A 72,089-nucleotide genomic window follows, 5' to 3' on the forward strand; every position below is an offset into this window, starting at 1 on the left:
ATTTACTTATTATTCTAATGCGATGGCAATTGAATTAAATTAAATTTTTTGTATATTATCAGATTGTGATATTTTATATAGCATTTTTCCTGTATGGTGTATTGACTTAAAATTTGTTTCAATTCATTCAGTGTCATGTGTCATGTGCAATTATCTGGTGAGCAGCTCCATAAATATTCCGGCCGCGCTGCCGCCGCCGCGAGCACATGCCATTGAAATAAATTGTCCCTTCACCTTTCTGTTAATTAAACTTTACCTTTAAATGGAAAAATTCTTATCCTCCTCAATTGCTCATCCTTCATGCAGATTATATTCATTCATCTCGCATTTTCTTTTAATATGCAAAATGTTGGTCTCTCTCGAGGGGGGAAATGGTCCTTTACATTTTTTTAATGCGACATCCGAGAGAGAATTTACCAATTTTTACGGAGATTGATTAACATTTCTGAAACATAAAATTGAAATAATATCTAAAAGCATTAAAATCCTTTGCTTATTCCTCTAGCTTTAACAAAAAACATTTTCTGAATTTTCTTAGTACTTAATAAGTATTTCAAATATGCGAGAGAGGGTAAGCATTTCATTCTTTTCTCTCTTTTCCTCCTTTATCTCCACGAAATACTCGCTTCGAATTCTCCCCGTTTGTTCATTCTTGTGTCGGAATCAGGAGCTTGAAGACCACACAACTCGCAATTGCACGGACCAAATCCCAATTCTTGTTGAGCTTGTAGGATTTCCCTCTATTTTCTGTTTTAAAAACACTGAATATTTTTATTACAGACCAAAAGGAAGGCCGGCCATTGATAGATTTTTGCGAATCAGGCAGCAGAAGGAGAGTGAATTGGTAATAAATTTTAAATTTAACTTTTTGTTAAATATTTATTTCTTTGTATTTTAAATCCAGCCCGTACTTGACATTACTTCCTCCAGAGAAAAATGTCTCAAGGAATAAAGCAGAGGGATGGAAAATTAAACGCACGGCTCTGCATATTTTGTAAAAAAGAATTTATTTCAACACGCCAATTAACGGCCCACGTAAGATTGACACACGAAAACGCCGTCAGGTGTGAAAATTACCATTGTGTCACTTATTTCCACGACGTTGAAGAAAAGGAAAAGCATGTCAAAGAAATGCATGATAAGCCTAGAGAGAGGGAAACATTCCAGTGCAGCTTTTGTGACAAGAAGTTTGAGGCCAGACATAATTTCAGAAGGCACATTCGTCAGGTCCGTAAGGAATACTCTGCAAAATGTTCTGATCGTCGCTGCATCGCTTACTTCAAAACACCCGACGAGTTGAAAATCCACTTTGACTCCGTCCATAGAGCAGAAGAAGAATCCAAAACATTTAAATGCGGAAAATGCGATTTCTGATCTAAAACCAAGCGGTCGTTGAGAGGACACATCAATGTCAAACACGGAACAGACAATATTGAATGCGATTTTTGTAACAAATGTTTTTGTCCAGGTTGGCTATAACGAAACACTTGCGAAAATGTCACATTGAGAGGAAGTGCAGAGTTTGCAAATTAGACGTGGCTGTTGGGAGATACAATAATGGTCACTTGTTGGAGAAGAACTGCCAGCGCTGCAAAAATAAGTTCAAGTGCTCGGGACGCTATCAAAAGCATCTGGATCATTGCAAACAAACTCAGTTCAAGTGTGATGTTTGCCTCAAAATCTTCAAGGAAAGAAATCGTTTAGATCGTCACTTGAAAAACAGAAGAGGAAAATGCCAAAGATCGAAGCTTTTGAAGAAACGCGAAAACCGGCCGAAAAGAAATCCGAGATCCAACATCCAATTGAAGGTTGAAGCCGCGAAGAAGGAGAAGTTCTGCTTGAAACGCTGCTCGCATTGCTCATCGAGTTTCCGTCGTTTCAGAGATTTGAAGGAGCACCTTTTGAGCGCACACGATTTGATCGGGTTCAAATTCGGGTGTGCGACGTGCGGCAAGAAATTTTTGTTCAAACAGCATCTGCTGGAACACGTGCGAGTGGCGCACATGGAGCAGTGCGACATTTGCCAAAAATGGTTCTCTAAAAATTGCAGGGATTTGCACATGAAATACAACCATCCAAACTTTATTAACTAACTCTGTCAATCATTGATTTAATTTACATGTTTCCAAGCCAGCATTTGTATGTTTTAGATTTTTAATTTGTAAATGAATAAAATTAGTTTAGGAATTCAAATAGTAAATAAAACACCAATTTAATTTATTTTATTATTTGATTTAAAATTTAACCACGTGAATCAAAATTCGATATCTTTAATTATATTACTGCCAAAAGCATTTTTCCTTTTTTTAATTCATTTTCACCTGCCCAAATGATTGAAATGTGCTGAAAATGGCCATTGGTATATCTAATTTTGGATTAATTCAACCACAAAATCAATTTCGTATGATATTAGGGAGGATTTAAGGAACATTTGGAAGAAATTTTTATTCCTATAGATCAGATTAAAACAATATACTTCTCATTGTCCTCTTAACGATTTGAGTGTATTTTTTCTCAGAATTATGATATTAAATCTAGCAACGGAAAGCAAAAAGGGACATGGCTCAAACGTTTTTATTTTAATTCTATCGCGTTGGCATCGTTGTTATGGTCGTGGAGCCAAGCTTTGCCGTTCTTCCAATTTAGCGGAGAGTGACGAAATATGTGCGATCCACGCGCCGAGCAAATAATCCAATTTTCATCTCGGGAGAAAACAGAACAAAGCAGAAAATGATTAATAGAGCGCCGGTGAGCAGGGCAAATTCCTCGCGACCGGCCACCCGCAACCCTCTATTTCTATTGTGTAGAAATACCATGTATGTCATTTATTAGTTCACAAAAGATATTTGAGCAAGAATTTGTGCTCATTTTATAAAGACATTTTTACCTTTTCTTGCAGCAAACATGTTCAAAACTGAAAAATTTTCTTTAATAAATTCCTGAAATGATATGACAAACCTTTCTTTCGTTTGTTAGTTAGGAAATTTTTGGAATTGCTTTCCCATAGATAAATATATTGATGTATTTGTACACTTTAAGCAAACCACAATTTAATCAAATGAAATGCCCCATTTGATTCGCATTAGCCGTATACCTCTAACAAATTTATTTTGAGTTTGTGTCATGAAAATTTATACACAAAGAGTAGAGGTGGCGCGAGCGAAACAAAAACAATCCACGCACAACTTAAAAATCACAAAAATTACTTTATTATTATTTTCCATACGCCCTTTCAACAAATAATTTCATGTGTCAGCGAATGATTAGTGCGAAAATAAACGTCTATCATCGGCAGGAAATTGGCCAGCGTCACGCTTGGTAATTGGCCGCTGATCGGCCCGCGTTCTTACAGCATCCCAACGGCCGGGATCCGCGATTCCAATTATCGCCGATGACACGTGCGCATCGCACCCGCTCGGCGGAAAAACACGAACGAAAGCAGTATAGTATATTTAAATGAAATTGAATTTTGCAAAACCAGAGAACTATATATTTAAAAAAATAATTAATATCATTTATATCATTGAAAGCCAGCTGGAATGGCAACCCTAAAGCACAATAATGGTGCCGGGAGGCAGAAGCGGAAGACACGCAAGCGCCCGTTCGTCTGCTTTAAGAGCTGCTGTTTGCTGCTGCTGCGGCACCAAGATGAGGCATTATTTATGCCGCGAGAGAGTTTTTGCTCCGACTCTGACGCTTTGCTCTGGCCTCACACCACGCCGCTTTGCAAGTCAATTTTCTCTTTTGGTCTTTTGCACGCATTCTGCCGTCGCGAACGCCAGAGCGGATAATTAATCTTTTTCCAACATTACGCAGATCTAATCTACTTCTTATTCCCAGAAACATCCCCTGTGTGTAACAAAACACTTACGTACTTTGCCACATGTGCGAACTACACTTTTGATGGAATTTTGTATTATGCAGACCATTTACAATAAATTAAAGTGCTTTATTAATTTTCCATGAAGAATGCGAGATATTTAAGACAATCTTGAAAAAAGGTTTTTTTAAGACATTTATAAATTTAAAGCTTCCCCGCCAAGCGAATTCAAGGGCGCGTTGCCTCTCCTAAGGGTGGCGCTTCAATAGCTAAGCCACCTGGAACCTTCCACCTTTCACTCAGGTTCAGGTAGTCTAATAGAAATGTCGTTTCAAAGAGCGTTGTGCTTGATTTGTGAGCTTCCTACGACGGATGGCGCTGTCCTCGCTGTCCACGTGGACAAGGACAAACTGCAGACTTGGTTCTTGAACGTCTGCGGACACGAATTCGCCGAGGAAATTGAGGACGATGACCTGATTTGCTATTTTTGTCTGTGGCACGCCGAGTGAGTTTTTAAAAAGTATTCAACGAATCTTTTTTTAATGTGGAATTTTATCTAAGGTTTCAATGGAAATTCGACGAGATAGCGGACGAGAATTTGGTTTGGTGGAATTTGGATTTTGACGAGGCAGCAAAAGAGCAGCGGAAGAAATATTTTGGTGAATAGATATAACGATCTCTGGAGTTTTTAGATTTTATTATTTATATGAATTTCAGAGGGTAAATTGGAGCAGTGTTGGGTGCAGTTGGAGGAAATTGAGATCCCGAAAAGTGCTGTCGGGGAAGAGAGTCAAATTGATGAAGCTGAAATTCGGCCAAGGCGATGGAAATGCATCTACTGCGGGAAAAGATTTAAATATTCTTCTGATTTGTCAAAACATGTGAAGAAAATGCACAAGGAAGCAGTCATCAGATGTGAAAATCTAAATTGTCCTACTTATTTCTACACTCTTGAAGAAAAAGAAGAGCACAACAAGAATGTCCACGAGAAACCAAAGGAACTAGAAAAATGCAAGTGCAGTTTTTGTGGAAAGGAATTTGAGGGACCAAAAAACTACTATATGCATGTTCGTCAAGTTCACAAAGATTTTCCCGTAAAATGCTCTCGCATTGGTTGCTTGTCATTTTTCAAAACAAAAATCGAAATGAAAACTCACTTTGATTCTGCTCACGGGAAAGATGACATGGAAAGAATGTTCAAATGCAATGATTGCGATTACAAAGCAATACATAAGCATCATTTGGCACGGCACATAACTAATAAGCACTTGCTCAAATCCACGAAATGTAAAATATGCGAAAGACTTTTCTCCGGTCGATCTGAATTGAGAACTCACGTGAAACGCTTTCACAATTTCGAGGTTTGTGCTTTCTGCAAAATGGTTATGACTGTTCATAACAAGAAATATTGTCATTTGAAAATTACAAAGTGCAATCGCTGCAAGAGCAAATTCCGATGCTTAGGTTTGCACAAATCTCACTTGAAATCTTGCAAAAATCTGAAAAATCGATGAAAAAGACGATATTAAAGTCTCATGGAAACACCCTAGTTCATATATATAATTTCGATAATGATAATGAAATGTGAATATTTATGCTTACTTCCTTAACTTTTTAAATTTTTTAATTGAATGCAATTCTTTGAAAACTTTTTTTTGAATTAAGAGTTTCAATAAATAAATGAAAAAATTCCAGATTTGCTGTATTTTCATTTTTGTAAGTTTATGTCAGAGAGTGAATGAAGCGGGCGTTTTGAGTGGTTCGCAAAGAAATATTAAGGCTGCGTGAAAAGCATTGCTGGCTATAATTTTGGAGTGGCAATTATGTCCGCGAGAATGTCCCTTGAGCCACGATGAATCAGCCAACAATTAAATAAACGCGGCGGCTGCGAGCGAGCAGTCAGCAATCAGGGCCGTGATTGGCGGTTGATTATTTGGCAGCACAGGGGCTATTTTTTATATTAAATTTATTTATTTAATTATAATGATTACTGTAATTAGATTAATAAGGTGGGCTTTAGTATTTTTCTTTTGTTTACGACAAACTGATACCAAGAGTCTAGTAGCATAATTATTCGTCAGTGGCCCATAAAAGCTTGGTTATCGCTGGATTAATATCGGGTCTTGAGTGAATAATATAATTTTCCGGCTGATTATTGCAGTACTCGCGTGATGATTCATTCTGCCGCAAATTGCACGGAAATTTTCATTTTACGTTGTGGACGCTGGGGAATCATATTTATGGCCCGTCCATCGTGATTCAATGCATTTGCCACGCCGAACGCTGAAAAGAATTAGAAACTTAATCAAAGAAATGCCGCAATATCTGCTCCACCTCACACATTTCTTATGCTCCTCTGCTGCGAGCTGAGCCGCGCATTCAACACCCTCGCCAGCGATTCTCTCGAGACATTCACTCAACTGGCGCTTCCATCCACGCATAGTAAATAGTGTAAAAAAAGTTTAGGTTAAAAATTCATCAAATTCTTCACATAAAATGGATAGACCTGCATGGGAATGTTCAATAGTAAAAAAAGGATTTTTAGAGTGAAGGATTTATGCTCATTATTTAATTAAAATGCTGGATTAAAATAGTAAATGTTTAATTCATGTTCCTAAGTTTTCATTTTAACTGAAATTTTAAATAAATAAAATATCAATTTATCGTCTTTCATTGTTCAAAACTGTTGTGTTGGTCTTGGTGTTTGGGACGAAACGGCGGCGATTTGTCCGCTGAAATCGATTAAATTGTTATGAGTATAATTGCTGGCAATGGGCATGATGTCTTGGGCGAGGAGCAGAAGAGCCACAATTTTCCACGAGGAAATAAATCACTGTGGATAGCTCATTTGAATCAAGCGTATCTTTGAACAACATAAAGCTCTTTGAGAGGAAAATGAATCGCGCGATAAAAACAAATCAGGAAGTTCAATTATCGCCGAAAGCAGCATTTTTAAATTGGGCTATTTGTCACTCTCTCATGAGGGGAAAATTGCGGCGCAGATGACTTTACAATGCGCAATCAGTGCGTCGAATTGAAATAAAAGCTGCCGCCACTTTTCCCAGCGCAAAGCGTGCTCGACACTCCATTATTTCAAACTACTGGTCGGCCAGACGAGAAAAGCGCGCCCGTTTGCACAGCTCTCCGCACAAATTCATTTTTGAAACAACCAGACGACGCTTTTTTAGAGTGAAAAGTTATTTTTACCGCATTTTGTCATATCATATTTCGCATAAATTAATTTAAAGTAGAAATTAGAGCTTTCCAGGCCAACAATTAGGACTATTTATAGCATTGTTGACTTGAACAAGTTTCTCTTTGAGTTAATTGTGTAGCTTTGCAACAGTTTATTTAAAGAAAACGAATTTTGATGAAAATTAACTAAATTGGGAAAAAATCGTGGTTTTAAATTTCGGAGACAATAATTATCAGCATACAAACGTGTGAGCTGAATTTCTCAAAAAAAAGGCAAAGCCTGGGACTTAAGATTTCCACAATTTTTTTTATGGAATTTCAAATAAAATTTAATGTAAAGTCAATTTAATTGAACGGCAGTGGAGAGTGCGTTGATTTATAATTAGGTTAGGCAACATGCACCACTTTCATGCCTGGCAAATTGCAAATTTTATTTTTCTACTGGAGCTTTTAGGCGACGCTATGGGACTGCTATTTAGAAATATTTTCTGATTCAATATAGCGAGAAAACATGAATGTTTTTTATGTCTTATAGACATACAAAAAGTTTCTTTGCAAGTTTAAGGAAAACTGATGAAATCAAGTGCAGTTAAGTTATTCTTTTTTCTTTTTATTTCTCATCCTGAGGGGGATTTTAAAATTAACTAAAATCTTTTTTACCGAAACCTTTGTAATTTATTTGGGACCAAAACCGTACATTTTTGCAAAAGATGAAAATTGTAGAGCACCATTTTTCCAGTATTGTTGGGCATTAAATGTTAGCTACTTACCAAAAAATTGAGACAACATTAAAACATGACTTTTAAATGTGTTTACGCTTCAGGTGTACAGAAAGGGTTCCCTTAGAAAAGAATTGCTTTTTGCACTCATCACATTCAAATTCAAGTGCTAGCAAATTGTGTTTCACTGCGAGGTGGTTTTTCAAATAAAAAGAGGAAGAGAAACTCTTTGGGCAATGGGCACAGTGCTTCAATTTGGCTTGGTTGTGCATCCTGTTAGAATGCAGTTGCAAGATTTTCGCACTTTTGTAGTACCTTTTGCAGGATTCACATTTGAATCCGAGAGCTTTGTGCTCCAAACCACGCCATTCGCGATTTCCATGTTTTCTTTTGAAGTGGCAAGCAAGCTTAGAAGACCATTGAAAGCTCTTTGAACACTTGGAACATTTGAACAGAGTTTCTCTGCACTTTTTGAGGTGCGATTGGTACATACCTGAACAATGGAATTTGTTTTTACAGCGAACACATGTCAGCTTTCTAATGTGTTTAGTATGATAATTAGCAGGAACTTGTAACGTACACATTTTGCAGCGTTTGAATATATGCTTTGAACGCATATGATTTGCCAAAATACCCTTCGTTGAGAACATTGCACCGCATTTGTCACACTTGAATGTTTTTTCTGTTTTGTGTTTTCTGGCAACGTGTCTTTGTAGGTCAAGTTGATTTTTTGTTTTGTGCTCGCAATATTCACAATCAATCATTTTTGCATCATCGTGAACAGAGTCAAAGTGAACCCTCATTTCAATTTGGGTTTTGAAAAACGAGACGCAGCCACGAAAAGCGCACTTGACTGCAAATTCACGATGCACCTTACGAACATGATTGTTGATATAACTATTTCCACTGAATTCCTTGCCACAAAAATCACATTTGAATATTTTCCGTTCTCTTGGTTTTTCATGCACTTCCTCATTGTGTTTTTCCCTTTCCTCGATTGTGTGAAAATAAGTTGCACAATTACGGTTTTCACATCTGAGATCATTTTTGTGTGTTTTCTTTACATGATGTGACAAATTCCGCAATAGCCTAAATAGTTTACCACAGTAGAGACATTTTTATTGTAAAATTACACTTTTCGCCGCTACTTATGCAGTTTTCGCCACCAATATTTTGATATGGGATCCTCTCCAGTCCTCAATGTTCTTAATTAGAACCCCATAAATAAGTTTGGGTGGCGGAAACTGTAAATCGGTGATGAAAAATATAATTTTTCCATGTAAATCGCGGTCGCATTTTTTGTACGCTTACGAGAATTTTTATTACACATTCCGATTCAATTGGCTTCGCATGGAAAATGGAAAAATATTATGCATGAACTTGACATACTTCTACCTTCCATTTTCCAAGCAAAGCTAATTGAAAAAAGCTTTTATTTATTTTTTTCTACGAGTCGCTCCCTTTTTTTAGCTTCAAGCCGTCCGCAGATGTTATGCACGACGGGAAAAGATACAATCGTTTAAGTTCTGCAGTTTGGGCTTCAAGATTGGCGGTGCTGGCATCGAATGAGAGAAAATTTTGTACCTGATATGATGGAAAACCAATAAATTTTAAAAATTTAACTAAATAAGTTTGTAATTATTTAAACAATTCCCAATTAAATCGCAGTAATAACATATTTTGAAATATTCTAGGAACAATCTGAGGTAATTTTAAGAATAACTTAGGGATAATATTTGTCACACTTAATATTGACCTTAAAATAATATTAGATTAACCAAAGAATGTTCCAGGATGATCCAAAAAGAATAATCCTATGTAAAGATTTGATACGCTAAATATGAATCCCAGATCAATCCAAAGATTAATCCATAAGTATATTCTGAGAATGTTCTAGGATCATTCTCTAGAGTTTTTTGAAACAAACCCCGGCAGAATAATCCTGGAACATTCTAAGGATATTCTCTTAAATTAATCTACAGATTAATCCAGTATCACGAAAAACCGTATCATAAGTTCATATATAATTAATTTTTTAGATTAATCCTGGGCGAAGTCGGTATATTCTTAGAACATTCTCAGGTGATATTTTTTTATGCGGGTATAGTGGCTATTTTTAGTTCAACAGTGAATAAAACCATCAAATCAAATCTAGAACTGTGGGTTCTATATAATTAAACTTTTTCTTGAATGTTAATTGTTTGTATTAATTAGTCGGTAAATATAAACGAGATGCAAATGAAGCTGAATTGATTTATTTTGAAGAATAAAAGGCGGGAGGGAATGAAACTGATTGAAATGGACGGCGGGTGGGCGGTCAGGGGTTGTTCTTGCACGCAAAATTTCTTGAGCAGAAAAAAAACAGGGCGAAACAATTGGGACGCGGGCGAGCGGAAAATTATGCGCGAGATGAAAAGTGGAATTCGATCCTTATTCTTGCTAGAGGGCCAAGATTCCTCAACCCTTTTTCCGGCTTGCCGTCCCGCAGTGCCGAGAAAAAAGTCTGTCAGCTTTTTGTTGTCCCGTCACTCTGCGGGTGCACGTTTTTATTTTTTAATTAATCGCTCGGTCGAGAGTTTGCTGCGGCTGCGCGGAAGAAAGTGAAAGCTGCGCTCATTCGAGCTATTGATTTACCGCTGCACCCTGGCTGCCGATAGCAAATTGGCCGATCTGTCTCGCGCTCTTTAATTATCAAACGTACGCCTTGACTGGCTGAAGCAGAAACCCTTTCTGTAAAATAATACAAATTTTTATTTAAAAATCCCCGTGAATTTTCTTTTTCTGGCTAAAAAGCACACTCTGAAGGGGGCGGTTATGGGCACGAAACGTGAAATTTGTGGCTCATTTCAGCACGAGCCAACAAATGCTGTCGACGCGGCCTCTTTCATTTCTCTTGATACCTGAATTCCGAAAATGCATATTTAAATTTAAAGAGATTTACCGTAATAATGGCACCTACATTTATATAATGTAGGATCGGTTCACACTTTGGCGCAGCTAAGGGACGCCGATTGTCTTGATTTTGAAAGCTTCAAATGATTGAAACAGAATAAATTATCACTTCAAACCCCTTGCGTGCATCAGAGGAGGTTGAAACTTGTCAAGCGAGAAGTAGATTTTGCAATTCTGATGATTAAAACCCGAGATTAGGCTTTGCAAACAATTACGAAAATTGCAAATAATTTTATTTTTCATAAATTTTGCAACTCCATATCTTGAGTTCTAAGCATCACAATTGCAAAAACAACCCACCATTATACTCGTCTCAATTAGTTCTGAGTAGCTAAAAAGTTAAATGGTGTTTTCTCTGCACCCCTAAATGGCCAAACAGCATGAAACAGTGATTGGCGCCGGACGGTGGTTGCTTGTTATCAAAATTTTAGCAATGGGGATGAAATTGGAAGGGTTTGTGCACACCCTGCACCTTTCAGCTGCTCAGACGAGTCTAAAGAAGGGTATTTTTAGCTACTGAGTTGCTCATTATCCAAGATTTGGAGGTGCTTAAGTATCCCAAATGTCCAAATATAGCATACACATTTCGTTAATTTTACAACTCTCGGGTTTTAACCATCATAATTGCAAAAACTTCCCTTCATTGAGCTCGTCTCAACTTTCTCTGACCGGCTGAAGGGGGTTTCAAGGGCTGACATAAATATTTTCGGTAAAAAAATTTGCCCAAAAATCAACAAACGCAATTTTTCCACGAAGATTTAATTTATTATTGCCCTTTAAAATATTAAAATGAATTTTTGACGCTCTAATTTAATAATTTGGATAAATCTTAGTGTCCAAAATCAGACGGAACTGTTTTTTGGCAAGTCATTTCAATTTATTAATTAATAAAACGTCCAGAACCAATTGAAATGTGATTTTGACAAGCTATTTAAATTAAAATTTGTCTCTTAATTGATTTAGATGTTTTCTTTTATATCCGATTTTCCAGCGAGAATGGAAACCCTAAAGAACAATAATGGTGCTTCAGGCACAAGCGGAAGCCACACTCGCCCGTTCGTCTGCTTTAATGAGCGCGGAGCGACGACGACGCAGCGATTGATGATGTTTGCAGCAGCATCACGATGCGGCTTTTGTTCCTGCGATTAGTCGGCGAAATCCGTTAGAGTTGTTGCTCCGACGCTTTGCTCAAGCCTCTCCCAGCGCCGCTTTGCAAGTCAATTACCTCTTTTCACGCACTCTGTTAGAGCAGCTAATATCGATTCCACCATTTCGCAGATCTAATCCACGTCTTTTTGTGAAAACCAGCCCCTGTTTGTAACACACACTACTTTGCCTCCAAAATATATTAAAAGCGTGTTTTGAAACCAGATGCTTGAAAGTTATTTTTAAAAAAATTAAGCACTCTTTTCTTTCTAGCATCTATGCTACACGAGTACTTTTGAATCTCTTAAAGTCTCTTTTCAATGCTTTTATAAGTCCGTTAAAAATTTCAAACTTTCCCCAACTAGGCGAATTCAAGAGTGCGTTGCAACTCCTAAGGGTGGCGCTTCAATCGCCCTGTTTCACCTGCAACCTTCCATCTTCCAGGTTCAGGTAGTCTTGTTGAAATGTCGATTCAAAAGGCGCTGTGCTTCATCTGCGAGCGTCCAACAGCGAACGGCGCTGTCCTCGCTGTCCACGTGGACAAGGACAAATTGCAGAAGTGGTTTCTCAACGTCTGCGACCATGAATTGGCCGAGGAAACCGAGGATGAAGATCTGATTTGCTACTTTTGTATCTGGCATGCCGAGTTAGTCCCCAAAGGAATTCAAGAATTTTTATTTTTTATTTGAGGAATTTTCAATTAGGTTTCTCTGGAAATCCAATGGAATGTCAGACGAGTCTTTGGTTTGGTGGCCCAGGAATTCAGATTATTCGGACGAAGCAGCAAAGGAGCTGCGGAATTACTATTTTGGTAAACTATTCACACTTTGGAAGCCCTAAATAGCTAGTTTTATTTTGTATTCTGTCATAGAGGGGAAATTGGAGCAGTGTTGGGTGCAGTTGGAGAAAATTGAGCTGCCGGAAAGTGACGACAAGGGAAAACAAAACGTTGAAATTGAAATACGGCCGAGGCGATGGAAGTGCATCTACTGCGGGAAAAGATATAAATATTCTTCTGACATGTCTAAACATATGAAGAAAGTGCACAAGGATGCCATCAGATGTGAAAACCGAAGCTGTGTGACTTATTTCCACACTCTTGAAGAAAAAGAAGAGCACAGCAAGAATGTCCACAAGAAACCAAAAACATTCGATTGCATTTTTTGTGGAAAGGAATTTGAGGGACCACAAAACTACAACCAACATATTCGCCACGTTCACAAAGAGTTTCCTGTAAAATGCTCTCATAAGGGTTGCTTGTCATTTTTCAAAACAAAAATCGAAATGAAAACTCACTTTGACTCTGCTCACGGGAAAGATGACGAGGCAAAAATGTTCAAATGCAATGATTGCGATTACAAAGCAAAGGAAAAATGTACTTTGAAACGGCACATAGCTAGAAAACACTTGCTCAAATCCACGAAATGTAAAATGTGTGAAAAACTGTTCTCCGGTCGATCTGAATTGAGAAAACATGTAAAACGCTTTCACATTTTCGAGGTTTGTGCTTTCTGCAAAATGGTTATGACTGCTCATTACAAGAAATATCATCATATGAAAATAAAAAAGTGCAATCGCTGCAAGAGCAAATTCCAATGTTTAGGTTTGTATAAGTCTCACTTGAAATCTTGCAAAAATCAGAAAAATTGTTAAAAAATGAATGTGGAATACGATATCAAAATGGCTCCTTGGAAACGTCTAAACTCAACTAAATTTCAATCAAAATGTTTATTTTTTCTCTCTTTATTTTGTTCGTTGGAAAAACAATAAATTTTAACGCGAAAACCATTTCATCGATACAGATTTTAAATAAAAAATATTACAATTTCCGAAATTTTTCTGCATTTTCATTTATGTCAGTTTATGTCAAAGAGTGAATAAATAGGGGACACTTTTGAGTGGTGCGTTTTGATTCCAAAATAAAATGGTGGTGAGTGACGTGTGTCAAAAGCAGTGCTGGCTTAAATTTTGGCGCGGGGGAGTTCTCTTGAGCTGCGATTAATTGGCCGTCAAATAAAAAAAAACACCAATCACGGCCCTGATTGCTGGCTGCGAGCGAGCGGCCAACAAATTTTTGAATTACTCAAATTGAAAATTTTTTGAATTACTCAAAAATTAATTCAAATTTAAAAATAACTCAAGACGATCATATTATGCAGTTCTAACGTTTACTAGAGGTAGAAATTGAGCGGAAATTTTATTTTTTAGTTCAAAAAATTAGGAAAAATGTACTGTAATTTTTTCTAATAATTAAAATTTATGTAATGGAAATAACCATAGTACAATTAATCGTGTCACATATAATTTTAATCAACGCAATAAACTAAATTTTGTTGTCTTTATTTTCATTTTGCAGAGGCAAAAGGATGCAAAAATTTGATTTAACTTCACTATGATTGTAAGAGGACAAATGAAAATTATCACATTCATTTGCAAATCAAAAATGGTTTTAATTAGAGATTTTCATGAAACAAAAACTAAACGAAGTATGCAATTTTGTTTGTTTACAAAAATACGCCCATCAAAAAGAGAACCTCTCCCGCGCAACAGCTGCTTGCGTGCGCCCTTCAAAAGAGACATTGAGAAACCAAGTCTCCAATTCTTCCTTGTCCACGCGGACAGCGAGGACAACGCCGTCCGCCGTTGTTCGCTCACAAATCAAACACAGCGCCTTTTGATTCGACATTTCAACAAGACTACCTGAAACCTGAACCTGAATGAAAGATAGAAGGTTAAGGTGGCTGCAGCTTGGCGATCAGAGCGTCACTTTGTCAGGAAACTATAATAAAAATCATTTTTAGCGAAAAATTTTATTTAAGACCGAATTTTATTAAAAATGAATTAAATTGTAGCATGATCTAAGAAAACAGCTGTCCTAAAATTGAGTAGACAATATGTTTAGGTTTTACCATGCCAAAAGCGTGAATATATTCGTGCAGGATTCATCTGATCACACAAAAAGCCCGTTTGGCAGAACAAGGAGGCGCTGGCAATAAGTCATTTCAGTTATTTGGTCTGGCTAATCTGGTCCACTCGGCGCGCGCGGTGTTTTCCTTTTTTGCTGCCGTTCTCGGGACGCAAGGTGCACGCGGCAGCAACTTTCTCGGCTCGTTCTTCACCTTTTTATGCTCCCCGTCGCACATTTCTCGCCCCCGAGAGCAGGGTGTGTGGAGATACACGGGGGTGAGCAGCGCAAGCGGCAACACGTTATGAATAGTGATCGCACGGTGCCAAAGGTGCCGCCGGATAAAACCTGCCGGGCGCCTGTGTTACCGCTAATTCGAGAGAAGAATTTGCTCTTTCTCTAGGACTTGTGCAATATCATATCCACCGACATGTGCTAATCTCGGAGAAACAGATCGGTGTATTGCATAGAATAAAACGAAAATGAATCGAATTTTATTTTTTTATCTTTCTGTCAGGACTGAGAGTTGTGTGCCAGATTTTATCATCTCCTTAAGGGAGAATTGCTTTTAGAAGTAGCTTTGAAAACAGATTTATTATGTTCTACTCGAAAATCTAGTTCAAAAGTTCTGAGTCCCCGTCCTCTGATTGGAGGTTTGGATGTATTTACATTCTACCAAAAGGTCCTTGTAACAAACAAAATGCCACTACGTCACAGAAATAATTACACTTATTTGCTATAGAGGAAAATTCACCGTTGCTCCACACCCTACAGATTAATAACAAATTAACTAAGTATTAATTGATTCTGATTGATTTCAATTCAAAAACAGCTATACCGACAAACTTTACAGAAATGTGACCGTTTTTACAGAACATAAATTGTAAGATCTTCCCTTCTTCCTCATTTTAAAATTTAATTTTAGTAAATATTTCGTTACAGCGGCAAAAAGGCCGGCCGCATCTCGCTTGCAGGATACGACCTCTGCGCACGATTACTCCAAGAAAATATTAAAGATTGCGAGCAAAGTGAATTGCACAACTGGCGCATTTTAAAATTTTCTTGGCCGTCAAGTCTAATGCGATTTGGAGCCGCTTGTATGTGTAGCTGTTTACCAATTTAATGATTTATTCAAATGAGATGGAGGTCACAACAAGCTTACGAATTTAATGAAAATTGTATTAACTTTTAATAAATGAATTTTAATTTAAGATTTACATGTGTTTTTTTCTGGTTACCAACTTAAAAACTGTTGATGAAACGACTGTTTATTCAAATTTTACCGCTGTTTTAATGCAATTTGGTACCTGAGAGCGGCGCTCCGACCCCCTAGCCACCTGCAACCTTCCATCTTATTTCACTCAGGTTCAGGTGGTCTGTCTGAAATGTCGATTCAAAAAGCGCTTTGCTTCATTTGCGAGTGTCCGACGGCAGACGGCGCTGTCCTCGCTGTCCACGTGGACAAAGAAAAACTGAAGACTTGGTTTCTCAATGTCTGTGGACACGAGTTGGCTGAGGAAATCCAAGACGATGACCTGATTTGCTACTTTTGTCTCTGGCACGCCGAGTGAGTTCTTAATAGAAATTCAAGGAATATTTTTCTTTATTGAGGAATTTCCTCTCAGGTTTCTCTGGAAATTCGATGGGATGTCAGACGACATGGTTTGGTGGGATTTGGATTTGGACGACGCAGCAATAGAGCTGCGGAAGAAATATGTTGGTGAATTGATAACGAACTCTGGAGTTTTAAATTTTATTCATTTTTATGCAATTTCAGAGGGTAAATTGGAGCAGTGTTGGGTGCAGTTGGAGACAATTGAGATTCCGAAAATTGCTGACGGTGAAGAGAGACGAATAATTTTTGAAGCTGAAACACAGCCGAAACGATGGAAATGCATCTACTGCGGGAAAAGATATAAATATACAAGAGATTTGTCAGCACATATGAAGAAAATGCACAAGGAAGCAATCAGATGTGAAAACCAGCGTTGTGCCACTTATTTCCACTCGCTTGAAGAAAAAGAAGAGCACACAAAGAATGTCCACGAGAAACCAAAGGAACGAGAAAAACTCAATTGCCGTTTTTGTGGAAAGGAAATTGAGGGACCAAAAAACTACAACCAACATGTTCGCCAAGTTCACAAAGATTTTCCCGTAAAATGCTTTCAATATGGTTGCCTATCATTTTTCAAAACAGAAATTGAAATGAAAACGCACTTTGACTCTGCTCACACGAATGATGACAAGGCAAGAATGGTCAAATGCAATGATTGCGATTACAAAGCAATGGAAAAATCTAATTTGGAAATGCATATAGCTTTCAAGCACTTGCCGAAATATATTAAATGCAAAGTTTGTGAAAAAATGTACTCGACTGAATTTAGTCTAAGATTGCATGTTAATCAGGTCCACAATTTCAAGGTTTGTCCATATTGCAAATTGGATGTTTCTGTCAATTGTATGAACAGTTTTCACCTGAATGTTAAAAAGTGCTCCCTCTGCAATAGCAAATTTGAATGTTCTGGTTTGTACCAATCGCACTTGAAGTCGTGTAGAAAGAGACAATTCAAATGTGACAAGTGCTCAAAATCATTCAAATTCAAATACAGCCTTGCTTGTCACAATAGAAAAAAACACAATTGGTGAATGTGATGCAGAACACAATTAATGCCATTACCCAGATTCGATAGCAATGTATGTTCTTTATTTAATTGATATTTTAGTATCTCTGTTAGAAATTAACTCTTCATCACAATAAAAATGATAAATATTAGTTTTAGAGACGAGATGACATTTATTTAAATATCCGGTTCCCTCCAAAAACAAAAATTTATTTTTAACAAAGTTTGAAAGTGTGTCCAGAGTGTAGCATGTTGTACACACCGGTTTTCGTTAGATTACCAAAGTTAAGCAACTATAATAAATGCAGTCAGTAGGTGGATGGGTGACCGCCTGCATGACGGCTGCATAACTTTAGGCCGACTCTCCCTACTTGCTGGTTTGCACCTTTCCAGCATCCCGGTCCAAAGACAGGGATATGTAGCAAAAGAAAACTTTAACTTTTGATTTTTTTACTATTATGATAATATTGTCTTATTTTCCTGTTCGTATCATTTCCAGTGCATATATTTTTAAACAAATCAGTCTCTATATTGGCTCTTGAGGAATTTTTTTTTTAATTATGAAGCCACTGCAAAAGGGTTGTTCAAAAGAAAATTCAATGATTTGAGATAACATATCAGATAAGATTTGTTATCTGCTGGCTAACGCTAAATTTAAATAAAAGTGAGTTACACATTCTTATATTTTGCAGCATTTTTGTCATTTTATGTCAAAGAGTGAATAAAGCGGACGTTTTTGAGTCACGTGTTTCTTCCAAAATAAAAAAGCGGTGAGTGAAACGCGTCAAATTCAGTGATGGCATCCATTTTGGCGCGGCAAATACGTCCGCGAGAATGCCCTTGAACCGCGATTTATTGGTCTACAAATAAATAAACGGCTGCGAGCGATGTTAATTTTATAGATCATAATGTATTAAAAAACTCCTGTTAAAGGGGCAATTCGTTATGTATACCTCAATTCTCTTCTAAAATAATGTTGTTCTCTACTAGGAGGGTAAGCGAATCGAAACTCTTGTTGATCATCAGAAAATAAGCGTGCCAGTAGCCACAAAACTGTGTTCACTTTTAGAAATTTATGTATTTTTTGGTGACTGCTGAATTTTGTTTGTAGAGTAGACGCCAACTGCGTGGTTACACCAGTAAATATAAACAGTATTTAACAGCGGGGGACAGATGTGTGATAAAATTGGTTCCCACTGCCTAGATCCAAGATGGCGTCTGAATGTGGGAAACAAAAAGCTCTCTTTGGATTGCCGTACGAGTGTCGAGAAATTGTTTTTACGATCCAAAAGACACAATTAGTAAAAGTGATGCAAATTAAATGTCACAATATTGACCAAAACTTGGTTCTTTTCACGCATTTTCACGTTACCATTTTTTCGCGCCACACTCCACCGGACGCCATATCTGCGCGTCACACGAATCTGGCCCCCGCTGGTATTTAAAACAATAGAAACCCGTAACTTTATTAAACAAAACTAACCAACAGCATGCAATTTATGTTGTACAAATGATGACACAATTATAATTATTAAAAAATCAACATTCTATTAAAAATTTCAACTGAAATAAAATATGAAAGGACCAGAATTTTATTTTTCGTCAATCACATTTTTATTTAAAACACTCAATTACTCTCTCAGATATAAATACCAGGGAATATATTCTGCTAAAATGTTATTTACAAATTTCGTTACTTCAACAAAACCGCAGTTGATGTTTTCTTATTTACCAAATGATAAATAAATTTCGTTAATTTTTGCACTGTAAAATTGATAAAATTGGTACAAGTTTAAATTATATCTATTTTTCTTGTTTATTCCAATTTTCTGTTGGTGAGAACAAATACAAAAATTGGACTGAATTTTCACTCGAGGAATAATAAAACACCTGACTGGTTCTCGTTTGTTTATCGTTTTTCGACAAATTTCAGCGCTCCCATTGGCCAATGAATCTACCGAGTCAATTAAAAAATCAGAAAGTTGCAGCGACTACCTTTTGCTCCCACTCTATCACCTGTATAAGGCGACCCCTCTGTGCGCTAGCGAGCGGGGAGGAGGTCAAGGTAAGTTAGGCCGTCGCGGGCGGCGGTCGTCGTTTCGTATAATAAAACTCAAGTGCTCAAATGATAAGAGGAGTTGTTTGATTGCTTGAGATCACCTGAAGAAGAGTAAGTTGACTTAAAGCAATTCATTGGAATAACGTAAATCTCCATATTTGTGCACTGTCCGTCTGACAGTGACGGAGTTCGAGGACACCGCCTGTCGACCACGAGATCGACCAAGGCGAGTGTCCGGCTCTGGGTGCCGCAGACCAGCCGAAAGAGTCCAAATTCAGTTTAATCGCGGGAACTCCCACGAGAGAGTTCCCGCAGCCCAAAAGCAGAACAGGCTAGATCTGGGCGCCGGCTCTTCAAGCCGCGCCAGATAGTAACGCGTAGCACAAGTTCCCTAGACACGCGCGTTACATTTGGGGGCCTGTCCGCTGCGTGTATTGCACCCGCAGTTTGAGACCGGGCATTAGCTGTTTTAAATTGGGCAGCTGAAACGCTCAGAAAGGCTGCGCTCATAGAAGAGCGTTAAGCTGAGTCGAGCACCGCACGTTATTAAATAGCGTGCGGTAGAAGTAGTAAGCTCCAAAACTGATTTGGACTTCGAAGGCATGAGTCACACCGCAGAGATGGACTCCACGAGGACCCCAGAAAAAGGGGACTCGGATATCACTGTGACGGGCCTTGAGCCGTCAGGAACAGTAAACATTGACAGTACGCATTTCTCCCTAAGTGAAAACCACGCGGGGATAGATCATGCAAAAGCGCATGATGAAAACACAACAGGGGCCACTGGAACAGGTTTCCGGGCACCCGAAAAACCACCCTTTGGACCACGAGCTCCAACAGGGGACGAAATTAATGAGGAAACGCAATTTTCCATGTACAAAATGATCCACATTCAGCATTTGGATCAAATGATGCGCTTGATGATGAGGCATAAAATTGCGCCAGAAGAGATAGTGCAAACATTATCTCAATCAAGTGGTGGTCCACAATACGCGCCCCAAGCGACATCAAGCCCAATAAACCAAAATTTGGGCCAAAACCAGAATTTGGGAATTGCGTCGCAATCCACAGGAATTCAGATTACGCAACCTGCAACAGTCTCATATGCACCGTCAGCCGCATTTCACGCATTCCCAAATACCCTGAGTGCCAACCAGGGAAGCTTTTCTCCTGCGCAAAACGCGCAGGCGACGCTGTTCAAGCTTGCAAAAATTCCAGTGCCATCATTTTCTGGCAGAGCTGATAAAAAATCGCCTTACGAATTTATCAGGCAAATAAAGCAAATTGCTATCGCTCATGGAATTTCCCTACTGCAGCTAGTGCAATATCGACTCCCCACAGCGCTAGTGGAGGAGGCTGCCAACTGGTTTACCATTTATAGCCATACCTTTACTTCTTGGGACCAGTTTGAACAAGCGTTTATGCAAGAATATTGCGCGCCTGACTACAAAGAGCAGTTAAAAAGGGACCTGGAGAAACGCTTCCAGCACGCAGAAGAACCACCATCAGTCTTCTTGCATAAAATCTACCTGATGTGCAAACAGATCGACCAAAACTACCCTAACGCTGACATAATAAAAAAGGCGATTTCCCTGTTACACCCTGAATATAGGCGTTATACAGTAGGACGCGTATTTACGTCAGTGGCAGAACTAGATGAGTCATTAAAGCTAATTCAGGCAGAATTATATAGGACAAAAACTTACCGTCCGCCTCCACCAGCTGCAGACTTTGCAGAGCCTGCATTTGCTTACCGTGGACATCCAAAACAGTACCCTCAGGTCCACAATAATCAGCCGCAAAGTCGATTTGGTACTCAAACATCACTGCAGCCAGTTACGTTGCGGTCCCTGAACCCTCAGATGCACAGGGGCTACAACCCCGGCGTGCGTCCTGCAATGCAGGGTCAACCTTTGCAAGGACAAAGGTTACAATTTGGCCAAAATCGTGGTACAACACAACAATTACCAAACAGAGTGAATTTCCAACAACGCTCTGGCACACAACCACAGCGCCTTCCAATGGCTGCAGGACAAGGTTCCGCAGGAAGAGGCCAACTCGCCTTAACATGGAGGCCATCAGGTCCAACTGGCCAGACACCCCGCCAGTCAGATCAAGGCCATAAGATGGTCAATGCACTGAATAAAACTGCAAACAACGCTCAAAATTACAACCATTTCAAAGGAAATAAACAAATAGTAAGAGCAAAGGCAGGCGAGTTAGGTCAACTTGCACATGACCAAGAAGGCGCTCAGTCCCATGAGTTGCAGCAATACCAGCAAGAGGCTGAATATTATGATGGTGCCTCTAGTTATGATTACGAGTATGATCCCAACACTGAGCAGTACATTGAATACTATGACGAAAGCTATGCTGTTGAAGAACAAGCAGAGCAAGGGCCTGCTGAGAGCGAGTCAAAAAACGAGTAGGCCAGCCTGTTCCACGTGAGCCAAAATTAGAAAGAGCACAAAAACAAAAACCACAAAATGGCAAAGATACAACTCGAGTGCGCAAAGACCAATTAAACAGGAAGTTAAGGAAAATTTCTTTACCAAGTCGGCTTCCATCTGGGTCTAATGAACAAACAATTGTTGCAAAACCAATGCTCAAAGTGCGCATTTTAGGCAGGAAATATTCCGCTCTACTTGACACAGGCTCAGACATTTGTATATTGGGACAGGCTGTATTTGAGAAGCTTAAAGCTAAAAACACTACTGTGTGGCACACAAACAAACAAATAAAAATGATCAATGGATTAACAGATTTACTGGGTGGGATGACAATTAAAATTCACACACCTGCAGGCACTTTTGTGCAGAATTTCTTTGCTGTGCCAGACAATTCAGAGCAAGTTTTACTTGGGAGAGATTTCTTGCGGCAAGCAAAGATTGCTGTCACACCCACTGGCTGGTTCCATACAAGTACTCCCAATGAGGAACATCCATTCTCAAAAGCTATGCCTCTGAAAAACGGAAAACAATGTAGAAATGCAATGCTAAGCGACCAGAAGGAGCAATTACAAACCTTGCTAGACAAAATAGAGTGCGACTCGAAGAATCAGATCGCTCAAATTGTCACCATTTTCCAATCCAAGGGCGTTTTTTCAGAAAAGCCAGGGCTTGCAAAAGGCGTTGAGCAAGTCCTTCAAGTTCAAGAAGGCCCACCATACCAGGCACCACTGCGTCCTATGAATGCAAAAATGAGGAAGATATTAGAAATCAAAGTCAATGAGCTACTCGAGGATGATATAATAGAGCCCTCAAATTCAGACTTTTTATGTGCCCCAGTTTTGGTCAAGAAAAGTCAAAATGTAAAAAAGCAGCAAGACAAAGAACCCCCTGATAAATCTATACAACAGCAAGCGCAAGAGGAAGCTGAAGCATACCGCCTCTGCATAGACAGTCGCCCCATTAACTCAAGATTAATTGGAGTAGAGCCTTACAACATTCCCCCTATGGATTACATCTTTGCTCAACTTGCAGGAGCAAGATATTTTTCAATTTTAGATTTGAAATCTGGATTTTTCCAAATCCCAGTGAACCCAAACAGCAGAAAATATCTAGCTTTTCGCACCCATAAGGGATGTTTTCAGTATAAGAGGGCCAGTTTTGGTATAGCCTCCACTCCATTTACCTTTCAACGTTATATGGACTCAGTACTAGGCGAATTATATTGGCAAAGCGCGTGCTGTTACTTTGACGACTGCATTATTTTCTCTAATGATTTAGATGAGCATGCTAAACACCTTGAAGAGGTGCTGTGTCGTTTGCATGAGGCTGGTTTAACAATAAATCCAAAGAAAGTAAGATTTGCAGCCACGGAGTTAAAAATTCTGGGACACATTGTCTCCCAGGGTGAATTAAAAACTGACCCTAACAAGCTAAAGGCGATTAAAAATTTCCCTGCGCCAAAAACAAAGAAGCAATTATTGCGCTTTTATGGAATGTGCGTTTTCTTGAAAAATTTTATTCCAAGAATGGCGCTTATTGCGAAACCTCTCACTAGACTCATGGGAGATGTGCCATGGAAATGGGACCAAGAACAAGACAAAGCCTTTGAGACTTTAAAAACCCACATTTGCTCAGACCAATGCACTCTTGCGCTGCCAGATCTAAATAAAAAATTTACGATTATCACAGATGCAAGTAAAACTGGCATAGCAGGATGCCTAATGCAAGAACAAAAAGGTAAACTCTGGCCAGTAGCGTATACTTCACGAGCATGCACAAAATTGGAGCAAAATTTTTGCACAACTGAATTGGAATTGCTAGCGATTGTGCATTCGTGCATGAAATTCAACTCTTACATAGAATTTGCGGAGATTGAAATACAGACAGATCATAGTGCGATAAAAGATATATTTTACATGACTGACGCTTCTGGACGCGTTAAGAGGTGGCTTATGAAAATTTCCCACCTCAATGCTCTTATAACATACCGTAAAGGGAAGGCCAACCAGCTGGCGGACGCTCTGAGTCGCGCACCTGACGCCTCTTCCAGTCCAATTTCACCAGCGGATGATTGGCGAGAGGAAGAGATCCCTTTACACGAGTGCAGAGAGCCAAAGTTGCGTTTTGCTGATAATTGTAGCTCTAAAGCGCCAGATCACCGCTGCACTCGCTGCTCAGACGCAGAGCCGCCCACTCAGGTGCCGGTTTCTGCAGAGGAGTCAGTCTCACGCGACGCTAACAGTCAAAAGTCAAGCCAAGAAAAGCCACACGGGCCGGAAACACCAAAATGCAATTTGGCGCCCAAGGACAAGTCAACTCTGAAAAAGGTCCAAAACGTTAGACACAAGATCAAGGTAAAAATGAAAAAACCAAATCCATGGCCAAAGCGGAAATTCATGTCAAAGTTGATTTTCCCTCATAGGCGCGCATTAAAAAATGGCCCAAATATCTTAGACTCTTGCGTGGCGCAGGTGAATTCATTTGCAAATTTTCCAACTACAGCTGCAGAATGGGCTGCAGAGCAGGCAAAAGACCCAAACACTACCATTCTAAAAACACAAGTTGAAAATAACAAAAATGAAAAGTTTTCCATACAGAATGCAAATTTGCTTTGTAAAAATCACAATGACAGACACCTTATAGTGGTCCCTCCTCACATGAGAAAAATTATCCTTCAGATGTGTCATGACTCACTAATAGGCGGTCACTTTGGCGTAGCAAAGACAGCACAACGGATTTCACGAGATTTCTGGTGGCGGAAAATGAAAAGTGATGTAATAAACTGGGTACAGTCATGTGATATTTGCCAACGAATAAAGCCTAGAAATAGGCGGAATTTTGGTTATTTCACATCGAAACCAGAAAAATGCGTAGGTCACGAAATTAGTATTGACGTTATTGGCAAGCTGCCAAGAAGCGCTAAAGGAAATTCGTACGCTCTAGTGATTCAAGATAATTTTTCCAAGTGGATAGAAATCTATGCAATTCGCGCGGCAACATCTCGCGTGTTACTTGAAAAAGTTCTCTCATACATGGCGCGGAACGGTTTTCCAACAAACATTCGCTCAGACAATGCTAGGGCTTTTGTCAATAAAATTTGGAATTTTGTCTTTAGTCATCTGGGCATTAAACACAAACTAAATGCGCCATACCGGCCACAGAGCATGGTAGTTGAAAGAACGAACAGAGAAATTAAACTGAGGATAAAGGCATTCGCACAAAAACACAAAGACTGGGACGTGTATTTAGAAATGTTCGGTTTTTGCTTGAGATCCAATGTGAACCAATCAACAAAATTCACGCCTAATGCACTCCATCTGGGCCGCGAGTTAGAAAACCCATTTACTCCCAAAGATCTGGTACAAGTACAACACATCTCACCCGCCCTTTATGCTTCAAAGCTAGTACAACGGATGAGAGATGCGCAAAAATATGCATGCGAGAGCATAACTAAAAGCAAACTGGCCATGGCAAAACAATACAATAAAACCCGCACAACTCACCCTTTTCAATTAGGCAACTTGGTTATCTATGATATTCATCCATTGTCCAACGCGGCAGCAAAGTTCTCAGCTGGTTTGGCAGCCAAACGGTCCGACACGGTCTATCAGATAATTCAGCAAATTGGCGAAAACAGTTTTAAACTGAAGCCTGTTGGCGAAAAGAGTAATGATAAAATCATACTCGCAAACGCGGACCAAATAACGCTCTATACGAGTCGCGCGTTGCACCTGCTGTAAAACATTCTGACATGACATAACGGCGGAATCGAGAAACAGTTGTTAAATTTAATTAAACTCACATTTAATAAAAAATTTCAAGCATTGAAAAGCGAAACACTAAACTTATATGTAAACACAAGTCAGCTGAAAACAAAACAAACAACTACGCCCCCGGCGCAGATTGGCTGTTTTGAACACCACTAAAATAATACAAGCGGCAATCATAACCACGTGACTGCAGTGCAGAGTGCAGTGCACGCAGCCAAGCTCACCTAACAGCGAATTCTTGGAAAAATTCCTTCTGTCAGTGAATTCCCGAACGGCGTCACTTGCGGAATAATTCTCTAAGTACCAAGCGGCGAAAAAAAATTCGGTTCTTTTTCTGCATCTAATTTGTGAGTATTAAATTTTGATAACATAGAAATTTCATCTTTATTAGACCAAAAATTTTTTTTTTCTTATAGTCATATTTACCGCCATGAACCCAACCGGTTACAACCCATGGGTGACGCAAGGCTACTTCACCCCTAATTACACTCCTCCAGTGGTACCTTTTCCCCACCGGGGTAGCTTCAGGGGCGGCCGTGGACACAACCGCGGCCGGCGCAACGAGAAGAAGCCATACTCTGGCCACAAACAAGCACGCGATACCCAAGTCCAGCCAGCTGCGTCAACTACGCAGCGTCATCCCCATCGCCCGTTCTTTTCCACTCTTCAGCCCTGGGAAAAACTTGCAGGAGTCCCAGACAAACTGGACCGCAAGGCATATGATGGCCCAACCCCGACACCACCAGACTCCCTTTGGATCTCGGTGCCCCCCCAACTTGAAAAGCTGAACCCATATGCTCTGTATGGATTATACAAATCCCTGGGTAAAGCCACAGACGAAGATGAGCAAAAGCTCGCAATCAAGAAGGGCTTGGCCACCTTCGCCGTCCAGGCCCTGCGCACCAAGCGGCTTGCGGACCTGGATGACGAGTCGACTAAGCTCTACGAGACTGTGATGCGCGGGGATAGCACCAAAGAGGAAGAGATGCTTCTCCATATCAAGCACACCAGCCGCAAGATTCAGCGACCTGATACCCTGCCAGGCGCTGACACTGAGATGCTCGATGAGGATGATGAAACTACCACACAGCTGTGCACCATATTAAAATCCCTGTTGTCAAAGTCAAAAGAATATTAGCACGGTAAAATGAGTTTTTTCTCCTAACCTTTTCCTCTGTTTCGCGAAATTAAAATTTATAATCCGTCACGAATCCCCTAATGCATAAAAAAAAACCCAGTGAACTGCACAATTTTGTTTTGTTTTGTTGTTGTTCATAACTTTAACTGTACATTGTCATTCCAGAAGTTTAACTACACCTTCTTAGCTGTTTTTCTCCCCGTACCTGTCCTACCATCACCGCCACAACATGACCTCAACACCCAGCCACCGGACATCATCAATTCCTGTTTTCTCCACAACGTCAACCCTGCGATACCACCGACCCACCAACCTGAGGTCTTCCGCCATCACCTGAGTAAGACCTTCGACAACTACACCACCCTTTTTCCTGCCTTATACCAACCATCAGCGACGAGCCACCGTCACACCGCTGCTGCTGCTCTCCGCGAGTCGTCTAAGTGCAAAGAACTTTTTACGACGCTAGTGAATTTTTTTTTCTCTCCCCAAATTCCCAACGTAACCAAATGTAACGCGCGTGTCTAGGGAACTTTGTGCTACGCGTTACTATCTGGCGCGGCTTGAAGAGCCGGCGCCCAGATCTAGCCTGTTCTGCTTTTGGGCTGCGGGAACTCTCTCGTGGGAGTTCCCGCGATTAAACTGAATTTGGACTCTTTCGGCCGGTCTGCGGCACCCAGAGCCGGGCACTCGCCTTGGTCGATCTCGTGGTCGACAGGCGGTGTCCTCGAACTCCGTCACTGTCAGACGGACAGTGCTCAAATGCGGAGGATTACGTAATAAATGAATTGCTTTAAGCCAAACTTACTATTATTCAGGACGGTCTCAAACAATTATACGACTCCCTTATAATTTGAACACTTGAGATTCTTTATTATCAGATACGACGACCGCCGCCCGCGACGGCCTAACTTACATTGACCTCCTCCCCGCTCGCTAGCGCACAGAGGGGTCGCCTTATACAGGTGATAGAGTGGGAGCAAAAGGTAGTCGCTGCATTTACCCTCATTAAAAAAAAAAAATTGTAAAAAAAAAAAATAGATTTGTGTGGGTAACAAAATTCAATTTTTTTTTTACAAAATAATTAATGTGTTGGGCAAGAAATTGCACTATTATTGGGAATTTGGGGAGAGAAAAAAAAATTCACTAGCGTCGTAAAAAGTTCTTTGCACTTAGACGACTCGCGGAGAGCAGCAGCAGCGGTGTGACGGTGGCTCGTCGCTGATGGTTGGTATAAGGCAGGAAAAAGGGTGGTGTAGTTGTCGAAGGTCTTACTCAGGTGATGGCGGAAGACCTCAGGTTGGTGGGTCGGTGGTATCGCAGGGTTGACGTTGTGGAGAAAACAGGAATTGATGATGTCCGGTGGCTGGGTGTTGAGGTCATGTTGTGGCGGTGATGGTAGGACAGGTACGGGGAGAAAAACAGCTAAGAAGGTGTAGTTAAACTTCTGGAATGACAATGTACAGTTAAAGTTATGAACAACAACAAAACAAAACAAAATTGTGCAGTTCACTGGGTTTTTTTTTATGCATTAGGGGATTCGTGACGGATTATAAATTTTAATTTCGCGAAACAGAGGAAAAGGTTAGGAGAAAAAACTCATTTTACCGTGCTAATATTCTTTTGACTTTGACAACAGGGATTTTAATATGGTGCACAGCTGTGTGGTAGTTTCATCATCCTCATCGAGCATCTCAGTGTCAGCGCCTGGCAGGGTATCAGGTCGCTGAATCTTGCGGCTGGTGTGCTTGATATGGATGATGAAACTACCACACAGCTGTGCACCATATTAAAATCCCTGTTGTCAAAGTCAAAAGAATATTAGCACGGTAAAATGAGTTTTTTCTCCTAACCTTTTCCTCTGTTTCGCGAAATTAAAATTTATCCAGACACGCGCGTTACAAAGTTCCAAGAAACGCCTCTTTTGCGCCACTTTCTGTTTCTGTTTGCACTGCGAGATTTCGCATGTTTTTGCGTGTTGGCAGAGTGGATTCGCCAGCTCGGCTTTTAATCTGGTGCGTCGACAGTTGCCAAGTTTGTCCTTGCAGAGACAAAAAGCAGCGGCCGCCGGTGAATTCGAGCAGAACGGCGGAGTGATCAAAGAACGGCGGAATGACTCAAATTCGAGTTTGATCCCCACTTTTGAAGAATAATTTTTAGTGGCGTAATATAGCGAGGAATGCGAAGCATAAATATTTTTGATGTCCTATAGACACATAAAAAAGTTTCTTTGCAAGTTTTTCCAAGGAAAACTGATGAAATCAAGGACAGTTATTTATTCTTTATTTCTTTTTATTTCTCTTCCTGAGGGAGATTTAAAATTTAACTACAATTTTTTATACCGAAACCATGTAGTTTCGTAAGATCCGCGGAAGACACACGCGCCCCATTCGTCTGCTTTCATGAGCGCGGAGCGACGACGACACGGCGTTTTGTGATGTTTGCTGCTGCAGCCGCATCAAGACGCGCCTTTTGGTCTTGCGCTTAGTCGGCGAAAAACGCGAGAGTTTTTGCTCCGACTCTCCCCGCGCCGCTTTGCAAGCCGATTCCCTCTTTTCCGCCATTGCGCAGCTCTAATCAGCTTTATTTTGCGATTCCCAGATGCAGCTAATGTGTGTAACACACACAATTTTGAATCCAAAATCTGAACTTTAAAAGCGTGTGTTTTAAATCCGGACGAGTGAAAACCATTTTTACAAATAAATAAAATTATCTTTTTATTTTCTATTATTGAAAAGAAGAGAATTTTTATTCAATCTCATGCTTTTTAAGATCGTTATTAATTTCAAACTTTCCCACAATAAGCGAATCCAAGGGTTTATTTCCTCTCCTAAAGAGGGCACTTCAATAGCTAAGCCACCTGCAACCTTCCGTATTTCATTCAGGTTCAGGAAGTCTTGTTGAAATGTCGCATCAAAAGGCGTTGTGCTTGATTTGCGAGCGTCCGACGGCGGATGGCGCCATCTCCGCTGTCCACGTGGACAAGGAGAAACTGCAGAATTGGTTTTTCAACGTCTGCGAATACGAATTGGCCGAGGAAATCCTGGACGATGATTTAATTTGCTACTTTTGTCTCTGGCATGCCGAGTGAGTTTCTAAATGGTATTCAAGGAATCTTTTTTAAATGAGGAATTTTTGTCAGGTTTCAATGGAAATTCGAGATGGCGGACGAGGATTTGATTTGGTGGAATTTGGATTTGGACGAGGCAGCAAGAGAACTGCGGAAGAAATATGTTGGTGAATAGATAGCGAACTCTAGGAGTTTTAAAATTTTATTCATTATTGTTCATTTTCAGAGGGTAAAATAGAGCAGTGTTGGGTGCAATTGGAGAAAATTGAGCTACCGGAAAGTGCTGACGGAGAAAAGAGACGAATTGAAAGTGAAATTCGGCCGAGGCGATGGAATTGCATCTACTGCGGGAAAAGATATAAATATACTTATGATTTGTCTAAACATATGAAGAAATTGCACAAGGAAGCCATGAGATGTGAAAATTTCAAATGCGCTACCTATTTCCACTCTCTTGAAGAAAAAGAAGAGCACAACAAGAATGTCCACGAGAAATCAAAGGATCGAGAAAAATTCAAGTGCAGCTTTTGTGGAAAGGAATTTGAGGGACCACAAAACTACAACAATCATGTTCGTCAAGTTCACAAAGATTTTCCCGTAAAATGCTTTCATTATGGTTGCCTAACATTTTTCAAAACAGAAATTGAAATGAAAAACCACTTTGACTCTGATCACGAAAAAGATGACGAGGCAAGAATGTTCAAATGCAATGACTGCGATTACAAAGCAATGCGAAAATCTACTTTGGAACGGCATATAGCTTGCAAGCACTTGCCCAAATATATCAAATGCAAAAAGTGTGGAAAAATATACTCGACTGAATCCAGTCTTAAGAGACATGTAAATCGAGTCCACAAGTTCAAGGTCTGTAGATTTTGCAAATCAGCTGTTACTAACGATAGCATGAAACGTCTTCACCTGAATGTTAAACAGTGCAGCCAATGTAAGAGCAAATTTGAATGTTCTGGTTTGTACAATTCACACTTGAAATCATGCAGAAAGAGACAATTCAAATGTGACAAGTGCTCGAAATTATTCAAATTCAAATACAGCCTGGCTCGTCACATGAGAAAAAAACACAATCAGTGAATGTGATGCAGAACACAATTAACGACGTTTCCCTGATTCTATTGCAATGCTTGTTCAATATTTTACTAGTATTACATTAATTAACTCTGTTTGAAATTAACTCTTCATCACAATAAAAATGGTAAATATTAGTTTAAGAGACGAGAAGACATTTATTAAAATATCCAGTTCAAACCAAAACAAAAAATTATTTTTAACAAAGTTTGGAAGTGTGTCCAGAGTTTAACCTGTTCGACACAACGGTTCTCGTCAGTTCCCCAAAGCGAAGCAACATTCGTTGCAATCAGTAGGTTAATGGGTGACCGCCTGCATAACTAGAAGCCAACTTGCTACTTATGCTGCTTTGAACCTTTCCAGCATGCGTTATTTGGCTTCACGGGACGAATGTCTGCGTTCAATGCAGTCCTCGGTGCGGAGGCAAGTGGCCCTTGAGTGGGCTGGGTTCCTGTGCGGCCTGGTGCGCCCATGTTATCCGTTCGCGGTGTTATTGGCACCATGGTTTCAGCATTCGTGCCAGTGCAGTGCGCGCCCTTCCCGGTACAAAGACATTGATGAAAAGCAAAAGAAAAAAAACTTTAACTTATTATATAGCGTGTCATGCGTTCTTGTTGTATACTATATGACTTTGACAAATTCGAAAGAGACAGATACACGTGGTTCCGAGGTGGAGACCCTGAAGATACAAGAACCTGAGGAAGACATTTGAGAAACACCGGAAATGCAATTAATGAAACCGCTATGCACATCGCCAAAGAGTCTCGAAATCAAAAAATTAAGCAATGGCTGTTAAATGAGGCATTGTAACCCTCTCGAAACATGTGATTATTTTTCAAAGCATGTAGAACATGGATAAGATAAAAATTAAAAAAAAAAGATTTAAAAAACTGATTTTAACTACTGCGTGCTCCTCACATCCGTTTTGATTCTAATATTATTCGAGAGTTTATATAAATTAATTATTGACTGTTAAATTAGTATTAAAAAGCACTAATTGAGCACGTGAAATTTAGTACTGTAAACACACTTATGAAAAAAGCGCTCGGCGCGGCGCTCGTTTCCGGGCCGCTCCGCACTCCACCGACTTTGCTTTCTTTTCGCGATTTTTGTAGACTTTGCAACTCTATATCTCGGCTCTTAAGCATCTCAATTCTCAATTAGTTCTGAGTAGCTGAAAGGTTAATCGGGGTTTGCTCTTCACCCCTAAGTTGCCATAAAGCTTTAAAAATGCAACACTGAGCGGTACCAGGAACTGTGGTCAGTTGTTATCAAACTTATTGAAACGGGAATGAAATGGAATGGGTATATATTCATCCCCTAAACAATTTAGCTGCTCAAAGAAAGTTGAGTTAAACTCAACGGATAGTATTTTTTGTAATTGAGATGTTCAGAACCCTAAATATAGAGTCGCAAAGTTTAAAAAAAGCGTGAAATCAAGGCAATATTTTCACTTTTCGGGGTTATTCCAAATCAAAATATCGGGTTTTAAATCTCGACCTCCTCTGATTAAAAGAAGGGTTTATTAACAATAGTTTTATACTTCAGATCGATTAAAAACGTTTAAACTCTTGCCGTCAATATTATTATTACCGGTCCAAAATCAACTAACAGATAATTGAAAGAGACTATAATGCTCGCCTAATCATCTGTATAAAAATAAATTAATTTTATTTTTGACAAATTAATTTAGCATGACGATCCCATTTTTTAAGTTTTCCTGCGCTTTGAGAAAATTCCTCCGCGTGGGAAAAACAAACATTTATATTTATCTCCTCTTTTTATCACGCCCGCTAACGCTGCCTCAAAAAACATTTCTGGGCTTTTGTTAATGTACACAATGCACATTCCATAAAAAGATAACCTTTTTGTCACATAAAGTCGAACTCCAATTGAAATCCAGACGTCAGAAAAGGATCCATTGTCCGAAAAGCCACCAACTGGGCTGAAAAGCGGCGGTAGAGCGACCTGAAATAACAAATAAATATTTTTTACTTCTCAGGAATGCAGCGCTCTGTCAATCTTTTGTTGCTTTAACCAATTGTCCCCGACACAAGTTCCATTTGTCATAGCTGTCAAAGGGGATGCTTACTGCTAAAGAATGTGAGAAAAAAATTCAATGGTTGATTTTAGCTGGGTTCCTGAGTAATTTTTCTGGGCCTCATTGGCTGAAATTAAATAGGTAATTAAGACAATTTATCAAAAGCACACTTAGAATTGCCGAATTGTTTTAAAGTGGAATGATACTGGGCAACAATTGAAAACTATTTAAATTGTTGGATGCCTTAAACAATTGACCGATAAACAATTTGTTCAACAATTTGCAATAATAAAAAAATGACATTCCTACAATAAAAATTCAAATTTTGCCAATTTTCTCCAAAATTTACAGTGCTCGAACATATTTTCTTGGCATATTCCGATTCCTCTCGTCGAGATCTGTTCAACGGTGTATGCCACTTATTGGGGAAACTCTTGGTTTTGAAATTAAATCGGATTTCAAGTAAGGAGACAGCCATTGCCATTTGAAAAGCACGGTAACTTTCCAGCCAATTTTCTCAAAAAATTACAGCGCTCCTTAGGTCAATTTAGGCTTTAACTGAATCTTAAGGGACGAGTTTATGCATTGGCAACAAGCATTTTCCAGGCTTTTGCAGTATCATTCCTCTTTAAATTGATTACATACATCGTCCTGGTCCCGGTAAATTTGAGCAACTTTCAACAACCAAACGCGAATTTGATTGTTGCAACAAAAGGTCAACAATCAATTAGACAGTGAAAATTTGGGTGTTTGTTGAATTTTACCGGGACCCGGGACCAGGACAAATTTCTCTGAACACCATCAAGCTCTTTGGGTGGAAAACGCAATGTGTGATTCAAACGAATCAGCGTTCAATCGACGCAAATTTTTTAATAGTGTCAATTTGGAAACGTGTCGGAAGCAGCATTTTTTTCCATTAAATTCGGCCATTTTTCCATGTTGCGAAGAAGTTTGAGACGCAGATGGCTTTTAAATGTGCACTTCATTTGAAACAAAATATTCCGCCGCTTTTTCGGTAAAGAACTCGCCCGTGTGCACAATCTCTCCAAACGAATTCATTTTTGGAAACAACCAGACGACACTTTTGTAGAATGAAAATGTTCATTTTGCTGCATTGTTGTCGCAGTTTACTATTTTTATATTTTTAATTGTTTACTTGAGCAAGAATGGTTATTTTAAGTTATTTTTTTTGCAAATTTAGCAACGCTTTATTATTTGTATCAATAAGGACTGAAAGTTCAAGATGTTGCCGGATTTCTAGAAGAAATTGATTAATATTTTGCTCGATTTCATTGCAATATAAATTCTTGCTTTGAGAATTTAAAGATCGTGTTTGACGAAGTTTCTGAGCACACCAATCGATCCTTGAGGGTCAAATTAGGTAAAGTAGATATTTATCCTGATCAAAATGTCGTGCGTGACGTGCGTCGCACAATTATAACTTTTTCCCGCCAATACAATATGAACCAAAATTCGAGAAGTGCGCATGCGTCAGAGCTGGTTTGAGCACTTGCAGAGAGGCAGATGCTGTACGGATGACTTCTTTGTCAGATCCAGCCAGATCTGACGCATGCGCACTTCTCGCATAAATGAGTTCATATTGTTTTGGCGGGGAAAAAAGTTTGCACGTCTTTCTGGACCTTTTGGTCGCAAAAATATCAACTTTCCCTTAGTCTACCCTCAAGAATCGATTGATGTGCTCATAAATTTCGTCAAAGTTAATTTATTTTCTGATAAAAATTCAAAAAAAAATACGAAAAATTCTTTTGATTTTATAACACATAAAAAATGTTTTACAATTAATCGAAGACTTTCGAATTCAATACCTAATTTGACCCTTTTTGGTGCTTGGTAATTGCAGCCTCTTTGATTGTGAGGAGCGAGCAAACGATTAAGAAGAGAGCCGCTCGAATTCTCCGTTTGCCACGCGTTTTTGCGAGATTGCCGGCAGAAAATAATAAATCATGTGGAGGCTGGCTGTATGCCGCGCTTCTCATCGCTGCCGTCGGCTTGCAACTTGCAAGGGTGTCGAAAGCGTTTCGTCGTGATACGCGTTTCGCTCGCAGATTGAGAACCGAGAAAAAGTCGCAGAAAAAAGGTCTATGGACCATAATATCTGGAAATCCAATTATCAATATTTAATACACTCGGTTCACGAGGACTTCTTCTTGTTCATACCACCTATTGCTAGAGGAAAAGAAAAAGTTTAAATAAATTTTGGTAAGGGAAAGAGAAAATTGTTATATATTTTGATAAACGGTATCTGGTTTGAATTAAACCACGCCAAATAGAGTTTTTACCTTTACCCTATGAGGGGCGCTTTGATCGTTTATTAGCCACCTGCAACCCTCCATCCATTCACTCAGGCTCAGCTAGTCAGTCTGATATGTCGTTGCAAAAGGCGTTGTGCTTGATTTGCGAGCGACCGACGGCAGACGGTGCTGTCCTCGCTGTCCACGTGGACAAGGAGAAACTGCAGAATTGGTTTCTTAATGTCAGTGGACACGAATTAGCCGAGGAAACCCTGGACAGGGACCTAATTTGCTACTTTTGTCTCTGGCATGCAGAGTGAGTTTTAAAGAATTTAGGAATTTTCTCTATTTATTTGACGAATTTTCCCTAAGGTTTCTCGGGAAATTCAATGGAATTTCAAATGAGGATTTGGTTTGGTGGCCCAGAAATTTGGATTATTTGGACGATGCAGCAAGAGAGCTGCGGAATTACTATTTTGGTAAAAGTCACGATTTGGTAACTCTGTTTACGGTTTGTTTAACCTTTCTTATTCATAGAGGGGAAATTGGAGCAGTGTTGGGTGCAGTTGGAGAAAACTGAGCTGCCAAAAAGTGACAGTGACAAAAGACGAATCGTTGATGAAGAAATACAACCGAGGCGATGGAAATGCATCTACTGCGGGAAAAGATTTAAATATATTCGTCATTTGACAGAACATATTAAGAAAATGCACAAGGAAGCAATCAGATGTGGAAATCGCAATTGTGCTACTTATTTCCACACTCTTGAAGAAAAAGAAGAGCACACCAAGAATGTACACGAGAAACAAAAGGAACGAGAAAAACTCAATTGCCGTTTTTGTGGAAAGGAATTTGAGGGACCAAAAAACTACAACTGTCATGTTCGCCGTGTTCACAAAGATTTTCCCGTAAAATGCTCTCGTTTTGGTTGCATTTCATTTTTCAAAACAAAAACCGAAATGAAAACACACTTTGATTCTGCTCACGGGAAAGATGACGAGGCAAAAATGTTCAAATGCAATGATTGCGATTACAAAGCAATGCTAAAATCCAATTTGGAACGGCACATTACTAATAAGCACCTACTAAAATCCACGAAATGTAAAATGTGCGAAAATCTCTTCTCCTGTCGAACTGAATTGAGAAAACATGTGAAAAACTATCACAGTTTCGAGGTTTGTGCTTTCTGCAAAATGGCTATGACTGTTCATTACAAAAAATATCGTCATTTGAAAATCACAAAGTGCAATCGCTGCAAGAGCAAATTCCGATGCTTAGGTTTGCACAAAACTCACTTGAAGTCTTGCAAAAATCAGAGAAATCGATGAACAAAAATGGAAAGCCAAAGACGATTTTAAAATGTCTTCTGGAAAAACTCAAATTAATTAACAGAATTTCAGTCCAAATGTGACTATTCATGCTAATGCTTTTCTTTCTTTGTTTTTGTTTGTTACATAAAATCAATAAAATTGTAATGCGTTTAAATAAATAGAAGAAACAAAATACGTTAATAATTTTGCTGCATTTTCATTTTAATTAGTTTCTTTCAAAGAGTGAATGAAGCGAACGTGTTTTAGTGTTGCGGCGTTGTTTCAAAAATGAAAAGGCGATGAGTGACGCGCAAAAGCAGTGCTGGCATAAATTTTGGCAGCGAGTATGTTCTTGAGCTCCGATTAATTGGTCGAAAAATTAAAACAATAAATAGAAAAATAAAAACACGCGGTGGCTGCGAGCGAGCGGCCAGCAATCAGGGCCGTGATTGGCGGCTATTTATTTATGTGAATATAATAAAAACAAATATAAATTTTCAGCCGATTATTGATTATTGCATTGCCCGTGATGATTCTTTCGGCCGCAAATTGCAACAAAATGTGTATTTACTCATAAGAATTCACAGGCAAAAGAAAGCTCATCGTTGAAGGCCAAAGTTTATTTCAGGTATTTTTTTTTTGTTAAGTTATTGGTAATTTTAAAAATGAATAAAGTGCCGCGGGTCACAGTTGCAGCACCCTCTTAACATTCCTCCCCGCTTCTCAATTAAAATCAACGCGCATTTACTTTTCAGTCGTGAAAATAAATCCCAAAAAATATCTGGCCGCGGGTGATGGATAATTTTATTTAAATTGTAGACATTGAAAATCTTTTCCGGCCTGGTTTTCCATGCATTTTTTTCAGACAAAATCCAATTCGGCGGCAGAAGCAGCATCGCGACAAATAACAAAATTATGCTTTTGTGCGATGCTTCCTGCCGTCCTTGACTGAGGGGATGAATGCACCTGCCGGTCTTTTGTTGCTTTAGGTCAGTCAACTATTCACATTTGCTCCCTCTTGGTCGGGGTGTGTTTTGTGCCACAGACTGTACAGGGGCAAATCGAATAAATCGACCGACAGCCTGCATTCTTGCTTTTTTGAGGAGCGTTTTGCCATTTCCTGCTGACTTTTTTTTGTGATTGGTAATTTTATTTTCAAACTAGGAAAGAAGCCATCTCGGTCTGCAGTCGGCCGCAATTAAGGCACGGCCGCCGGTCGCTTTCTCAAGAACCATAATATACCGTGCCGTTTTATTAGCGCCTGCCGCATTTCACACATCGCGGCGAGACCAATTACTTAAAAATCGAAATAAAAATTCTAGCTCGCCGCTGACCCACAAGCAAGAAGCGTCGCAGTCGAGTTTTCGCGCTCGCTCGCTGCTCCCTGTACGTAATTGTGTCTCGCTTCCTCTGCTCTGCACAAGCAACAAAAATGGCAAGAATATAGTTTTAGAACTCGCTTTTCAGTTCCTGTTCTGTATCGGCGAATAATTTCCAGTATGCTTAATGCATGGGAAAGGATAGAATGAGAATAAATATTAGGCGAGCGTCACAGAGGAAGAGGAGGGTTTGGGACCACCAACAGCCAAAGCGCCTTAACGATGAGGGAAAGAGAAATCGAGCCGAGAGCCACCCTTTTGTGCTCTTGTCGAGCGCGGCAGCTCAGCTGGGCTCGTCTGACGGATTGTTAATGTTGTTGTTGTGCTGCATTCAGTACGAAATCACCGAAATACTCTAAAATGCGAGAGGACGACGAGAAGGGGAGAAAACAAGGCAAACGCAGCGGAGGAAAGACGACCGAATTAAATATTTATTGTGCGCGGTGTAGCAATAAATAAAATTGAGATGCAATCGAATTATCATATTTGCAAAAACCACTCTTCATTACACTCGATTCGACTTACTCTGACCAAAGTAAGTGATTTTGACGTGCTAACATAATATTTTTAATAAATAAGTGCACCCAAAATTGTCAAACACATTTTTGGCAAAAAACATTTAATTTATTAATAACATATATGCCTATCACAATATGAATCAATGTCTTTTTGATGGTGTAATTTGATCCTTTGGATAAACAAGAGCTTCCAAAATTAGAAGAACAACGGTTTTTAGGCAATCTATTTAATTAATTAAATAGAAAGCGTGCAGGACCAATTGAAACGTGACGTTGACGAACTATTTTAATCATTTTCATGAAATTTGTGTTATTCCTGATTTGGATCTTTTCATTTAGCAAGAATTTCCAACTGGAATGGCAACCCTAAAGTGCAATGGTGCCGGCGGAGGCACAAGCGGAAGACACGCAAGCGCCCGTTCGTCTGCTTAAATGAGCGCGGAGCGACGATGACGCGGCGTTTCATGATCTTTGCTGCTGCAGCAGCATCACGATGAGAATTTTGTCCCAATGCACTTAGTCGGTGGAAAACGCTAGGGAAATATTGCGACACTTTGCTCGGGTCACTGCAAAAGACATTTCCCTCTTTTGCACGAACTCCGCCGACGCGAACGTCACAACTAATATCGTTTCCGCCATTGCGCATCCACTTCTAATTGTGATTGCTAGACACCGCCCCCGTTTGTAACACACACTACGTTGCCTCCAAATTACCAGAATTTTAAGAACGTGTTTTGAAACCGGATGTGTGAAAATCATTTTTACAAAAAAATTAAATTATTGGTATTTTTATTTGATATTATTGAAAATACGATAAATTTTACTCAATAATCTCATGCTTTTTTAATCCATTATAAATTTTAAACTTTCCCCACTAAGCGAATTCGAGGTATTGTTTGCCTCCCCTAAGGGTGGCGCTTCAATAGCTTTACCAGCTGCAACCTTCCTTCTTATTTCACTCAGGTTCAGGTAGTCTAATAGAAATGTCAATTCAAAAGGCACTCTGCTTGATTTGCGAGCGTCCCACAGCGGGTGGCGCTGTCCGCGCTGTCCACGTGGACAAGGGGAAACTGCAGAATTGGTTCCTCAACGTCTGCGGACACGAGTTGGCTGAAGAAATCGAGGACGAGGACCTGATTTGCTACTTTTGTTTCTGGCACGCCGAGTGAGTTCTTAAAAGATGCTCAGGAATTTCTCTTTTATTTTTGTGGCATTTTCCCTCAGGTTTCTCTGGAAATTCAACGGAATGTCAGACGAGGCTTTGGTTTGGTGGCCCAGGAATTCAGATTATTCGGACGATGCGGCAAAGGAGCTGAGGAAAAACTATTTTGGTAAAATTCACGCCTTTTGAGCTCTGTTTGTTCAATTTTTTATTCGTTTTAAGAGGGGAAATTGGAGCAATGTTGGGTGCAGTTGGAAAAAACTAAGCAGCCGCAATGTGACGGTGACAAAATACGAATTGTTGAAGCAGAAATACCGCCGACAAGGCGATGGAAATGCATCTACTGCAGAAAAACTTTTAAATATTCTTATCATTTGTCTAAACATATGAAGAAAATGCACAAGGAAGCCTTCAGATGTGAAAATCGCAACTGTGTGACTTATTTGCACACGCTTGAAGAAAAAGAAGAGCACAACAAGAATATCCACGAAAAACCAAAGGAAAGGGAAAAATTCAAGTGTTGTTTTTGTGGAAAGGAATTTGAGGGACGACCCAACTACAACTGTCATGTTCGCAAGGTTCACAAAAATTTTCCCGTAAAGTGCTCTCGTATCGGTTGCTTGTCATTTTTCAAAACTAAAATCGAAATGATATCACACTTTGATTCTGCTCACGGGAGAGATGACGAGGCAAGAATGTTCATATGCAATGATTGCGATTACAAAGCAATGCAAAAATCTAATTTGGAACGGCACATAGTTTGCAAGCACTTGCCGAAATATATGAAATGCAAAATGTGTGAAAAAATGTACTCCACGGAATTTAGTCTAAGGACACATGTTAATGAAGTCCACAAAATCAAGGTTTGTACATATTGCAAATTGGATGTTTCCGTCAAAATTTTGAACAGTTTTCACCTGAATGTTAAAAAGTGCAGTCACTGCAAGAGCAAATTCCACTGTTCTGGTTTGTACCAAATGCACTTGAATTCATGCACAAAGAGACAATTGAAATGTGACAAGTGCTCGAAATCATTTAAATTCAAATGCAGCCTTGCTCGTCACATTAGAAACAAACACAATCGGTAAGAGTGATGCAGAACACAGTTAGTGACTTTACCCAGATTCGATTGCAATGCTTGTTCAATATTTTACTAATATTATATTTAATTAACTCTGTTTGAAATTAACTCTTTCATAGCAATAAAAATGATAAAGAGACGAGATGACGTTTATTAAAATATCCAGTTCCAAGCAAAACAAAAAATTTATTTTTAACAAAGTTAGAAAGTGTGTCCAGAGTGTAGCATTTTGGACACACCGGTTTTCGTTAGATCACCAAAGTTAAGCAACTATAATAAATGCAGTCAGTAGGTGGATGGGAGACCGCTTTGCTGCCGGCTGCATAACTCTAGGCTGACTCGCTACGTGCTGCTTTGCACCTTTGCAGCATGCGTGATTTGGCTTCACGGGACGAATGTCTAGCGTTTCAATGCAGTCCTCGGTGCGGAGGCCAAGTGGCCCTTTAGTTGGCTGGGTCCCTGTGCGGCCTGGTGCGCACATTCAATCCGTTCGCGGTGATATTGGCACTCAGAATTTAGCATTCGTGCTAACAGTGTGTTACCTTCCCGGAACAAAGACATTGATGAAAAGCAAAAGAAAACTTAACTTTTTATTTTTTTCTAATATATAGCGTTTGCGTTCTTGTTGTACACAATTAGACTTTGACAAATTCTAATGAGATGGATACGTGTGGTTCCGAGATGGAGACCCGGATGATGCAAGAATAAGACCTTTGAGAAACTCCGGAAATGCAATTAAAGAAACCGCCATGCACATCGCCAAAGAGTTTCGAAACAAAAAAAAAATGGCGCAATGGCTGCTAAATGAGGCAATGTCACTTCTTCGGATCATGTGAATATTTTTCAAAGGAAGTAAATTACGGATTAGAATAAAAAATTGAAAAAAAAGAATTAAAAAAACTGATTTCAACTACTGCGTGCATCTTATATCCGTTTTGTTATATTATTATTAGACACAATTTATAACTTTATTATTGACAGTTAATTTAGTATTAAAAAGCACTAATTGAGTAAATGCAATTTAGTAATGTATACACACTTATGAAAAAAGCGCTCCACCGACTTTGCTATCTTTTCGCGATTTTTGTAGATTTTGCAATTCTATATCTCGGCTTTTAAAGCATCTCAATTGCAAAAACTTCCCATCGTTGGACTCGTCTCAATTATTCCTTAGTAGCTGAAAGATTAAAGGGTTTTTCCTCCACCCCTTACTTGCCACACAGCTTTAAAAATGCAACAGTGAGCGTCAAAAGGAACGTTGTCTGTTTTAAAAGTAAAAGTAAAAATTAAATATAATTTCAGCGTCAAACCGCGCCGCTAGTTTGTGACTGATAACATTTTTTAAATTTCTTACGACAGTGCATTTCATGCCCCTTATTCATTTGATTATTAAATTCGTTCTCTGTCAACTATCTTGGCGTGACATTCCAAACGTCTGGAACTTGCTTTTCAAATCATCTGGATAAGAGAGTTAAAGCGTCAATTTTTGCAACATCTAAAATTAAAAACCTTTCAAAATCGTCTATTTCCACTGCAAAAAAGCTATTTAACTTGGCAATTTCTCCTGTAGCTTCGTATGGTATAGAAGCAATTTGGTCTCATTTATCTCTGAATGATCTTAACAAGTTGGAATGCGCTAAATCTAGATTCTTTAAAAAAGCCCTCAGCGTAGACAAGAGAATGAAATCCAGATTTGTCTATGAATTGGTTCAGACTGATTATTTTGTTAATGACCTTAAATCTAAATACTCTCTTCCCTCTACAATTGCCTATGAGAAGTTTTTTAATAACATGAATGTTAAACGACAATCTATTGACCCAAAATTTTTTGAAACCCCTGCTATGTGTAATTTGGATTGGACTAATACAAATTGTAAAGACAGGGCTATGTTAACTAGATATTCTTTTCATGGCTATCATTTCCTCGTCTGTTCACATAAATGTTTTCATCTCGAAGTCACCGCTAATTGTAAATGTATTTATTGTGATTCTTTGCATGCTTTCTAGTATGTACCATTTACTAGACTGTGTCAAAAAACCTTTAACTTTATCACAAGCATTCCGTTATAATAAATAAATTTGTAATTGACTTTAGTTGTACACCGATGGTGTCCAATAAAATGAAAAAAAAATTAAATTCGTTCCTATTTTATTAATCATAATTCTTTACTTCAGCACGCTTACATGCGCTTAAACTCTTGCCGCCAATATTATTACCGGTCCAAATTCAAGCAACAGTTAATTGCCTTATCATCTGTATAAAAACAAATTAACTGAATTTTCGACGAATTAATTTAGCACGACGATAACATTATTTAAGTTTTCCTGCGCTTTGAGAAAATTCCACCGCGTTGGAAAAACAAACATTTATATTTTTCTCCTCTTTACACAGGCCCGCTAACGCTGCCTCGAAAAAACATTTCTGGGCTTTTGTTAAGGTACACCATGCCACAATGCACACTCCGTAAAATGATAACCTTTTTGTCACATAAAGATAACTCTTCTTGGAATCCAGTCGCCAGAAAAGGATCCATTGTTTGAATAGCCACCAACTGGGCTGAAAAGCGGCGGTAGAGCGACCTAAAATTACAAATAAATATTTTTCACTTCTCAGGAATGCAGCGCTCTGTCAATCTTTTGTTGCTTTAACCAATTGTACCCGACACATGTTCCATTTGTCATATAGCTGTCTAGAGGGGGATGTTTTCTGCTGAAGAATGTGACAGAAAAAATTCAATGGTTAATTTTAGCTGGGTTCACGAGTAATTTTTAGCTTTATTTTTTTCCGGGCGTCGTTGGCTGAAATTAAATAAGCAATTATGATAATTTATCAAAAGCACACATAGAATTACCGAATAGTTTTCAATTGATTATATTAAGCAATAATTATATAAATTTCCTGTATTAACCAAAAGTGTAAGTAAATACAAGAATCAATTTTTTGCTGCATTTTCAGTTTCATCAGTCTCTTTCAAAGAGTGAATGAAGCGGGCGTTTTTAGTGGCGCGTTGCTTTCAAAATATATAATAAGGAAGCGAGTGATCGCACGTCACAAGCAGTACTGGCATAAAGTTTGGCCGCGAGGATGGTCCTTGAACTCTGATTTATTTATTGATCGAAAAATTAAAACAAAAAAACATAACACGTGGTGGCTACGAGCGAGCAGCCAGCAATCAGGGCCATGATTAGTGATTATTTATTTGCTAGGAATGGTTTGCGAAAAAAATATAAATTTCCTGTTGATTATTGTTATATGCAAGCCAGGATCTGATTCTAAAATCTAATTCTCATTCCAATTGGACAAAAAAACCAAATTGGATTGCCAAATAGGTGCATTAAATTAATGGCTGAATAATCGGCTTGGCTGTGCCAAATGGAATTTCACAAGTCGGCTGTTTAAAACGGCGGCATTTGGCACTCACACGCAGTAAATTTTAATAATGCGTTGATTGCGCCGCTACCGCCGCCTCTTCCGCCCTCGCACAGCACGGCGCATTTTCCTGCCTCCACGGGAAGCCCGTTCTCGCACTCTCGAGAATAAGCTGCGCTTTCATCGGCATTCTGATCACTCGTTTGCAACGCAAATCGGCACGCGCCCCAGCTCATTCCAATGATTAAAACATTGCTTTTAAATTTATTAATTTAAATATAAATTTTAAATTGCTAACAGAATGATTAAAACAAAAACAGGGAAATATTTTAGTGTCTCCTTTTTTGTATATCATTATTTCTACTTTTAAAAGTGGTCCTGACGTAAACAGCAATTGTCTTCGACGTAGCGTGCAAATATTGAAGCGCGAAAAGCTGAAGTTGCCGCAGGCTAAACAATTGTTAACAATCGCGCGGGCCGGCTGATTGAGATCGCGCCAAATGTTGACTCTATCAGCGGCGTTGCAATTTAAGAGTGGGCCGCTTTTCCCATCTTTCTACCAAATCGAAAGTCTCTTGCATTGAAATAATTCTGGCCCGCAATTGAAGATGCGCATTAAAGATGCAACAGTGAGCTGCGACATGAACGCGGTGGTCGCTTATTATCAAAATTGCAGCAAAGAGGATTAAATGAGATGGGTTTATGCACCCCCTGCACCCTTCGGCTGCTTAAAAGAGATCGAGACGAGTTTAACGGTGGTTAGTTTTGGCTATTGAGATTTGGAGGGGCAAATTATACAAAATATTTAAATTGTAGCACACACATTTCACATTTCGTTAAGTCCAAATCTCGGGTTGTAACCATCATAATTGCAGAAACTACCCATCATTAGACTCGTCTCAACCTCCTCTGACCAGCTAAAGGGTTTTTTGACGAGCTAACATCATATATTTAGTAAATGAGTGCACCCAAAAATAAAAAAAACGGTTTTTGGCATTTATTAAATTTATTAATATCAAACATAGATTAACATCAAAATTACCAATAAATGCATTTTTGACGATGCAATTTAAAATTTTTGGATAATTATGACTGTCCAAAAATTAGACCAATGGTTTTGTTATATTATTTGACAAAAGCCATTATGATAGTTTGAATGAAAATTTGTCTTTTTTTATTTAAACATTTTAATTTACAGCCAGATTTTCCAGCGGGGATGGCAACCCTAAAGCACAATAATGAAGCCGGAGGCTCAATCGGAATAAACACGTGCCGATTCATCTGCTTTAATGAGCGCGGAGCGACGACGACGCGGCGTTTTATGATCTTTGCTGTTGCGGCTTTTATTCTTGCACTTTGAGTTATGGCCCCGACGCTTTGCTCTCCCGGCGCCGCTTTCCAAGCCAATTCCCTGTTTTGCACGCACTCTGCCACAGCAGCTAATATCGTTTCCGCCATTGCGCAGCTCTAGTCAACTTCTTATTGTTAGTGTCATTCCCAGATATAGCCCCTGTGTGTAACACACACTACTTCGCCTCCGATATATCCGAATTTTCAAAGCGTGTTTTGAAAATGGATGCATGAAAACCATTTTTACAAATAAATAAATTTCCCTTTTTATTTTCTTTTATTGTAAAGACGAAAATTTTTTCAATCTTATGCTTTTAAAGTCCGTTACAAATTTCAAACTTTCCCCCACTAAAAGCGAATTCAAGGGTTCGATGCCTCTCCTTAGGGTGGCGCTTCAATAGCTAGGACACCTGCAACCTTCCATCTTTCATTCAGGTTCAGGTAGTCTAATAGAAATGTCGATTCAAAAGGCGTTGTGCTTGATTTGCGAGCGTCCGACAGCGAATGGCGTTGTCCTCGCTGTTCACGTGGACAAAGAGAAGCTGGAGACTTGGTTTCTCAACGTCAGCGGACACGAGTTGGTCGAGGAAATCCTGGACGACGATTTAATTTGCTACTTTTGTATCTGGGATGCCGAGTGAGTTCAAAAGAATTTTGGAATTTTTCTTTTTTGTTAGAGGAATTTTTCCCATATATAGGTTTCTCTGGAAATTCAATAGAATGTCAGATGAGGATTTCGTTTGGTGGCCGCGGAATTCAGATTATTCAGACGATGCAGCTAAGAAGCTGAGAAATTACTATTTTGGTAAAAATAACGCTTTGGTAGCTCTATTTAATTTTATTAATTTTTTGTCCAATTTAAGAGGGTAAATTGGATCAGTGTTGGGTGCAGTTAAAGAAAATTGAGCAGCCGCAATGTGACGGTGACGAAATACGAATTGTTGAAGCTGAAGTACGGTCGAGGCGATGGAAATGCATCTACTGCGAGAAAAAAATTAAATATGCTCGAAATTTGTCTCAACATATGAAGAACATGCACAAAGAAGCCATCAGATGTGAAAATCGCAATTGTCCTACTTATTTCCACACTCTTGAAGAAAAAGAAGAGCACACCAAGAATGTCCACGAGAATTCAAAGGAACGAGAAAAATTCATTTGCAGTTTTTGTGGGAAGGAATTTGAGGGACCACAAAACTACAACATTCATGTTCGCCGTGGTCACAAAGAGTTTCCTGTAAAATGCTCTCATATCGGTTGCTTGTCATTCTTCAAAACTAAAATCGAAATGAAAACTCACTTTGACTCTGATCATGGAAAAGATGACATGGCAAAAATGTTCGAATGCAATGATTGCGATTACAAAGCAATAAAAAAATCTAATTTGGAACGGCACATATCTTTAAAGCACTTGCCGAAATATATGAAATGCCAAAAGTGTGAAAAAAAATTTTCGACTGAATCCAGTCTAAGGACACATGTTAATCGAGTCCACAATTTCAAGGTTTGTTCACATTGCAAATTGGATGTTTCCGTCAATAGTATGAGAAGTCTTCACTTGAATGTTAAACAGTGCAGCCACTGCAAGAGCAAATTTGAATGTTCTGGTTTGTACCAAATGCACTTGAAGTCATGCAGAAAGAGAAAATTTAAATGTGACAAGTGCTCAAAATCATTCAAATTCAAATACAACCAGGCTCGTCACACGAGAAAAAAACACAATCGGTAAGAGTGATGCAGAACACAATTAATGACGTTACCCAGATTCGATTGCAATGCTTGTTCTTTATTTAATCGATATTTTAGTAACTCTGTTTAAAATTAACTCTTTCATAGCAATAAAAATGATAAAGAGACGAGATGACATTTATTAAAATATCCGTTCCAACCAAAACAAAAAATTATTTTTAACATAGTTTGGAAGTGCGTCCAGGGTGTAGCATTTTGGACACACCGGTTCTCGGAAAATCACCAGAGTTAAGCAACTATAATAAATGCAGTCAGTAGGTGGATGGGTGACTGCCTTGCTGCCGGCTGCATAACTCTAGGCGCTCTAGGCCGACTCGCTAATTGCTGGTTTGCACCTTTGCAGCATGCGTGATTTGGCTTCACGGGACGAATGTCTAGCGTTTCAATGGAGTCCTCGGGGTGCGGAGGCAAGTGGCCCTTGAGTCACTTGAGTGGGCTGGGTCCTTGTGCGGCCTGGTGCGCCCATTGAATCCGTTCGCGGTGTTATTTGCACTCGGAATTCAGCATTGGTGCTAGCAGTGCGCGCCATTCTCGGAACAAAGACAGGGATATGTAGCAAAAGAAAACTTTAATTTTACATTTTTTTTTTCTATTAAATAGCGTGTGCGTTCTTGTTGTACACTATATGACTTTGACAAATTCGGAAGAGACGGATACGCGTGGTTCCGAGATGGAGACCCGGAAGATGCAAAAACCTGAGGAAGACCTTTGAAAAACACCGGAAATGCAATTACTAAAACCGCTATGCACATCGCCAAAGAGTCTCGAAACCAAAAAATGGCGTAATGGGTGATAAATGAGGCATTGTCACCCTCTCGGAACATGTGATTGTTTTTCAAAGCATTAGATTATGGATTAGAATAAAAATTTGAAGAAATAAATAATTAATAAAACTGAGATTTCAACTACTGCGTGCATCTTATATCCGTTTTGTTATATTACTATTCGACACAATTTATAAATTTATTATTGAACGTTGATTTAGAATTAAAAAGCACTTAATTGAGTAAATGCAATTTAGTAATGTATACACTTATGAAACAAGTGTTTGGCGCGGCGCTCGTTGCCGGGCCGCTCCGCACTCCACTGACTTTGCTTTCTTTTCGCGATTTTTGTAACCTTTACAACTCTATATCTCGGCTCTTAAGCATCTCAAGTGCAAAAACTTCGTTGGACTCGTCTCAATTAGTTCTGAGTAGCTGAAAGATCAAGGGGCGATTTCTCTCCACCCCTAAGTTGCCATACAGCTTTAAAAATGCAACAGTGCGCGTCAAAAGGACTCAGTTTGAAAAGTAAAAATAAATTAAATATAATTTCAGCATCAAACCGTGGCGCTAGTTTGTGACTTCATAATATTTTTCAATTGCGTACGAAAATGCATTTCATGCCTGTTATTCATTTGATTATGAAATTCGTTTGTATTTTATTAACAATAACTATTTACTTCAGCACGCTTATAAGCGTTTAAACTCTTGCCGCCAATATTATTACCGGACCAACTAACAGTTCATTGCCTAATCATCTGTATAAAAATAAGTTAAATTTATTTTCAAGAAATTAATTTAGCACGGCGATACAAATGTTGAAGTTTTCCTGCGCTTCGAGAAAATTCCTCCGCGTGGGAAAAACAAACATTTATATTTATCTCCTCTTTACACAGGCCCTCTAGTGCTGCCTCGAAAAACATTTCTGGGCTTTTGTTAATTTACACAATGCACATTCCATAAAAAAGATAACCTTTTTGTCACATAAAGTCGAACTCTCCTTGGAATCCAGTCGCCAGAAAAAGATCCATTGTCCGAATAGCCACCAACTGGGATGAAAAGCGGCAGTAGAGCGACCTGAAATGACAAATGAATATTTTTTACTTCTCAGGAATGCAGCGCTCTGTCAATCTTTTGTTGCTTTAACCAATTGTAGGACACAAGTTCCACTTGTCATAGCTGTCTATAGGGGGATGCTATCTGCTAAAGAACGTTGGAGAAAAAAAATCAATTGTTGATTTTAGCAGGGTTCCCGAGTAATTTTTGCTTTAAATTTGTTTAAATAAATTATTGGTTTTGTCATATTGATTTTCACTTGAGAAGAAAACACGAAGTGTAAATGTGATGCAGAACACAAGGACTCAGATTCAATTTTGCTGCTTGCCCTTTATTAGTATTTATTTTGATCTCCATGTTTGAATTATTTCTCTATATCTCAATAAAAAAGGATAAATTAGAGATTAAGAGAGGATAAATTTATTAAAATATGCAGTTCGGACGGAAGCAAAAATATTTTATCAACATTTTCTAGCTCTCTCGTTTACAAGAGCAAGCAGCCAGCCACGAGATAATTTCTTTCCGCCAAAGAGCAGCAGGAAACGAGAGGATTGCCGACTTTCCTCTGCATTGTTTACCAGCCCTTCCAGTAACCCCATTTTAACTTAAATAATCTGCGTATTTTTCTTGCGGCCAAGGTTTTTTGGGACATTCCTTTTATTTAAAGATTGATATCGTTTCTAAAACCTTTTTAACTTTCGAGTGAAAAATAAAACTGATTGCGATTGCAAGCTGGTTGCGAATTTGGCATAAAATATGTATTTTATTACAATCAATGAACGATAATCCGTAATAAGAAAAAGTACACATACATTAATGCACCTTGTATTTTATTTCTGTGTGATTCGGTTGAACTTACTGTGGCTCTAAAAATGAAAAATATGTAAATAAAATTACTCCCCCTACAATTTAAAAGGCATAGAGGTTAAAAATAGCATTTTTACCAACTCCCATTATTATTAACTTTAAGAATTTTTGGAAAATTGAATTATATCCATGTGTTAATCAGTTTTGTCAGAAGCGTTGCCGCGCTGCTGTGTCGCGCCCTGAAAAACATTTATTGTAACTACAAAAAGTCGGTCAATCATCTTGAGCAACGTGATGCTGATTGGCCGTGGCGCGTCTTCTTTTTGCCCGTCTTTGTGTCAACGGCTGCAGTCTTCCAGTCCGTAGGCTTTTCACCCACCAGAAAAGGTGGCACAAACTGCTGCTGCGAGGACCGCCGCGCAGCTTTTCAGCAAAGGCGCAGTTATTATTGCAACGCAGCTTTGCGCTTCAGCAGGAATTGCAATTATTCAGGGGCAACATGCACCCTCGAATCTGTTGTGTCGAGCAGGACATAAAGAAATTAGTAGGGTTGCGAAAAGTGTCCCTGGAGGATGAATTAAAATAAATTCTTACAACGATGATATATAATAATAACACACGATACCTCCACCGCCCAATTGTACATGCTTCCTTACTAAAAAAATTGATTATTGGCTGATGAACAAAACAGTCAGCGAACTCGCGCGAGCACATTCACATAATTTTATCAAACTAATCGGCCATTTAATAATTTCTCAAGTAACGAAACCAACTTCAGATGACTGAGCGAGCGACGGGCATTAATTCCGATTCCCAATTATTCGTAAAACATTTCACCGCATGCACAAAGGGAATAAAATTAACGGTACTTGGTGAAATACTGCAAAATAAATCAACGAGAGTGGAAAGAGTGCTGCGGCTCGCACGCAGATGGTAAATTTTTTAGAAAAGAGAAACAAACGCAATATAACAATTTCGAAAATAAAATAGCATAGTAAGCAGTTTCGTGAATTTCAGTGGCCAGACAAATTGATACGCGTAATAACTAATTCATGCAAGCCACTCAAAAGAATAAGAAAGTGATGCAGTTGAGAGCACAATTCATGTGGCGATTATTTCGAATAAAACAAGAAGTGTGGCTCATTTGGATGGGAATACGTTAAATACAGATTTTCCTACATTTTGGATTTATACAAAACAACACTAATAAAAGTTAAAATATTTTCTCATTTCTTTGAATGCCGCTAAAATCATTCAAATTTTTCTAATTTTGTTTCCTCCCTAAAAGTGGCGCTGCGATTGCTTCACAGCCACCTGCCACCTTCCATCTTTCATTCAGGTTCAGGTAGTCAGTTAGAAATGTCGTTTCAAAAGATGCTTTGCTTGATTTGCGAGCGACCGACGGCGGACGGCGCTGTCCTCGCTGTCCACCTGGACAAGGAGAAACTGCAGGAGTGGTTTCTCAACGTCTGCGAACAAGAGTTGGTCGAGGAAAACATGGATGAGGACCTAATTTGCTACTTTTGTCTCTGGCAAGCCGAGTGAGTAAATTAGAATTCGGGAATTTCTCTATTTAATTTGATGGAACTTTCCCTCAGGTTTTTGGGAAAATTCAATGGAATTTCAGATGAGGCTCTGGTTTGGTGGCCCAGGAATCCGGATTATTCAGACGAAGCAGCAAGGGAGCTGCGGAATTACTATTTTGGTAAAATTTAACACTTTGGAAGCTCGAATGGTGTGTTTAATATTTCATTCGTTTATAGAGGGGAAATTGGAGCAGTGTTGGGTGCAGTTGGAGAAAATTGAACTGCCGAAAAGTGCTGACGGAGAAGAGAGACGAATTGTTGAAGCTGAAATTCGGACGAGGCGATGGAAATGCATCTACTGCGGGAAAAGATTTAAATATTCTTCTCATTTGTCTAAGCATATGAAGAAAATGCACAATGACGTCATCAGATGTGAAAATCGCAACTGTCCTTCTTATTTCCACACGCTTGAAGAAAAAGAAGAGCACAACAAGAATGTTCACGAGAAACAAATGGAAAGAGAAAAATTCAAGTGCAGTTTTTGTGGAAAGGAATTTGAGGGACCACAAAACTACAAGCGTCATGTTCGCAATGTTCACAAAGATTTTCCAGTTAAATGCTCCCATATCGGTTGCTTGTCATATTTTAAAACAAAAATTGAAATGAAAACCCACTTTGATTCTGCTCACGGGAAAGATGACATGGCAAAAAAGTTCAAATGCAACGAGTGCGATTACAAAGCAACGAAAAAAGGTAATTTGGAACTGCACGTAACTAACAAGCACTTGCTCAAATCCACGAAATGTAAAACGTGTGAAAGACTTTTCTCCGGTCGATCTGAATTGAGAAAACATGTAAAAAACTTCCACAATTTCGAGGTTTGTGCTTTTTGCAAAAAGGTTATGACTGTTCATAACAAGAAATATTATCACTTGAAAATTACAAAGTGCAATCGCTGCAAGAGCAAATTCCGATGCTTAGGTTCGTATAAATCTCACTTGAAATCTTGCAAAAATCTGAAAAACCGATGAAAAAGACGATATTAAATGTCTCCTAGAAGCACCCACGTTCTTATATATAATTTAGATCATTTTAGTGAAATTTGAATATTATTGCTCATTTCCTTATCTTTCTTAATTTTGTTATTGATTGCAATACTTTGAAACTTTTCATGAATTCAGAGTTTCAATAAAAATACATGATAAAAATTCCAACCATTTAGTACATTTCCATTTTTGCCAGTAAATGTATAGAGTACATAAAAACGCGGATGTTTTCGGATTGTGCGTTGCTCCAAAAATGAACTGGCGGTGAGTAACGATGCTTTCAAAAAATAACGTTGCTTTCAAAATTAAAAGACGGCGATTGACGCAGGTCAAAAGCAATATTAACATAAATTTTGGCGCGGCAAATACGTCCGTGAGAATGGCCCTTGAGCCGCGATGAATCAGCCAACAAATAAATAAACGCGGCGGCTGCGAACGAGCAGCCAGCAATCAGGGTCGTGATTGGCGGTTGTTTATTTGGCAGCACAGGGGCTAGGTTTTACAGAAAATTTATTTCATTTAGTTATAATATAATGATTACTGTAATAAGAATATTAAGGTGGGGCTTTAGTTAGTTGTTTACGACAAACTGATACTAAGAGTCTAGTTGCATAATAATACGTCAGTAGCCCATATAAGCTTGGTTGTCGCTGGATTAATATCGGGTCTTGTGCGAATAATATAATTTTCCGGCTGATTATTTCAGTACTCGCGTGATGATTCATTCTGCCGCAAATTGCACGGAAATTTGCATTTTACGTTGTGGACGCTGGGGAATCATATTTATTGCCCGTCCATCGTTATTCAATGCTTTTGCCACGCCGAACGCTGAAAAGAATTAGAAACTTAATCAAAGAAATGCCGCAATATCTGCTCCGCCTCACACCTTTCTTTTGCTTCTCTGCTGCGAGCTGAGCCGCGCATTCAACCCCCTCGAGAGCGATTCTCTCGAGACATACACTCAACTGGCGCTTCGATCCACGCATAGTAAATGGTGTTTAGTTTTAAAAAGAGTTTAGGTTAAAAAATTAATCAAATTCTTCACATAAAATACATAGACCTGCATGGGAATGTTCAATAATAAAAGCCGCATTGGAGAGTGAAGGATCCTACTATATATTAAAAAAACAATAAAAATCGAAAAATTCGAAATTTAGCTAGCGACGTAGGATTGCCGGGGAGGTCCCCGCGAGCGTTTTCGCGAATGGGGGCGCGGTCGTAACGCGCCCCGAAGGGGGTGAAAACCGCCCCCGAACGAACTTTCGTCTAACGATCCGGACGAAATTCGGCACGCGGGTCCGGGGCACGCCCCGGAGGCCGCCGCGCTGGCGCGTTCGCCCCGCAAAAGTCCACGGGGCGCCCGGGAGCCCCGCGAAGGAGGCGGACGCGCGGGGCGGGTCGGCGGATCGGCGCGAGATTCGCGGGGGCGGGAGAGGCGGCCGACGCGAGCCGGACGAGCATAGGGACCCGGGGTCGCCGGGCGCGGGATGGGGGCGCGGCGGGGCCCCGAAGTCGCCGCACCTGGGGGTGGCCGCGGAACGGCCGCTCCGATCGGGCCGCGATTCGGTGGGTACGTTCGGCGGCCGCCCCGGAGGCCGCCGCGCGGGCGCGTTCGCCCCGCAACAGTCCGCGGGGCGCCCGGGAGCCCCGCGAACGAGGGGCGCCCGCGGGGAGGGTCGTCGGATCGGCGCGAAATTCGCGGTGGTGGAAGAGGCGGCCGAGGCGAGCAAGACGAGCACGGGGAACTAGGGTCAGTAATCGCGTGAAGGGGGCACGGCGGGGCCCCGAATTCGCCGCTCCCGGGGGTGGCCGCGGAACGGCCGCGCCGATCGGGCCGAATTTCGCGCGGGTCGTGGAGTCGGGCGCCGTCGTCGCGGGAGCCCGGTTTCGTCCGAGGGGCGCTCGGGAGCCCCGCGAACGAGGGGCACCCGCGGGGTTGGTCGTCGGATCGAAGTGAGATTCGCGAAGGTGGTGGAGGCAGCCGAGGCGAACCGGACGAGCACGGGGACCCGGGGTCGCCGAGCGCGGGAAGGGGGCGCGGCGGGGCCCCGAAGTTCGCACCCCCGGTGTCGGCTCGGGAACAGCGGCGCCGATCGGGCCGAAATCCGCGTGGGCATTAGCGCGGGGTCGTAGAAAATGACGCCGCAGGACGGCCGCATCCTTGTAGCTACCCCCAACTGGAGTCAGCTGCCCCCCTAGGGTTGCCATATCCCCAGAGTTCGCCAATAAGTTTTGTCAGGCGCCCGAGTAGGGCGGCCGATACTCGTAGCTACCCCCTACTGGAGTCAGCTGCCCCCCTAGGGTTGCCATATCCCCAGAGTTCGCCAATAAGTTTTGTCAGGCGCCCGAGTAGGGTGGCCGATACTCGTAGCTACCCCCTACTGGAGTCAGCTGCCCCCCTAGGGTTGCCATATCCCCAGAGTTCGCCAATAAGTTTTGTCAGGCGCCCGAGTAGGGCGGCCGATACTCGTAGCTACCCCCAACTGGAGTCAGCTGCCCCCCTAGGGTTGCCACTCTCCCATCAGACGCCTAACACTTAAGTCTGCCACGCCTCCTAGGGTTGCCACATGTCATAGAGATTGCCAAAACTCAATGTGGCCTCCGACCCTAGGGTTGCCACACGCCGTAGAGACTGCCCGAACTCAAGGCGGCCGCGCACTCAAGGGTTGCCAGACACCACACGACCGGACCCAACTTAAGTCGGCCGCGCTCCCAAAGGTTGCCGCACGCCACGGGGACGGCCCGAACTTGAGGCGCTCTCGCTCTCTAGGGTTGCCACACGCCGTAGAGACTGCCCGAACTCAAGGCGGCCGACCACTATAGGGTTGCCACACGCTGTAGGGACTCCCAAAAATCAAGGTGGCCGCCCACACTAGGGTTGCCACTTTCCCATCAGACGCCTAACACTTAAGTCTTCCACGCCTCTAAGGGTTGCCAGACACCATCGGGACGGCCAAAACTAAAGGCGGTCGCGCACTCTAGCGTTGCCAGACACCACAGGACCGGCCACAACTTAAGTCGGCCGCGCTTCATAGGGTTGCCACACGCTATAGTGACGGCCAAACTCAATGCGGCAACGACTCCTAGGGTTGCCACACGCCATAGGGACGGCCCAAACTCCAAGAAGCCGTGAACCCTAGGGTTGCCACACGCCGTAGAGACTGCCTTAACTAAAAGCGGCCGCGCACTCTAGGGTTGCCAGACACCACACGACCGGCCCCAACTTTAGTCAGCCGCGCTTCCTAGGGATGCCGCACGCCGTAGTGACGGCAAAAACTCAAGGCGGCCGCGCACTCTGGGGTTGCCAGACACCACACGGCCGGACCCAACTTAAGTCGGCCGCGCCCCCAAAGGTTGCCGCACGCCACGGGGACGGCCCGAACTTATGGCGGTCTCGCTCCCTAGGGTTGCCACACGCAGTGGGGACCACTCGAAGTCGAGGCGGCCGTGCACCCTAGGGTTGTCACCTGTCACGGGGACGCCCCGAACTCGAGGTGGCCTCGCTCCCTAGGGTTGCCGCACGTCACGGGGACGCCCGCAACTCGAGGCGGCCATGCACCCTGGTGTTGCCGGGGGGCGAATCCTCGGTCACGCGGAAAAAGTCGAGACGTATAGGGGGGGGTGAAATTACCATATTCTAGTTTATGTTCATTATTTAAATAAAATGCTTGATTAAAATAGTAAATGTTTAGTTCATGTTCCTAAGTTTTCATTTTAACTGAAATTTTAAATAAATGAAACATCAATTTATCGTCTTCCATTGTTGAAAACTGTTGTGATGGTCTTGGTGTTTTGGACGAAACGGCAGCGTTTCGTCTGCTGAATTCGATTAAATTGTTATGAGTATAATTGCTGGTAATGGGCATGATGTCTTGGGCGAGGAGCAGAAGAGCCACAATTTTCCACGAGGAAATAAATCACCGAGGATAGCTCATTTGAATCAAGCGTATCTTTGAACACCATAAAGCTCTTTGAGAGGAAAATGAATCGCGCGATAAAAACAAATCAGGAAGTTCAATTATCGCCGAAAGCAGCATTTTTAATTTGGCTATTTGTCACTCTCTCGTGAGGGCAAAATTGCGGCGCAGATGACTTAACAATGCGCAATCAGTGCGTCGAATTGAAATAAAAGCTGCCGCCACTTTTCCCAGCGCAAAGCGTGGTCGACACTCCATTTTCAAACTACTGGTCGGCCAGACGAGAAAAGCGTTCCCGCGTTTGCACAGCTCTCCGCACAAATTCATTTTTGAAACAACGAAACGACGCTTTTTTAAAGTGAAAAAGTTAATTTAATGCATATTGTCATAGCATATTTCGCGTAAATTAAATGAAAGTAGAAATTAGAGCTTTCCAGGCCAACAATTAGGACCATTTAGCATTGCTGACTTTAACAAGTTTCTCTTTGAGTTAATTGTGTATGAAACTTTGCAACAGTTTAGTTCAACAAAACGAATGTCGATGAAAATTTACTAAATTGGGAAAACTCGTGGTTTTAAATTTGGGAGACAATAGTTATTAGCAAACATACGTGTGAGCTGAATTTCTCAAAAAATTAAAAGGCAAAACCTGTGACTTAAGATTTCCACAATTTTGTAGATGGAATTTCAAATAAAATTTAATGTAAAGTCAATTTAATTGAATGGCAGTGAAGAGTGCGTTGATTTATAATTAGGTTAGGCAACATGCACCACTTTCATGCCTGACAAATTGCAAATTTTATTTTTCTACAGGAGGTTTTAGGCACCGCTATGGGACTAATATTTAGAAATATTTTCTGATTCAATATAGCGAGAAAAAATGAGTGTTTTTGATGTCCTATCGACTACGGAGACAAAAAAAGTTTCTTTGCAAGTTTAAGAAAGACTGATGAAATCAATTGCAGTTATAATTAATTCTTTATTTATTTTTATTTCGCATCCTGAGGGGGATTTAAAAATTAACTAAAATTTTTTATACCGAAACCATTGTAATTTATTTGGATCCAAAACCGCACATTTTTTCAATTGTTGTCTGGAATTAAATGTGGGCTACTTACCACAAAATTGACAACATTAAAACATGACTTTTAAATGTGTTTACGCTTCAGATGTACAGAAAGGGTTCCTTTAGAAAAGAATTGTTTTTTGCACTCGTCACATTCAAATTGAAGTTCCAGCAAATTGTGTTTCACTGCGAGGTGGTTTTTCAAATCAGAAGTGGAAGAGAAACTCTTTGGGCAGTGGGCACAGTGCTTCAATTTGGCTTGGTTGTGCATCCTGTTAGAATGCCGTTTCAAGAGTTTCGCACTTTTGTAGTACCTTTTGCAGGGTTCACATTTGAATCCGAGAGCTTTGTGCTCCAAACCACGCCATTCGCGATTTCCATGTTTTCTTTTGAAGTGGCAAGCAAGCTTAGAAGACCATTGAAAGCTCTTTGGACACTTGGAACATTTCAACAGAGTTTCTCTGCACTTTTTCAGGTGCGATTGGTACAAACCTGAACACTGGAACTCGATTTTACAGCGAACACATAAAAACTTTCTAATGTGACTATTGTAATAACGGACAGAAACGTCTAATGTACAAATTTTGCAGTGTTTGAATTCATGCTTGAAAGTCATATGATCCGCCAAATCACCCTTTGTTGAGAACATTTCCCCGCATTTATCACACTTGAATGGCTTTTCTGTTTGGTGTTTTCGGGCAACATGCCTTTGTAGATCAAAATTATTTCTTGTTTTGTACTGGCAATATTCACAATCAATCATTTTAGCCCCATGAGTTTTATGAACAGAGTCAAAGTGGGCCCTCATTTCAATTTGAGTTTTGAAAAACGAGACGCAGCCACGAAAAGCGCACTTTACTGGAAATTCACGATGGACATTACGAACATGATGACAATAACTATCGTTCCGTTTGAATTCCTTGCTACAAAATTCACATTTGAACATTTTCTGTCCTTTCGGTTTTTCGTGCTCTTCTTCATTGTGTTTATCCCTTTCCTCAATTGTGTGAAAATAGGTTGCACAATTACGGTTTTCACATCTGAGAGCATTTTTGTGTGTTTTCTTTACATGCTCTGACAATATCCTCGATAATTTGTATAGTTTACCACAGTAGATGCATTTTTTCTTTTCTAGACAATTAACTGATTGTGTCTCAAATTCCAATTCAACCTCATCCTCTTCGGTTTCTTCTTCACTTTCGGGCAGATCAACATCTTCCAATGGCACCCAACATTGCTCAATATTTCCCTCTTAAAAGACACAGTTATCAGGAAAAAATTGATAAATTGATTTCAATTTATTTACCAAAGTAATTTTTCCGCAGCTCTCTTGCCGCATCGTCAAAATCCAAATTCCACCAAACCAAAGCCTCGTCTGACATCCCATTGAAATTCCAGAGAAACCTGTTAGGGAAAATTCCTGAAATAAAAAGAATATTCCTTAATTATTTTAAGAACTCACTCGGCGTGCCAGAGGCCAAAGTAGCAAATTTTGTCCTCATCCTCGATTTCCTTATCCAACTCGTTTCCGCAGACGTTGAGAAACCAAGTCTGCAGTTTTTCTTGGTCCACGTGGACAGCGGAGATAGCGCCGTCCGCCGTTGGACGCTCGCAAATCAAACACAGCGCCTTTTGAAACGACATTTCAGAGAGACTACCTGAACCTGAATGAAAGATAGAAGGTTCAGGTGGCTGCAGCTTGGCGATCGCAGCGCCACTTTGTCAGAAAACTAAATAAAGAGAATTTTTAGCGGCAAAGTTTATTTTTTTAACGGATATTTTTTTTTCGAAATTATATCTATGAGACTCAAGAATATATGGATTTAAATAATATTAGCCAAATCAAAGTAAAATTGGTAGACAAAAAATACTACACAATTTATTTAGTGCCTTTACGTTTTATTAAACCAAATGTGGTTATAAATTTACATGTTGACTCACGAAAAGGGATTCATTTAACTGATATTTAGTTTTATTTAATATTTTAAATAAATTTAACAGGATTCTCACAATCACATCTTACCTAAAAATAAAACCTTTAGGTTAAATCAAAAATTTTAATTTTTAACCCAAGCTCAGAAGTTGATTAGTCAGAGCAATTTGCAAATCAAAATATAAAGCAAGTTTACGCAGGTGCGGAAGTGCTGGCTGAAGTTTTGCTGTGCGGTCGTTGGATGCCGTCGGCGGGTAGTAAGTGGCGGCAGCCGAGCATTGTTCGCGCTGCAATCACAGTCGCCTGCCTGAATTTTGAATTGAGTAAGCCATAAAGTGGGTCGGTGAAGCGCTTAGTTATGATTTGACAGCCGCGTGACCGGGGCATCGGCGCCAGCAGACAGCAGAGCCGCTCTTACGACTTTCCTGCCACTGCATTTGACACGTCGTACATTATATTGGCGCTCGCGCGGCGGCGCCAACTTGCCGCCCGCCTCACCGATGCTGCGAAATTAAATTCCACCCCGTGGCGAAAGGCGAAGCGACTTTCTGATTTTTAGAATTGTCGAGATTCGAATGCTTTTCGTCTTCTATATTTTAGAATCTTTTCAAATACTTTTTTACGATATCGCTTTTTATAGCGTGGACATTTTTAAAAATAATTCAAACAATTTGCTGTGGCAGACAACGCAGAAAATAATTCAGGTAAAAAGAGCATCTTGGTTGAGAGCGAGTATCCAATGGCCGTGAACAAGGACTGATTATGATTTATTAAAAAAAATCGTTAAAAATATAAACTTTGACGCTAAATATTCTTTTTATTTATTTTTCTGACAAAGCTGCCGCTGCCGCCGCCGCCGTCACTTATACTTATAAAAGCGGATTGAATTGGATCAAAAAGCGAACCATGACGTGGAATATAATAGACGCATATGTGACTAGTATCCGGAGATTTATGCAAACTCAATTTCGCTAATTAGGGGGATGAAGATGAGCCGCATAAATAAAATTTCCCCCATTTCCTCACGTCCCTGACTGTTAATTCCTGCACGCGGGAAACTGCGCGACCAAAATAAGATTACAGCTCACCTCCTGGCAAGTTTGCAAACAAGCAAATAATATGACGTTTTATTCTGGAAGGTGCCGTGCGATGACAAACGCACTCGGAGGCAGGCCTTAATTATGGCAGAAATAATTTATTGTTGAGTTCATAGGCAAACTCGGCGTTGGCAGGTAAACCTAAGGAGAGTAAAGGTCCTTTACTCTCTCCTTAGGTACACCTGCTGGAATATGAATCGAGAGAAGGTGCGAGTGTGATAATAAGCAGCAGCGTGAGAGAAATGCATGCCCTCCTTGTCCTTACAGGCGATCAAGAATTGGAATTAAAAGAAAAAGAGAAAATCGCTTGCTTTGGCCGCATTCTTGGGAGGATTTTTCTTTCGGAGCAATTTCAAAAATATCATCCATTCTCTTTTAAATTTAGAAGCCACATACCGAGCATTGTTGTGAGAATTCGACAAAAGTGGGTTGATATTTGAAAAACATGATGAAATTTCTTCGCTGCCGATGCAAATGCCGATTTCTCAATAGTTTGATCCAATCCAAATTTTACGTTTGAGTAGAGAAGAAATCAGGTTTTGACGTCAAGCTTAAATTAGATGCAAATAACGTGGCTGTTTCATTCAGTTTACTTTCGTTTATTTTTGCCAAATTCATTTGTCCATTTTAAAAGCCATGTTTAAAATAAATCAAAATTATGCTTTTGTGCGTTGCTTCCTGCTGTCCTTCACTGAGGGGATGAATGCACCTGCCGGTCTTTTGTTGCTTTAGGTCAGTCAACTATTCACATTTGCTCCCTCTTGGTCGGGGTGTGTTTTGTGCCACAGACTGTACAGGGGCAAATCGAATAAATCGACCGACAGCCTGCATTCTTGCTTTTTTGAGGAGCGTTTTGCCATTTCCTGCTGACTTTTTTTTGTGATTGGTAATTTTATTTTCAAACTAGGAAAGAAGCCATCTCGGTCTGCAGTCGGCCGCAATTAAGGCACGCCCGCCGGTCGCTTTCTCAAGAACCATAATTTAACGTGCCGTTTTATTAGCGCCTGCCGCGCATTTCACACATCGCGGCGAGAGCAATTTTACTTAAAAATTGAAATAAAAATTCTAGCTCGCCGCTCACCCACAAGCAAGAAGCGTTGCAGTCGAGTTTTCGCGCTCGCTCGCTGCTCCCTGTACGTATGTGTCTCGCTTCCTCTGCTCTGCACAAGCAACAAAAATGCGGCAAGAAAGTAGTTTTTGAACTCGCTTTTCAGTTCCTTTTCTTTATCGGCGAATAATTTTCAGTATGATTAATGCAAGGGAAAGGATAGAATGAGAATAAATATTAGGTGAGCGTCACAGAGGAAGAGGAGGGTTTCGGACCACCACCAGCCAAAGCGCCTTAACGATGAGGGAAAGAGAAATCGAGCCGAGAGCCACCCTTTTGTGCTCTTCTCGAGCGCGGCAGCTCAGCTGGGCTCGTCTGACGGATTATTAATGTTGTTGTTGTGCTGCATTCAGTACGAAATAACCGAAAATACTCTAAAATGCGAGAGGAAACCGAGAAGGGGAGAAAACAAGGCAAACGCAGCGGAGGAAAGACGACCGCGAATTAAATATTTATTGTGCGCGGTGTAGCAATAAATAAAATTGAGATGTAATCGCAGGCTGCCATGGGCGAGAAAGCGATTTCTGGCAGCCGCGGGAAAGTCGACCACTACCAGCGGCTCAAACGAATTTTGTTAAATTATATTGGAGCATTGTATAACATTTTTAATTCCCACGGCGTAAATACTCGCTTGAATTAACTGGCAACGCGGCTTACTAATAAGTATAAAGGAAACGAGCCACCTTCTTTCTGCATAACGAGTCTCTCCTCACTCCTCCTGTGCTGGTGAGGCGGCTCGGCTCATTGTCACGGTCACTCGCATTGTGTGAAAAGGTTTTTGTTGTTGCGCTGCGCTGCACGCATTGGAAAATCACAAATAATTCTCTGGAATGCGAGAGGGCAACTGAGGCGGAGAAAAATAGGAGAATAAAAGCGCAGGCGATCGCGGCAGAGAATAGACGATTTCTCTATTTTTACGTGTTAGAAAGAGAGACCTGAACGGCAGAGGTGGCGGTCGGCTCAATGGCTGAACTGGATCGGTGGATGCGAAATGGAAACATTTCTTCCCGACTATCTATCCCAAAAATAATAAATTTAAGAGGGTAATTAGGTTTCACGAATTAATTATCAGTCAACAAGAGCGTATCTTCAGACAGGAAGCCGGAAACCGGTCCTTTTTTGGTTTTCATTTGGAACCAGAAATATTTTAAAAAGGAGACGAAATGATTCGTATTAAATAAAAAAATTCTACCTATGCATGCAACAGCATAGCAAAAGAGGGGCGTGTTTTGCGGTGCAGAATTCGCATTTTCAAATATTTCATTCTCGTCCAAATAGCATTAGCAATTCCGTTTCCCTGCAAAAAAAGAATTTCTCATTAGAAGATAAAATATAATTTAATCATTTCCTAGTGTTTTAATTTACTAAATTATTCAGCTGTCTCAAATAAATTAAATTAAAGGCTCGCAGCTTCGTAAATTTCAGCGGCCGATCAAAAACATTTGCGTATTATTTATTGCAACTAAGCCAGTCGAGAGAATAAGACATTGAAGCAGTTAAAAGCACAACTCATTTGGCGATCGGTCCAAATAAAAAAATTGAAACAGGCTCATTTAGAAGAAGGTACTCCCTCTCGAATCCATTATGATCAATAAATATATATATATATATATATATATATATATATATATATATATATATATATATATATTTGTTTATTCTCACTAAAATATCATATAAAAATACACAATGTATTTGTCAATTATATCACAATAAATGACCTGTCAAAAGGTGAAAAAAGTGAGAAAGGGCACCACACCTGACATGCACCGTGTTAAGACTTAACTCTGGGGAGAGCAAAGCAGAAGTGGGCCCATAAGTCCATAAAATCTTTTGAACTTAAAAATTTAAAGTATTTACTCATTTCTTTAAATGGCGTTAAAAGCATTCAAATTTTTCTAATTTTATTTCATCCCGTAAGGTGGCGCTGTGATCGAGTATAAGCCACCTGCAACCATAAAACTTTTACTCAGGTTCAGGTGGTCTTACTGAAATGTCGTTTCAAAGAGCGTTGTGCTTGTTCTGCGAGCGTCCGACGGTGGATGGCGCTGTCCTTGCTGTCCACGTGGACAAGGACAAACTGCAGGAGTGGTTTCTCAACGTCTGTGGACACGAGTTGGCCGAGGAAATCCCGGACGGGGACAAAATTTGCTACTTTTGTCTCTGGCACGCCGAGTGAGTTCAAAAGAATTTTGCAATTTTTCTTTTTTATCAGAGGAATTTTTCCCATATTTAGGTTTCTCTGGAATTTCAATAGAATGTCAGATGAGGATTTCGTTTGGTGGCCGCGGAATTCAGATTATTTGGACGATGCAGCTAAGAAGCTGAGAAATTACTATTTTGGTAAAAATAACGCTTTGGTAGCTCTATTTAATTTGATTAATTTTTTGTCCTATTTAAGATGGGAAATTGGAGCAGTGTTGGGTGCAGTTGGAGAAAATTGAGCTTCCGAAAAGTGCTGACGTTGAAGAGAGACGAATTGCTGAAGCTGAAACACGGCCGAGGCGATGGAAATGCATCTACTGCGGGAAAAGATTTAAACTTTCTCAACATTTGTCAAGACATATGAAGAAAAAGCACAAGGGAGCAGTCATCAGATGTGAAAATCGCTACTGTGTTACTTATTTCCACACTCTTGAAGAAAAATCAGAGCACAACAAGAATGTCCACGAGAAACCAAAGGAACGAGAAAAATTCAAGTGCAGTTTTTGTGGGAAGGAATTTGAGGGACCACAAAACTACAACATGCATGTTCGCCAAGTTCACAAAGATTTTCCTGTAAAATGCTCTCGTATTGGTTGCTTGTCATTTTTCAAAACGGATATTGAAATGAAAACCCACTTTGACTCTGTTCACGTGAATGATGACATGGCAAGAATTTTCAAATGCAATGACTGCGATTACAAAGCAATGCAAAAATCTCATTTGGAACGACACATAGCTAGCAAGCACTTGCCGAAACATGTGATATGCAAAAAGTGTAAAAAAATGTTCTCGACTGAATGTAGCCTAAGGACACATGTTAATCGAGTCCACAATTTCAAGGTTTGTAGATTTTGCAAATCAGTTGTTACTATCGATAGCATGAAAAGTTTTCACCTGAATGTTAAAAAGTGCATCATCTGCAAGAGCAAATTTGAATGTTCTGGTTTGTACAAATCGCACTTGAAGTCGTGCAGAAAGGCGCGATTCAATTGTGAAAAGTGCTCAAAATCATACGTCTTTAAATGCTCCCTTGCTATTCACATGAGAAAAAAACACAATTGGTGAATGTGATGCAGAACACAATTAATTACGTTATCCTGATTCGATTGCAATGCTTTTTCAATATTTTTCTAGTATTATATTCATTAACTCTGTTTGAAATTAACTCTTTCATGGCAATAAAAATGATAAATATTAGTTTAAGAGACGCGATGACATTTATTAAAATATCCGGTTCCAACCTTAAAGCAAAACAAAAAATTTATTTTTTACAAAGTTTGGAAGTATGGTCTAGAGTGTATCATGTTGGACACACCGGTTCTCGTTAGATCACCAAAGTAAAGCAACTACAATAAATGCAATCAAAAGCTCGATGAGTGACCGCCTCCCTGCCAAACTCTCTACTTATTGCTGGTTTGCACCTTTCCAGCATGCGTGATTTGGCTTCACGGGACGAATGTCTAGCGTTTCAATGCAGTCCTCGGTGCGGAGGCAAGAGGCCCTTGAGTGGGATGGGTCCCTGTGCGGTCTCGTGCGCCCATTCAATCCGTTCGCGGTGTTATTGGCACTCGGAATTCAGCATTCGTTCCAGTGCAGTGCGCGCCCTTCCCGGTCCTCGGACAGGCATAAAAAGAGCAAAAAATCTTTAACTTTTGAAATTTTTTTCTTTTATATTGCGTTGTGCTTTCTTTTTGTACACTATGACTTTGACAAATTATGAAGAGACAGATGCACGTGGTTCCGAGATGGAGACGCGGATGATGCAAAATTCTGAGAAAGACCTTTGAGAAACTCCGGAAATGCAATTAATGAAACCGCTATGCACATCGCCAAAGAGTCTCGAAACTAAAAATGGAGAAATAGCTTCTAGGCGTTGTGCCCCCTCTTATTTTTCAAAGAATGTAGAACATGAATAAGATAAAAATTTTAAAAAAAGAATTAAAAAACTGATTTTAACTACTGTGTGCATCTCATATCAGTTTTGATTCTAATATTATTCGAGAGTTTATATAAATTTATTATTGACAATTAATTCAGTATTAAAAAGCACTAATTGAGCACGTGAAATTTAAAAATGTATACACTGTTTCAAACAAGTGTTTGGCGCGGCGCTCGTTGCCGGTCCGCTCCACACTCCACTTCGTGAATTTTGCAGACTTTGCAACTCTATATCTCGGCTCTTTAGCATCTCAATTGCAAAAACTACCCACCGTTGGACTCTTTTCTATTAGTTCTGAGTGGCTGAAAGATCATGGGGTGATTTCTCTCCACCCCTAAGTTGCCATACAGCTTTTAAAATGCAACAGTTGAGCGTTGCCAAGAACGGTGGTTGGTTTTTAATTAACTTGTTGCATTTTATTAATTATTTTAAATAATTTTATTAATTGCACACGACAATGCATTTCATGCCCCTTATTCATTTCTGTTATTCATTTGATTATTAAATTCGTTTGTATTTTATTAGCCATAATTATTTACTTCAGCACGCTTAAAAGCGCTTAAACTCTTGCCGTCAATATTATTACCGGTCCAAATTCAACCAACAGTTAATTGCCTAATGATCTTGATAAAAAATAAATTAAATTTGTTTTCGACAAATTAATTTAGCACGACTATAACATTATTGAAGTTTTCCTTCGCTTCGAGAAAATTTACCGCGTGGGAAATCAAACATTCATGTTTATCTCCTCTATACACAGACCCTCTAACGCTGCCTCGAAAAACATTTCTGGGCTTTTGTTAAGGCACACAATGCACATTCCATAAAACGATAACCTTTTTGTCACACAAAGTCGAGCTCTACTTGGAATCCAGTCGCCAGAAAAGGATCCATTGTCCGAATAGCCACCAACTGGGCTGAAAAGATGCGGTAGAGCGACCCAAAATTACAAATAAATATTTTTTACTTCTCACGAATGCAGCGCTCTGTCAATCTTTTGTTGCTTTAACCAATTGTACCCGACTCAAGGTCCATTTGTCGTAGCTGTCAAAGGTGATGCTTTCTGCTAAAGAATGTGAGAGAGAAAAAATTCTATGGTCGATTTTGCTGGGTTCCTGAGTAATTTTTAGCTTAAATTTTTTCTGGGCGTCGTTGGTTGAAATTAAATAAGCAATTATGATAATTCATCAAAAGCACACATTGAATTGCCGAATCGTTTTAAATTGATTATATCGCCCTGGTCCCAGTAAAACTGCGCGCAACTCTTAACAACCAAACGCGAATTTCCTTGTTGCAAGAAAAGATCAACAATCAATTCAACAATAAAAATTTGGGTGTTTGTTGAATTTTACCGGGACCAAACGAATTTCTCTGAACACCGTTAAGCTTTACAACCGCGACAGTGGCCCTTGAGCCGCGATTAATTGGCCGACAAATAATTAAACGCGGCGGCTGCGAGCGAGCAGCCAGCCATCAGGGCCGTGATTTGCGCTTATTTATTTGCCAGGATGGGTTAGAATAAACATAATTTTCCAGCTGATTATTGCAGTGCCCGTGATGATTCATTCAGCTGAAAATTGCACGGAAATCAGCATTTAAACTGCGGTCGCTGAGGAAAAAGATTTGTTGCATTACCACGACGGACACTTTTAAATTTTTTAAAAATTTAAGGACTAGGGCCGCAATTCATATCCTCGTACTCGTTCGCTCGCTGCTCCGCCTCCCGCCTGATGTCTTTTGCTCCTCAACTCCCTCGCGAACGGTTCTCTCTCGATCGAGACGTTCAGTTGGTGTTTCGACCCACGCAACTGACCCAATAATTCGCTTTAACCTTTCCAACTGTGGTGCAATATTGCTAGTTCTCCTTTAAAGTCGAAGCGTATTCAGCCACTTTTAACACCCTGATCGCGGGGCGTACAGCAAGACGAATAAATTAATGAATAAGCGGACGTTTATCAGTGGCACGCGCTGCTTCCAAAATAAATAAAAGGCGGTGTCAAAAGCAGTGCTGGCATAAATCTTGCGTGGTAATTACGTCCGCAGACGAATGGCCTTTGAGCAGCAATAAATAGCTGACAAATAAATAAACACGGTGGCTGCGAGCGAGAAGCCAGCAATCAGTGCCAAGATTGGCGCTTATTTATTTGCCAGCACAGGTGCGAATAAATTTGAATATCCTGCTGATTATTGCAGTGCCCGTGATGATTCATTTGGCGTGGATTTCGCGACACAGGTGGAGCCGGCCTCTATTTATTAAACAAACCCGTAATTCACAGCATTTGACGGAAAAAGAGCCTGGATTGGTTGGTATTGGCAAAAAGGTCTGCGCTTTCTTTCATTTATCACTCGCCAATAACTTGAATGGCAGTGCAGAGTGCGTTCTTTTATAAAAAGGTTAGGCAACGCGCACCACATTCATGCCTGGCAAAATGCAAATTTTAATTTTCTGTCTTTAGGCGCCGCTGTTGGACTGATATTTAGAAATAATAATTTACTGACGTAATATAGCGAGAAAACATGAATGTTTTTTATATCTTATAGACATACAAAAAAGTTTATTTGCAAGTGTAAGGAAAATTGATGAAATCAAGTGCAGTTAATTAATTCTTTATTTATTTTTACTTCGCATCCTGACGGGGATTTAAAATTAACTAAAATCTTTTATACCGAAACCATTGTTATTTATTTGGACCAAACCCGTATATTTTTGCAAAAGATGAAAATTGTAGAGCGCCATTTTTCAAGTGTTGTCTGGTATTAAATCTGGGCTACTTTTACCTCAAGATTTACAACATTAAAACATGACTTTTAAATGTGTTTACGCTTCAGATGTACAGAGAGGGTTCCTTTAGAAAAGAATTGTTTTTTGCACTCATCACATTCAAATTCAAGTGCTAGCAAATTGTGTTTCACTACGAGGTGGTTTTTCAAATAAAAAGAGGAAGAGAAACTCTTTGGGCAATGGGCACAGTGCTTCAAATTGGCCTTGTTGTGCATCCTGTTTAAATGCCGCTTCAAGTGATTCGCATTTTTGTAGTGCCTTTTGCAGGATTCACATCTGAATCCGAGAGCTTTGTGCTCCAAGCCACGCCATTCGCGACTTCCGTGTTTTCTTTTCATGTGGTACACATGCAAAGCAGGAATTTTGAAGCTCTTTGGACATTTGGAACATTTGAACAAAGTTTCTCTGCACTTTTTCATGTGCGATTGGTACAGTCCTGAACAATGGAATTTGTTTTTACAGCGAACACAGGTCAGCCTTCTAATATGTTTAGTGTAATAACCGACAGAAACATCTAATGTGCAAATTTTGCAGCGTTTGAATACATGCTTAGAACGTACATGAATTGCCAAACTATTCTTGGTTGAGAACCCTTCACCACATTTGTCACACTTGAATGTTTTTTCTGTTTTGTGTTTTCTGGCAACATGTCTTTTTAGATAAATTTGATTTTTTGTTTTGTATTCGCAATATTCACAATCAATCATTTTAGCCCCATCAGTAGTATGAACAGAGTCAAAGTGAGCCCTCATTTCAATTTGAGCTTTGAAAAACGAGACGCAGCCACGAAAAGCGCACTTGACTGGAAATTCGCGATGGACTTTACGAACATGACGGCAATAACTATCGTTTCCTTTGAATTCCTTGTTACAAAATTCGCATATGAATATTTTCAGTTCCCTCGATTTTTCATGCACTTCTTCGTTGTGTTTTTCCCTTTCCTCGATTGTGTGAAAATATGTGGCACAATTATGGTTTTCACATCTAATAGCATTTTTGTGTGTTTTCTTCAAGTGAATTTTCAATAAATATGGGTAGCTGAAAACCTTCAAGCAGTAGAAACATTTTTTGCCATTCTTTTGATCTTCTTGTTGATTCTCCATGTTGTCCTTTTCATCGTTAGGTAACTGTATTATCTCCAACTGCACCCAACACTGCTCCAAATTCCCCTCTGTTGACAACACAAAAAATGTCAGATTTTTATTTCAACCAAAAGTATGCCCAAATACTTACCAAAGTAATGTTTCCGCAGCTCCTTGGCTGCATCGTCCAAATCCAAATTCCACCAAACCAAAGTCTCATCTGACATGCCATCGATTTTCCATTGAAACCTAAATGGAGGAAAATTCCTCATTTAAAAAAGAAGATTCCTTGAATACCTTCTAAAAACTCACTCGGCGTGCCAGACGCAAAAGTAGCAAATTTTGTCCTCTTCTTGGATTTCCTCCGCCAATTCGTATTCGCAGACGTTGAGAAACCACTCTTGTAGTTTTTCCTTGTCCACGTGGAGAGCGAGGACAGCGCCCTCCGCCGTCGGTCGCTCGCAGATCAAGCACAGCTCCTTTTGCAATGACATCTCAGACAAGACTACCTGAACCTGAGTGAAATGAGATGGAAGGTTGCAGGTGGCATGGCGACTGCAGCGCCACTCTTAGGGTAGAGATGAAATAAATTATAATGTGACTTCAAGTCAAAATTAGATGGAAGTAACGTGGCTGTTTCAGTTTTACTTTCTTTAATTATTGCAAAATTGATTTGTCTATTTGAAAGCTGTCTGAATGTTAATTTGATAGAGCGAATTGTATTAGTTCAGCAGCGAATAAACAAATAAAACTGCATGTGGGTTCCATATAATTAAATTTTGCCTTGAGTGTGGCTTGCATAACTAATGTAGTTGGAAAATATAGACAAGTTGCAAATGAAGCTGAATCGATTTATTTTGAAGAGAAAAGCCGGGTGGAAATGAAACTGATCGAAATGGACAGCGGGTGCTCTTGCACGTGAAAAGCGCAGTTTCTTGAGCCGCCTTGCACGCGGATGGCAAAGCAGAAAAAACTTGGGACGCGGGTGCCAGATCAAAAGTGGTAAGCGACCCTTATTCCGGCCAAAGGGCCAAGATTCCTCACCACTTTTTTTCCGGCTTGACATCCCGTATTGCCAGGGAAAAGATTTGTAAGCTTTTTATATCTACGGGGTCACGTTTTCATTTTTCTATTAATCTCTCGGGCGAGAGTTTGCTGTTGCTGCGCGAAAGAAAGTGAAAGCGGCGCTCACTCGGGCTATTGATTTGCTTCTGCGCCGTGGTTTCGGATCGCCGATTACAAATTGGCCTGCCTTCCATGTGCGCTTTAATTATCACACGCACGCCTTCCCCCGCCCACTTTTGCTAATTTTCCATATCTCATCTCAGCCCAACGAATAATTTCCGCCGCCGACAAAATAAAATTATTTTCCAATTTTATTGGGAAAATTTTGACCTTTGACTGATTCATCCTATTGCATGAATCGTGCCCGAAAATATATTTTGACATTACTGTAAAACAGAATTTAAATAAATTAAGTTTTTTTAACCCAATCGCTAAATTTGCGACACAAATATTTTTCGTCCCGCTTTTGCGCTTCAGTTTCGCACAGCTTGCAATGCTTTTTTTCTTGTTTTTGGGAAGCAATCAACAATTCCTGCTGATTCCCTGCTTTGCTGGATGTAGAGAAGTGACTGGATTTTAAATTATTGTGATAATAAGTATTTTTGGTTTATGCGTTGTACTCACTACTCGAGCATATTGATGCGTCTTATAAGATGATATATATAACTCCTTATCTCGTCAAGAACGCTTTAGTATTCAGGGAACCTTATCATTTTCTTGCCGAATGATCAGAGAAAAAGATTGCAATTTTCACTGGTTCTCGCGGAAATTTTCGCAGCATTTGGGGACCATATTTCGAGTGTAATTTATTTTTTATTTGATACAGGACCAGTTCTCATTTTAGCGCAGCTTGTCTTAATTTTGAGGGCTCGAAATTGTTAAAAAAAAAACAATAAAATATCACATCAAAATCCCTTCTGTGCGTCAGAGGAGATTGAAATAAGTTTAACGAGAGGTGGATTTTGCAATTCTGTTACTTAAACCCCGAGATTGGGGTTTGCAAAAATCAAGTGAAAATTTTGCCTTTTATTCGCGTTTTTCATTAATTTAGCAACTCTATTTCTCGAGTTCTAAACATCACAATTGCAAAAACTACCCACCGTTGGACTCGTCTCAATTAGTTCTGAGTAGCTAAAAGGTTAAGGGGTGTTTGCTCTCCACCCCTAAGTTGCCATACAGCTTTAAAGATGCAACAGTGAGCGTCGCCATGGACGGTGGTCGCTTAGTATCAAAATTGCAGCAAAGGGGAAGAAATGAGATGGGTTTATGCACCCCCTACACCCTTCAGCTGCTCAGAAGAGATCGAGACGAGTCCAACGGTGGCTAGTTTTGGCTATTGAGATGCTTATTGTTAACCGAGATTTTGAGGTGCAAAGTTTCCAAAACATTGAAATATAGCACATATTTCACACTCGAAATCTCGGGTTGTAACCATCATCATTGCAAAAACTAGCCTTCATTGGATTCGTCTCAACTTCCTCTGACCAGCTGATGGGGTTTTGACGTACCAACATATTATTTTTAATAAATAATTGCACCCTAAAATCGAAAAATGGTTTTTA

General features: G+C 40.0%; 1 long non-coding RNA gene across 1 annotated transcript; it reads right to left on the reverse strand.

Annotated features, from left to right (window-relative positions):
• Positions 1 to 19,347: 19,347 nt before the first annotated feature.
• LOC135944111 (uncharacterized) lies at positions 19,348 to 23,002 on the reverse strand. The gene is made up of 4 exons (XR_010575279.1): positions 22,442 to 23,002; positions 22,216 to 22,379; positions 21,386 to 21,565; positions 19,348 to 21,328 (listed from the first exon to the last, which is right to left on the reverse strand). It is a non-coding gene; the product is annotated as an uncharacterized LOC135944111 (long non-coding RNA).
• Between the last annotated feature and the right edge of the window lie 49,087 nt (positions 23,003 to 72,089).

The sequence above is a fragment of the Cloeon dipterum genome, chromosome 4 (genome assembly GCF_949628265.1).
Source record: "Cloeon dipterum chromosome 4, ieCloDipt1.1, whole genome shotgun sequence".
NCBI lineage: Eukaryota > Metazoa > Arthropoda > Insecta > Ephemeroptera > Baetidae > Cloeon > Cloeon dipterum.